Genomic DNA, 72089 nt, shown 5'->3' with positions numbered 1-72089 from the left:
CCCGGGTTGCTGTATCCCTGGGGAATCGTGTTCACCACAGAACCAACCGGCCACCCTAGTTACAAATGATGTTTAGAAACTAAAAGCAACCCATTCTCGTTATGTATTCAGATGTTTTGTAACAAGTATGGCATTTTTTGTTGTTGTCTAGAACAGTTGACATAGTCTAGTCTGTGAGGCAAAATTCTTGCTTTGTGTGTCCCTCAGTGACTGTCCCAACTCACAAGAATATAGATATATAACTTTGTTTTCCATTTATCATAAAGGCTGTGAAGGACACATGGAAGGACCACCAACGAGCCATCTTCGACTCATTGGCAGAGCAAAATTTGGTTGTTCTGGGTGAGTGTTTGTTGTTCTTTTGTGATTTATGTTTGACCCCTTTGTCACTGTTGTGCCATTTCAGAAATATAATGTATCCAATGCTGTAGACTTAACCCAACCCCACCCCCCACCCCCCCAACCCCACAATAATATTGAAATGAATGTCTAAAATCAACTTTATATTTTCTATTTTATTTCTCAAAAGCAAAACATGATGTGATGCAGGACATAATATTCAATTTTGGACATTGTATCAAGGCGTGCTTGCTTTTGAGAAATAGACTGAAAGAAAAAGTTACATTTTCATGTAACCCACTGAAATTGACTTCCTGTTGTCAAGTGACGGCAGAGCACTTTTTATTGAACATTTATTTTGTTATGTCATTCCATTTTTGTGTGTGTGTGTGTGCAGGAGATGGACGCAATGATTCACCAGGTCAGTACGATTATTGCAGACCTGCATTATTCAATGACCCAATATATACCATGTCCCCAATTTTACATAGTCATTGGAATATTAGAATGTGCTATTTACCATCATGTAGAATGATATAGTCTAGGCGCTTGAGTAATTGGCTTGCCTGTGTTCTCGTAACCATGTTAACAAACAACTGAGCTTAGAAAAGCCTTGCAATTTTGATGTCCGGTCAGAGAATATTGTTTGCAGGTTTCATCATAAATGGTTACTTTTTAATGGTGCATTGAATTTTCAAATAGGTCATTGCGCACAGTACTGCAGCTACACTCTTATGGAGGCTGAGACCACAAAGATTCTCTCTGTCCAGTGTGTGGACAAACGGGAAACACAGCGAAAATCCACGAACATGGAAAGGGTTGGATTTAAGAGGGCACTGGATGAGGTAGTGCTTGAAGGTGAACGGGTGGACACCACTGTTGATGAGGTCGTCACTGATGCCCATGTGGGAATAGCTGCAGATATGAGTATGTTCTGTTTCCTCTTTTCCCCCCTTTGTGTGTGTGTGTGTGATTAACAGTCAATTATATGTTAGCGGTAATTTATTATGCAACATTTATTATCTATACATACATCAGTCCCATCTGGATGGACAGTGCAGTGAGTTAGAATGCTTAATTTCAAGATAATATACCTCTTGCCCACTTTGGGGATACAGTTTAGAGTGTGTCACCATTATTGTCTCTTTAGCAGCTGTTGTTCATTGTATTATGTGTGCATTGCTAAGCCCTTTTCATTTAATTTGGGCTGGTCATTTTAGCAAACATTTTAAAAATGTATGCACCAAATATTTGATATTGCAAATGAATATATTTTGTTCTTTGTTTTGTCAAAAAGAGGCGATCGGAAAAAAACATTCCCTTGATGTGTGGCATGTTGCCAAAAATATTGGCAAGAAGCTAGCCAAGGTACGTATGTTGTAATTGTGTTATAGTTTGATACAATTTTGAAATATTGTGAATGCTTTATTGGTTTTCTCATGTTTTCTTTGGTTTGTTTGTGTGTGTATCTTTACATTTTACATTTGCATTTTCTTCTTAGATTGCTGCAGGCAGTAAAGGTCGCAAGCTGCAAAAGTGGATCCCTTCGATAGTGAACCACTTTTGGTTCTGCTGCCAGAAGGCTGACACCAAGACAAAGTTCATGGTAACCTGTTTGGTCATTGTCTTGTTTGGTTATTTGTACGGTTTCATTTACAAATAATAATAGCACGTCAATCACAATTATGCACTAATTTCAATAGTTTGAAAAAAATCAGGCATGTATAGTTTTCTGAATGTGTCTGTTCCATTCCAGGGTATGTGGCGAGGAGTTTTGCAACATGTTTGCAACATACATTCTTGGGATGCTGGTGCCTGGTGCTGCGACCATGAAGACCTGGGCGGGGAAAGGGAGGATGGGAGGGCCTGGCTTGATCCTCAGGAAGACCGTGCCCTAGTGAAACAGCTCGCCTCTGTGGTCTTAGACCAGACTCTGATCCAGAAAGCAGAGTTGGTCATCACAAACAGGTTAGAAGATTATTATTACTCACTATTGAGGGAGAAATCAGGGAACTGTTTACAGTGTGCATGAAAGGAGATTATGTGGGTGCAACAAGTATGAACTTGTTTGTGTGGTTTTGTAATTACTAATACTCGATGTAAAAATCAGGAGTTGTAGTGCTCATACTGATGTGTGCTGGCCAACATTATACAGTGGAACTCTGTTATAGTGAATATAAGAATTTCGCTGTAACAGGGTTGATTTATATCATACAGTGAGGTAAATAAACAAGAAAACCTATCGCTACAGTATCAGCAGAACATCACTGTAAAATATTTAATGATAAGCGTGTTCACTTCTACCATTATATATAATACTTTCTTTTTACATACAGGAGCACATGCCCCCTGGAGGTGTTTCACCAACATTTGTTGATGTATGCGGGCAAAAGGTTTGCGTACACACCTCCGGTTTATGAAGCCAGGATTCTGTTGGCAGCCATGGACCACAACACTCATGCTGGTCGACCCTTGGCGACTTCAAAGGATGGCAGAAAGAAGTAAGTACATGTATTGAAACACACTCAATGCAATGTTTTTGTTGTTTGTTTTTTTCACAGGCCAAACATGTAAATTCAGGCTTCAAGTTCTAGATGTATGATCATGTCCTTGGCATGTTTAGTTATATTATGACATTCAAGGCCATTACAAGGGTTAGTGTCAAGCATTTTAGTCATAATTGTTCTTGTTCTATGTTGATAGGTATCACAGATGCTTCAATAAGAAAACCGGCCGCTGGTCGGTATTCCCTGTGAAGGTCCCAAAGACCTACCACCACATTCCAGCCCTGAAGCTGCGAATCATGGAGATGAGACTACAAGACCCGTTGCCACTGCACAGGAAAAAACCTCTGGCACAAGAGGACCCAAGGAGACTGTCAACACACCTGGCAGCAACCTCCCCACCTCCAACTAGTGAACTTGTTGCACAGAAAAAATCTCGTTTTACCTGAATGACGGTAGCAGTTGAGCTGGTAGTAGCCCAAAAGGAGGCAGAACATAAGGAAAGAGTGTCAAGTGGGATAATTATTACCTCCCTTTTTGTCTGCGGTTCTGTTACAGTTGTTTTTGACATGTGGAGAGGTACAACAATATGACACCAGTGGACTTTTGAAAGGCCCTTTTCAAGACAGCAATGTTTGTATGTGTGGGTAACCAGTAAAAATGCATAGACCCGCATAGTTCTATGGCATGGCTGTGTTTAGTTTTTTAATTTAATCTGCTGCCTTATCATGGACCCTAAATTGCGCTATTTCACCAATATAGATGGGAGGCTCTTGTATACATTGGCGAATAATGATTTTAATAATAACTTTGAAAAATAGTAATAACTTTGTGATTATACATTGGCAGACTAAATTTGCAAGAAAAGCATTTATCAATAGTTTCCAAAGCTGTATCATTTTAGTTGAGACTGTGTTGTATGATTTTCACTTCAAATTGATATCAATTGCCTTAGACTACATTTTGCTTCACAGGCTAGATTCAGGCGGCATAGAATGGCTGCAGGCACAAGAAACTCACATTGCAACACATATTATAATTGAGCATGTTGGAATGTTCGGCTGAAAATGTACCTCCCATTATAATTAAAGGAATGTCAGCGACAACCCACCTCTCAATGCAGGGACTGAGGGAGTGGTTGTGACATGGTGATCATGTTTTTTTTTTCTTTTCTTGTTTAGTTGAAAATATTGCTTGTGTACAATAATTGTTTATTCATGATACTAATGTGTGTGCGAGAGAGACTGAGGGTTTGTACAACATGTGTTAGTATATTCTTATTATGTGTGGCTGCAAGCGTGACTTAGCATATCTGTTTAGTTGGCTTTTGTACATGTTTACCTGGAAACAATATGAGAATAATGGTGGTAACGATACTTGATATTTGTCTGTCTGTTCATTTGTTTTTATGAGTGCGTTGTGGTGTGGTAATTGTGCAACAGTATGTCTGCTGAAAGAAAAGAAAAAAACAAAAAACAAAGACAGAAACTGTTTGTTGTCTGCAGATAAAGGGATGTACACCACTTTGAAAATGACTAAAGACTATTGTGTGTTTGTTGTGTGATATAAATTTAAAAACAATAACATCATGTTTCTTTTTCTGAACCCATTACAAAAAGTGGAAGTGATTCAGATTCTGTATTCAGAATTACACAATTTCAAAATCTGACAGCATAATTTACATGATATGACATTGTGTCACTGCTGGCACATGAACTTGTTTTGTTGTTGGTCAAATATACATTTATTAAAATTAACTTGTGGAGTCATACTAGTACATACAAAGTAAATGAACACAAACTTGTACAAAACAAACAGCTCAGCTGAAGAAACCATTTTAACATAATTTTCTAGTCAACCAAAATAACATTCTCATTTTCAAGACAAAATGTTTCTGTAATATTTTTCTTGCACTCAAAAAGTAATGTGTGCAAAAACCCATGGAAACAATCAAACAGCTGTTACAACCATACAGAGAGGCAATTAAAAATTTGAAAACTAAAAGTCAAACATGTCCAAGTCCTCAGGACATTTTGGTGCTTGAGGAAGAGACAGACGAAAAATATCCCTCCATGTTGTGTGTCGGTATTCAAGAGCAATTACCCCATCTACTGCAAGCGCGCTGGAATGTATCCTGTATAAACATTGTTGGGACTGGGGTAAGTATCCCGAATGGCCCACACACAACATGAAGGGATAGCCCTCCTGTTACCAGCCCCCAAACGACCATGCTGCCAGAAAACAAACTGGCGATAGGCAGCATGGCGATTGGAGGCGGCTTCGCCTCCCTCTTCCGCAAACACCAAAATGTCCACCCGCTGCCTCCTGCTCAGGTGTAGCACGAACGGATGTAAAATGATGTTCATCTCCTGCAAAAGAAAAAAGAAATAATAATTGTAATCATCAAAGTAACAACACATCACATTGACCCGGGTTCGAATCCCTGTTGGGCCTTGAGTGGGGCGCCTGGTAAAGTGCGACCTTTGCCGCGCTTTTAGTTTCCTACACAGCAAAGATAAAGCGCGTTGTAAATATCCAAATTTCATTTTTTTTCAAATACAAAAATAAGAAATACAAAAATAAATAAATAATAATAATTGGACTCCAAGGACTACATACCAATGTGAACTTCAAGGGAAGAGGAAAGTCGTTCACTAAAAGAAATTTGCTATTACAGTTTAGATTTTTGTCTAACAGAGAGAACCCAAGGGGGAAAAAAACCCTCTTCATTATAAGTGGAAAATCACAATAATAGAGTCCACTATAGTATGAGTACTAGCAGGTTCCACTGTATATCATTACATACAACTATATTACCCTGCACAAGTACACAATCTGACCATGACTGTGTTTATCTTTTTTTTCATGTAAATATTTTTTTAATAAATACTTTTTTATATAAAAAATGGGCATACGTACAGGCATTCTTGATATGCACTGAGTGCGGCGCTGGCAGCAGATCCGTTCTGCAGGTGTGGGCATGTGCCGACAATGTCGGCACACACACCAGTCCGGCCAGGCTGCATGGTCTGGTGATGGTGCAGGTGTTGGCACAGACGACTGATCGGCTGTTTTCAACAGAAAGCATTTTTATTTCTTAATTTATGATACATATTTTATGATTACCAATGTCAAAGTAAAAAAAATCAATAATGCACCATGGATGTAAATATATTTTTTTTGTTTTGTTTTTTGTATACAACAACAACAAAACCATTGAAAAAATACTTTCAGCAGAATGCAGAAACAAAATACTACATAGAGAGCTCACACAAAATACCACAATAATGACAAGAGCAAACTTATATCAGAACACCATAAAGCAGAAGTTACTTACCAAGCATGTCAAAAACAAGACCTGGTTGTGCAACAGCCAGGTCGAGGGCCAGTTGTCGCAGTTGTGCAATATCCAGCTGTTGGATCTGAGTCTGTAATAATGTAAAGACAACAAACATGTTTTAAAATGAAACATGTGTGCTGTTATCATTATCTGTGTATACATGCGAAAGACTTTGCTATTCATATCTCCTCATAATAATGTCAAATTAATTAAAAACACACCTGCAAGTTATTCCTGTGCTGCTGCGCAGTGGGGATGCCGGCCACATCCCACCTCCCTCGACCACCTCTCCCCCTGCCACTTGAAGAGCCCCGCTGCTGTGCTGTCGCCCCTCGTCCTCCTCTCCTCCTTCCTCTCCCCCTGTCTCCTCCTCTTTCGTTACTTGTGGAACATGTCTGAAAACAGCATTAATAAAACATTTGTGTCTTCAACATGAAGAACTAATTTACATCTAATGGTAACTTCTCCAATTCTCTCATCTATGTGTGCCAAACTAGCACATTTTCTCCTCAAACTATAGCGAAACCTGTGGTATCCAACAACGAAGGGGCCCAGACAAAAAGAGTTGGATACCACAGGTAGTTGGATACCACAGGTCAGATTCAGACTAAGTAATACGTATTTGGGTAATTCCCCAGTTGTATATCACAGGGTATTTGGATAAGACCAGTATGGATACCACAGATTTCACTGTAATGTACACATGAAAACACACCTGATCTTGTTCTTGAGGCTGACCACCTCCTCTTCCCCCTCCCCTTCCTCTCCTCCTCCCTCTCCCTCTGTGGGGTGCAGGCGAGTCTGTTTCATGATCACTCCGGCTTGTCTGAAATCAACAATAATAAAATAGTTGTATCTTCAGCATGTAGAACTAATTTTCATATAATTAATTGTAAGCTCTTCAGTCTCATCTATTAGAGCCAAAATAGCAAATGTTCTCAAACTAATGGACATGAAAACACACCTGATCTTGTTCTTGAGGCTGACCACCTCCTCTTCCCCCTCCCCTTCCTCTCCTCCTTCCTCTCCCTCTGTGGGGTGCAGGCGAGTCTGTTTCATGATCACTCCGGCTTGTCTGAAATCAACAATAATAAAATAGTTGTATCTTCAGCATGTAGAACTAATTTTCATATAATTAATTGTAAGCTCTTCAGTCTCATCTATTAGAGCCAAAATAGCAAATGTTCTCAAAGTAATGGACATGAAAACACACCTGATCTTGTTCTTGAGGCTGACCACCTCCTCTTCCCCCTCCCCTTCCTCTCCTCCTTCCTCTCCCTCTGTGGGGTGCAGGTGAGTCTGTTTCATGATCACTCCGGCTTGTCTGAAATCAACAATAATAAATTAGTTGTATCTTCAGCATGTAGAAATACATCTGGTAAGCTCTCCACTCTTTTTGTCATCTGTGAGTGCCAAACCAGTTTTTACTAGCAAATTTTCTCATCAAACTAATGTATATGAGAACACACCTGGGGGTATGGGTGGGGTTATGAGAGAAATACTTAGGTTAGGACTGCTAGACAGTCAAAGTCTTCTTCTGTCACATTCTTTGCACATGATTCTAGAGGGAGCAAAGAGGGAAGGAGGGCATCATCCATCAAACAAGTGATGACCAAGGAATAATAGAAAATTAAAAACCAACCGAGTACTTTATGCTGTTTACATGTTCTGAGCAAAAGTCCACAAGTACATTGAATGATTGATGTAGTGCTACAGGGATTACGACAGATCTAGAAGCAACCCATCGAAAGCAAAAAGAAGCTAAGAGGCATACAGCCTATGCTCCAAAGTTCATGAAGGCTGTTACCCTTTATAATTATCAAGATCTACGAGTATGCTTACTCTTACCGTCAAACTCAGAAAATGCGAGTGGGGCGGTTTTTGCGGTAGTGACATGAATGACTCTCACTCTGTCACTCTCATGTCGACAGATTGCTTCCAGTTCTTCTTCTTCTTGATAATGTAGAACACTTTTGGATCCCAAATCTAAATAGACTTAAGTTAGGGGCGAAAAGTTATTGCACGGCCTTTGAAACTTACCGATGGCGACGACATAGTGATGTTGTACTTGTCAATTGATAGCGGCAGTAGTGGCGGAAGTAGGGAGTTCCCTTGACTTCCGGTGACGATTACGCCAAAGGCCTTGTTGAATAATGTTTAGGCCTACGAATTCTTTTTCTCGAAAATATCGTACCAACAATTTTTTTCTGTGTTCGAATACTGTAGCCAATCCTCCTTCTATCAACTTTAAAGGACGTTTATGAGATTATTTGTACAAGTGACCAAAATGAATTAATTATTGAGCTACAGCCACATGTGTTACTTTAAACGAAACATGTTTAGCATGTCCTTAGACAGAACAATCAAATCTGCATCCAAATCAGTCAGTTTTGTTCACATAATATCTTGTCCACCAAGGACGCTACGGCATACTGAGCGGTGTTGGTGTAAATCCTCTCAGCAGGCATAAAAGGCAGTTTTTGAAGCCGTTTTAGCGGGTAATGAGACCAAAAAATGGTACATTTGAGTAACTCGCACACGCATTGCCTTCAAACCTTTGGAGATTTGTGCTAACACGTGTCGTAAAGTAAATACGAAATTTAATAATAATCCATCATTCGTAAGGAACGTTTTGAATTCTGCCAAATTTGGACCCCCATTTCCGAAGTAAGTAACCTCCATTACAATCATTGAGCAAATGTATATGCAACCAAAATGGATTGAAGTTTATGCTTGAAATGTGATGGAAGTTTATGCTTGAAATGTGATGGAAGTTTATGCTTGAAATGTGATGGAAGTTTATGCTTGAAATGTGATGGAAGTTTATGCTTGAAATGTGATGGAAGTTTATGCTTGAAATGTGATGGAAGTTTATGCTTGAAATGTGATGGAAGTTTATGCTTGAAATGTGATGGAAAGGCACATTTGCTGTCATTCGTCTTCTCTTGTGCCCTGTTTTGCCGTGCAGACGATGAAAATGTCTCGACCAATCAGAATCGCTTTGGGTTTCCGTCTTTCTTCCATGTCACGCCGGAACTATTAATAAGTGGTGTATTCTACTGGATGGAGGGCGGGTGTGTCTCGACCCATTTATGGTCAGCACTTGTTAAGAATCCTTTTAGGTTTGATTTTCCGAAAGTACCATATTAGGCCAAAAAAAAAATAGGTCTGTTTACGGTAACATAGGCCCAAAAAATAGGGTCGGTAGGTTGGGTTTTTTTTTTTTTTTTTTTTTTTTTTTTCCCAAAAAACCATATTTTTACGTTATTTTGCCAAAAAAACAAGATTTTTTATTTTTTTTTCCCCAAATGCCAAAAAAAAGTCTAGGGTCGCGCGAAAAAACTAGGGTCGGTCGGGTTACCGTAAACAGACCTATTTTTTTTTTTTTGCCTTATGACACGACTCGGCTGAGTGGCGAAGTAAATACTCTGAAATTGCGGTCTCAGTTGGTGCTGCCGTTTCGGAGCCTATCGTCATTACACAAACACACACACACAGACAGACAGACAGACAGACAGACAGAGAGAAACCATCTTTATAAGCAGTGTGTTTTAAACATAATTTATAAACTTCCATTCGCCTTTCTTGAATTTCTGAACATTAATTTTGCAAGCTGGGCCGTCTTGGGTTGTCAGTTTCCAGAACTGTTCCCGACCCGTGTTGGCAGGCCAGAGAGGCAGACAGAGAGAGAGGTTCAGTCGAGTGCAGTGTCGCGGGGTGCAGCTATAGTCGTACACTGACACCTGTTGGAAAGGACCACGAAATGGGGGCCTGTGCCGCAACTTGATCAGGGCTGGTGCCTGTCGCAGACTTCGCACAGCTTGTCGCACGCCGTGTCGCAAAATATGCCACAATTGACCCTGCCAGCACATTATGTACTAGTTGTCGCAGACACTGCATAACTTGTCGTGTGCTGTGTCGAAAACAAACACACACACACACACACACACACACACACACACACACACACACAGTCAATCTGTGAGCGGCCTGAAACGAAAAGATCGAAACGGAAAACCAAAAATCTGCCATCAACAAAGGTCAGTACTAAAGCCTGGCGAGCCGATAACTGTAAACCGAAACGGATAGAGCTCGTTTTAGCAAGACATACGAACACAGGGCTTAACATATTGCATAAATCGATTGTCTTTTTTTGTTATCCAATTCTTTAGAGTAAATGTGACATAAGACTATCCCCCACTTGGTCACATACCAAAAATCAGTTGGAATTTGTTGTTAATGAATTAATTAATTTCCGAAATAATTCTTTGAAAAAATTGACACTGCGTACTGGCTGTTCATTGTTGGTAGGTGACCAAGTTGAGGGATGGTCTCATCCCATGTAAAAGACTGACCAAGTTGAGGGATGGTCTCATCCCATGTAAAAGACTGACCAAGTTGAGGGATGGTCTCATCCCATGTAAAAGACTGACCAAGTTGAGGGATGGTCTCATCCCATGTAAAAGACTGACCAAGTCAGATACGACGACGACTCGTGTATGTGTACTATAATCTCACTTACTATTCAACAAATAAGTCGGAGGATTTATTTCGTGTAAATGTGTACTAAATACTATTTTCCTATTATGAGAGGCTTTCGTGTGCGCAAATCAAGTCATAAAGTTAATTCTAGTCCCTATATAACAGAACTCAGTATGCACGTGAATGTCACCTTGGATACACTGAGTATGAAATGGGCACAGTATGGAATGGAACGCACACTATGGAATCTCAGTGGAACACACAGTAAGGAATGGAACGCACACTATGGAATCTCAGTGGAACACACAGTAAGGAATGGAACGCACACTATGGAATCTCAGTGGAACACACAGTAAGGAATGGAACGCACACTATGGAATCTCAGTGGAACACACAGTAAGGAATGGAACGCACACTATGGAATCTCAGTGGAACACACAGTATGGAATGGAACGCACACTATGGAATCTTAGTGGAACACACAGTATGGAATGGAACGCACACTATGGAATCTCAGTGGAACACACAGTATGGAATGGAACGCACACTATGGAATCTCAGTGGAACACACAGTAAGGAATGGAACGCACACTATGGAATCTCAGTGGAACACACAGTAAGGAATGGAACGCACACTATGGAATCTCAGTGGAACACACAGTAAGGAATAGAACGCACACTATGGAATCTCAGTGGAACACACAGTAAGGAATGGAACGCACCAGTATGGATAGGAACGCAACAGTTTTGCCGCAGGTAGCTCAGCCAAAGAGCAGGGCCCGACCAAGTTCGTTTGAGGGGGGGGGGGGGGGAGGGTTCCAACTGAAGGCAGGGGTCCAAAGTCCACATTTTTTTCTCTCTGAGAGGTACATTGGATGGCCAGGGGGGGGGGGGGGGGGTTCCGGAACCCCAGGAACCCCCACCCCCCACCCCCCCCCCCCCCAGATCCGGCCCTGAAAGAGCAGTAAGTGCTCAATATTAACGATTAGTATCGCACCAGCAAGTTGTTATGAATCCCAAGTAACAGCATACAAATGTTCAGTCTGAAAAAAACCCAATGTAAAGGATTGAGGAAAACCGACAGACGTGGCCATTATGTACACATGTGGGCGAAAAGAGAACAAAAGCAAAATCCGGGATCGTTTGGAGTGATCGTTGTGAGCAGGTTCGACTGTATCTCCGTTGCTCCACAGAGTTCTGTGTTTTTCTCTCCCAACAGACTTACCACCCCTCCCCCACACCCCACCGACCCCCCCCCCCCCCCACCACAATCATTAATTAAACGGCGTGCTATGGGTCTTGAGAAGCCATGCGTCTGAATGGCCACAATGGACTGACCCGAATCTAGATTTGCGAGGGGTGTCGAGCTTAGTTAATAATTTATTTATTTTGCATCGCCTTCCATAAATGTTAATGATGATTAGACTCAGACAACATTTAAACTTCTTTTTTAAACAACTTTGACTGAAATAGAAAGGATTAACAAACATTTAATGGAATGGACCTTGACGATGAAAAACCTGTCTCCCCCTTTCGGCAAATCCAAATTCGACGCGGGAAAAAACTTTTTGACAGACGATCGTGCGTTCCCAGAATTCGAAGGTAAGAGACGTGTTTTCAAATTGTGTGAGTTTATGTTTGATTTTTTCTCCCGAAAGTCTGCATTCATCACCCCCCAAAAAATCAAGTTGGCTCTGAATTAATTTGTTTTCTGCAGTTTTTATCGGCCTGGGTTGGTTTGGGATGGGAGGTGATATTTGAAGCAAATTTACAGTGTCCGGCGTCAGGGTTGTTAGGCGATATGAATTTTTACTGAATTGTGTAACGTCTCTTTTGTATTACTTTGTTGAATCTGGGTTTGGTTTTTTGTTTTTTACAAATTGACTGTTTGATGATGAGAATTTCAAACAGGTATAAATCGAGTTAATGTGGAACTTTAGCGTTGTGACTTCAGAGATCACAATTATGGGTCATTAATATGGACTTTCAAAAAAAAAAGTAGCTTTTCCAAGGAAAATTCAAACTCATGAAATGAATGGATATATTGAGCTCCAAAATAAAATATTTTATTTGGTCATTTGATCGAGGAAAATGCCTGCCATGATTGTCCCCTTTTTCGGAAAAAAGGCTAGTTTTGGTTGACGTAGCTGTTTCCAGCTTTTGTTAAAAAAGATTTGTTTAAATGGCGGCTTCGATGTTTTCATTTTAAACCCCATGTAGCTGAAACGTATCTGAACAGTTCATTCCGAAATTTGAGTGGTAACTAAAATTACTCTTTATGTTTGCCGCAAGTTCAGCCAAATCTGAGCCTCAAGTTAGATGATAGGAGCAGAAGTAGCCTAACACGCAACGCTAAAATTCAACACTGATCTGTGATTGCATTGTATTTCTTATCGATTCCAAAAATACTAAAAAAAAAATTGTTTACTGATTTTGAAGAAGTGTTTAGAAAGTAAGAACATTGTTTGTGAACATCGGGGAGGGGGGGGGGGGGGTGTGTGTGTGGATGGGGGGAATGTTGAACTCGAGCGTTGAGAATTCGGCTCACGACCAAGTGACATTATTTCCTTATTTCTGTTCTGCGCGAACTTAGAATCCGGTTTCATTCTAGAATGGACCGGGTCCAGGTTGGAATTCTAACCCTGCGCAAGTACAGGGGTGCCATTCTAGAATGAAACCCTTGTTGCTGGTCCATTCTAGAATCGGCCGTGCGCAAGGTTGGAATTTGGGTCCAAGTTGGAATAGTCATTTCAGTTAGACTATCACACAGCCAAAGCCACACATGTGGATTTTCTGTTTGTTTTTGTTTTTTGTGTGTTTGGTTGGGGTTTTTTTCTCGGGTTTTTTACACTTTACTCAAAGACATCGTGAATTGGGATTGTGATGTTCTGAAAGTGATTACGATTTTGAGAGACACTCAGCACTGATCGCTACGAACGGAAATTTCCGGACTGACAGTGTTTTGCCGATCTCGCTTGTAACTTTTAATCTTATTCATATACATGAAGTTGGTCTTCTGAATTGTGAAGATATAATGTCAACTTTTTTTTAAACCTGTGACAACAGCTCTATAACTCACTCTGTCCTTCTGTTGGTCTGTCTGTCGGTTAGTCGGTCTGACCGTCTGTCAATCTGTCTGTCAAAAAAATTGTCAAAAAACCGGACATTTCCGAGAGGGAGACAGCGCTGACATTGCAAGCGGCCGCAACCGGCTCTCATCACAAAAACAACTGCCCTGCAAACAATACCGCCCTGGTAGTCCCCCTTGCTATGGTCTGCCTTTGTTTATTGCGTACTCAGGAGTGTCAACTTTCTTGACATGACATGACATCGCAAGATCGCCAAAGGATTTTTTTCAGGGGTAGACAAATCAGCCCCATTTTATCAAAGGGAAGGTGCAGGTGGAGATAATTCAAGGGAAGACAACTCTGTCTTACCTACAAACATTACGGCCCCCTTTATTCAAGGGTTTCATTCTAGAATGGCACCCCTGTACTTGCGCAGGGTTAGAATTCCAACCTGGACCCGGTCCATTCTAGAATGAAACCGGATCAGTTCTAAGTTCGCGCAGAACATATCCACGGGTCCGTGTCTTTGGTCCCTAGGCTATATCCACGTCACTGACGTCATCGTCGCACGAAAAACCTCGCGTTGGCACTCTTATTAAGCGCCATTTTGTTTTTACCACGTCGGAAACAATCAACTCTTATGCCGACAACCTGCAAACTAAACTGAAAGCCTTACAGAAGTACACTCATGTGCAACTTTTGAAAAGTTCGTCGAGTCATCAGGAAGTATCGCACAAAATATAGAGTCCTATTTTTCCCTTTACGGACATGTTGTCTCCGAGCTCAGACGATAGTGAGTTGCCTAACAGTCTATGAGACCTCCGGTTCGAGCCTGGCCCTAGTCTTTTTTTTATTTCTTTAAAAAAAAAAAAAATGTGTAGACTTATTTTCCCCCTCTCTTAACTTTCCTTTCTTTTATTTTTTTTTTTTTTGCTCTACTCTTCTTTTCTCCAACGCATTTCGTTGATAGAGCTGAGATTGCAACTTTCACCGGTCACAACGGTAGGACGGCAGCCGGCTTTGTTTACATTTTATCACATAAACTCCCCTCTCCTCCCCTTCAAAGTGCTGCTCATCAAACTTTGGACCCTGTACTGATTCCACTCATGGAGCCTAAACTCGTAATCTAAAAATAAAAGGAAATTTTGACTTTTAAAATTTGACAGCTGAAGTCAGTGAACTGAAGTACCCAACCGAAAGCAGGAAAATATAAGGTGAGAGTAGTGTCCCTTGCGTACGATGACGTCAGTGACGTGGATATAGCATCGAGTCTTGAGACACGGAGCCGTGGATATAGCCAGTGCAGCCGAACTTGACGCGGCCTCAAACTAACGGGGCGAAGTCGATTGCGCGAAGTATACTTCGCGAAGCTGGCCGCACGAAGCTTTAGCAATAAGTTTTCAGAGTAAAAACTGAAAACGCGGTTTTGGCTATTTCTTCCCTCACCTCCTCCTCCCCCCCCCCCCCCCCCCCCCCCCCCCTCCCCCGGCTCAGTCTCGATTTTGTCTAATTCTCAAACGGATCTGGTACTCAGATGGCGTATTTCCGGTTGTTTGGAACAATATGGCGGCTCTTACAACTTCCAAGTTTTTGTTTGATTTACACACTGTGCACTCGCTGCCTGCACAGATGTTCTGGAAGAGCAAAATCTTCATGAATGTGCAGTTCATCGTTTGGCAGCGCGGGCTGATTATGATATGGATTTTGTCATGGGCTCAAGCTGGTGGGGGTGTCGGTGATAGTGATAATGAGTGATAGTGAAAGTTACATGTATGTATGCGGCAGCCGGCCTTGTTTATCTCACATAAACTCCACACTGACAATCCGCCCTCCCCTCTAAAGTACTGCTGATTCAAACTTTGGACCCCGTATTCCACTCATGGAGTCTTATTCGTAATTAAAAGTAGTCTTCTAACTTAGAATTTTGTTTCATTTGCAAAACTTTTTTTTTTCATTCAAGGGACGTAACCATTCGATTCGTATTTCTAAGTAGTAGTAGTGGTTAGGGACTGGATTGATATCCATAAGCCTCGCGGCTTTTTTTGCGTCCCATCTCATTATTAATTTGTTGCAGGTCAATCATATTAACATGCTCAAAATCGTATTTAGTCGATATCAATTATCGTGTAAATAAAGTGACTGACTGACTCAGTCATAATTAGTTTTTGTATGTCCAGCAGATTTTTGAAAGTGTTAATGGTTTGTGCATTTTAACATCAGACAGTGAGTTCCATGATGGTGCAACTCTGTTAGAAAAAGAATGTTTCCGGATATTAGTTTTACTGAATTCAATAAAGATTTTGTCCGTATTTTTCCTTGTTACATCAGTGGTAGACTTCTTGAAGAAAGACTCGACTTTGACATTATTAATGCCCTGAAAGATTTTATAGGTCTGTATCAGGTCGCCTCTGAGTCTTCTCGATTTAAAGGTCGGGAGTTTGAGTGCCCGTAGTCTTTCAACATATGTCATGTTTTTCAAGGCCTTAACCATCTTTGTCGCTCTCCTTTGCACCCTTTCAAGGGCGGCTGATTGACGCTTTAAATACGGATACCAGATAACGTTGGCATATTCTAAATGTGGTCTAACCAATGCTTTCAATTTTGTAAAAGTGTCATTGTCAAGATAGGAAAATGTTCTCTTTATTATGCCAAGCATTTTATTCGCTTTATTTATTATGTTTTGGATATGATCTGTTTGTCAAAACTCAAGCGATCGTCAAATGTTACACCCAAATCTTTTTCCTCCTCGCACTTCATAACTGTTTTAATTTCATCATTCACCATCATGGAATAATCATGTCTCAGATTATTTTTGCCGATATGCAGGACCTTTCACTTTGATACGTTAAAATACAAGTTCCATTTATCTGACCATTTCTGGAGATTATCATTGAATGTCATTTTGTATTATTTGGTATCGCTGGGGTACATCATACAATTTGGTATCATCTGCAAATACTTTGCAGGTACTTTGTACTGTATCCGGTAGGTCATTAATAAAGATTGTAAACAAAACAGGCCCCAGAATACTTCCCTGAGGGATTCCACTTAAAACATCTGTACTATCAGAATGCGCATTACCTGACTCTCTGTTTTCTGTTGGTTAGAAAATCATCGCACTACATTTCCAGTTATTCCATAATACTCCAGCTTAATTAATAGTCTTTTATGTGGCAGTGAATCGAAGGCTTTCTTAAAGTCAAAATAAACAATGTCTAAATACTCGAATTTGTGGTTAAAAGCTATCGAATTTCACGACAAATCTACTTCTCATGGAATGCTGAGTATGTTATGTTCACCATTTGCAGCAAACACTGACACTGACAGTGTTACAAATCTGGGCAAGTCCACAACATTGTTAGAAAGATTCGTCGATTTTGACGAATTCAGAAATAAAACTAAGTGTATGCAACCACAGAATGGCACATCTTAGGCCAGGCCAAGACAGAAACGCCTGTTCCAAAAACTACTACTACTGCTGAGTACTTCTATTCATATTACCTATACTATGTCTTAGGGCGATCTCAACTTGAACTAATTTAGAGATTTGTTGAGAACATCATTATGTAATCTCCAGTGGTTTATCTATGGCATTTTGTTTTAAGTTTACTGTTCCTTCCTCCACAATGCTGGGTGGTATATTACTATTTCAATTTTTTTTTATACACGGTAAGTGCAGGAGTTTGCAAATAAATTTTAAACAGACTTCTTTGTTAATTTGTAATCATGTCCTTGTGTGCTCGAACCCGGTGGAGTGTTTGTCACTGCACCTCGCCAGTGTTAATTAAAATCTGACCAATCACAGAATCTCTTGTTAATTCTGATCCCAGCTTGATTGAACATTTTACAATGTTTCTGAAACTAAAGAGCTGACAACTGCAACTCTTTCGCGTTTCGGTGTAGCATACCACATTGTGAGACCAATTGCTAATTGTTACACCAAGCTTAAAACTGCTACACTAAAACGAAGAAACTAATCAGAAGCATGTAGCAGTTTTCTATTCCTTATGAGCCTTGGTACTCTATCCTGATGCTCACTGACCTGTGTAGCGTTCAGAAAAAGGTCCACAAAATAATAGTCCCCGCTAATTATAGAAAGCACTGCAAGACACTATCTATTGGGAATTATGTTCCTGCTTTTTAAATAAACCTTTATAAAAAAAAAGGTGCAGAAAGTATAAGTGCGCAGGGGCGGACGAGGGGGGGGGGGCACAGGGGGCACGTGCCCCCCCCCCCACCGAAAAAAAAAGAAGAAAAAAAAAAGATTTTTCTATGCTGATTCTATGACCATTTCTAAGTTCAAATGGCACCAGATGGCACTATTTTGCTTCTTTGGGCAACATTTTTTTCCGGGGGGGCATGCCCCCGGACCCCCCTAGCAAATTTGGGCGCTTCGCGCCCATCACATTCACTTTTGATTCAAAGTGCCCCCCCCCCCTTACAAAGCAAATGATCCGCCCCTGGTGCGGTTGCGCGAAAATGACATTTTAGACAATACTATCTTACTAGCTGGGATCAGAATAACCTAGCTCCCACTTCATCTTAACACTATTTGCATTGCGGAATTTGTTTTTGTTAAATCTAAATTGTTATGATTGAGGCATTACAAATACAATGGTTGGCAGGTCTGTGCTTTGTGTCATCTGCGCCAGGTACTTGATTGGCATGACTTGCTTGAGTAAATGTTGTCTGTATAGTGTAATTCTTTCTCTTTCTCTCTCTTTCTCTTGCTCTCCCTCTCTCTCTTGCTCTCTCTCTCTCTCTCTCTTGCTCTCTCCCTCTCTCTCTCTTTCTCTCTCTCTGTCTCTCTCTGTCTCTTGCTCTCCCTCTCTCTCACTTTCTTTCTCTCTCACTCTCGCTGTCCCTCTCTCTCTCCCTCTCTCTCTCTCTCCCTCCATCTCTCGTTCTCTCTCCCTCCATCTCTTGTTCTCTCTCTCTCTCTCTCTCTCTCTCTCCCTCTCTCCCTCTCTCCCTCCCTCTCCCTCTCTCTCCCCTCCCCCCTCTCTCTCTCTCTCTCTCTTTCTCTCTCGCTCTCCCTTTCTCTCTTTCTTTCTTTCTTTCTTCCCACAACTTTGTGCAAACTCCTTGGTGATTGAGCACAGACACCTGACACACACACACCTGACACACACACACCTGACACACACACACCTGACACACACACACCTGACACACACACACCTGACACACACACACCTGACACACACACACCTGACACCCTAGTATATTCTCTGTCCTATGCCAATTATGCTTTCTGTAAAAGTCTGAAGCTAACAGCAAAGTCTTTGGGCAGAGAAAGATAATTCACATTCCTTCGGATCAACTGACAATGATTGCTTTGTGTTTACAGATTTCACAAAAAGACAATTAAAACTTCTACTGAGTCTGACATCATGGCTGGTAAGTTGTTTTGTCTTCAGCTCTTTATTGTTTAACAAGAGGCGCGCGAAGCCTTCGAGGCTCACGTAAGAAATCGACAAACAGTAACACAAACTCAATCACTCCGTCACACATACACACACACACACACACACACACACACACACACACACACACACACACACACACAGTAAGCATAGGTGAAACTGTGGCTGTGCAAGAAAGCGAGACACTAGATCAAGATCTGTCTGTCTGCATGTAGCCTACTTACAGGGACACGACTGCCAACTAGTCTCGGCCCGCTCAAAATAAAAAATAACAATGACCGAGACTTTCAGTAATTCCTGCGCGTGACGTCTAACCCTCTTACGCCATAATGTGACGTTTTCAAATGACGAAATGTTAAAGTTTCTACCACAGACTTACACACGCACAAACAAACACACGCACAAACGCACAGACAGACAAAGTTACAATCGCATAGGCTACACTTACGTGAGCCAAAAACAGTATTTTCAGGACTACAGGTACAAGTCACTTTGTTGTAAAAATGGCAATCCCCTACGTTTTAACTTTGAGGCTATAAATTATAATCAGGGGAAAATCCACACAATATGGGCCACTTTGTTGTAGGGCCAAATGAATCACACAATATGGGCCACTCTGTTGTAGGGCCAATCATACAATATGGACCACTTTGTTGTATGGCCAATCACACAATATGGACCACTTTGTTGTAAGGCCAATCACACAATATGGGCCACTTTGTTGTTGGGTCAATCACACAATATGGGCCACTTTGTTGTAGGGCCAAGCACACAATATGGGCCACTTTGTTGGAGGGCCAATCACACAATATGGGCCACTTTGTTGGAGGGCCAATCACACAATATGGGCCACTTTGTTGTAGGGCCAATCACACAATATGGACCACTTTGTTGTATGGCCAATCACACAATATGGACCACTTTGTTGTCGGGCCAATCACACAATATGGGCCACTTTGTTGGAAGGCCAATCACACTATATGGGCCACTTTGTTGGAGGGCCAATCACACAATATGGGCCACTTTGTTGTAGGGCCAATCACACAATATGGGCCACTTTGTTGGAGGGCCAATCACACAATATGGGCCACTTTGTTGTAGGGCCAATCACACAATATGGGCCACTTTGTTGGAGGGCCAATCACACAATATGGGCCACTTTGTTGCAGGGCCAATCACACAATATGGGCCACTTTGTTGTGGGGCCAATCACACAATATGGGCCACTTTGTTGTAGGGCCAATCACACAATATGGGCCACTTTGTTGTAGGGCCAATCACACAATATGGGCCACTTTGTTGAAGGGCCGCAAGTTAAAGGAAGCACACAGAGTGTGAATGTGTTTCTCTCTGAATATGCGGCAAGATCTAAACCACTGAACTCTAATTAGTAATTAGTAATAGCTGGTTGGCCTTGTAACCTGGGGTCAATGTTAGACAATGCCTAAATGTAACCTTGGGTCAGTGTTAGACAATGCCTTGTAACCTCGGGTCAGTGTTAGACCTCCTGTCGGTGTAGCGTGTTAAGATTACTCCCGACTTCAGATTTCTCATTAAAGTATTATATACTTCATGGTGAAATTAAGGAAGAAGAATAATTTAAGGAAGAAAAGCATGTCATTTTCGTGCAAGTGAAGGAAACTGGTGGTAAAATTTGATAGATTTCACCCCAAAATTTAAAATATTTTCATAACAAAATTTGATTTCTTTGAAAACGCCAACCGAGCGGTTATGTCCTTAATGAATTAGAAGGGAAGGATGCATAAGTTACAGCTCCGTCCATCCATGGTATCGCCTGATATTTTGTCGAGACTGGGTCAATGAATATGATGTCACTCGGCAGAGCCTCGAGTGATGTCATTATATTCTTTCACCCCCTCGAGACAAAATATCACGCGATACCATGGATGAATCTGAACTGTAAAGTATATATGGCATGACCAAAGTAAGGAGAATTTGTCATGGGAAATTAACCAGAATAATCAACGCAAGTCTAGAAGTTGTAGAACTAGATTTTGTTTCAGTCTTGGCAAGGCCAGTTTTGTCCAGTTCCGGAAAAGACATCACGAATTCATTCACGCTGCCGAGACAAAATATCAATTCCATGGATGAAAACGTATAATTATATCCTGTGACGCATCAAAGCTGAATTTTGTTTTGAAATGTCTTCACGGCGTACAGATAATTTATAACGACATATTCGTCATCACAAGACAGGAAAAACGCATAGAAAGTACTTTGTTTGTCGTCTGCTACAAATCTAGTCTTGTTGGTTGACGGAGTGAATAGAAGCTTTAATCGTACCTTCATCAACCGGATTAAAAGCTCAATCCGCTGTCAGTTCGCAACTGAACCTTGTTTTTTCCTTTCACTTTTTGATTAACATTGAAACGGCAACCCAAAAGAGTGTTTCAGCTGTTTCAAGACACAGGCTCAGCTCAGTCTCTGGTTACTTTTCAGTCTACATTGACACCAGAAGCGAATTTTTTTTCGCGCATACTGTCACAAAAAGATGTCATGACAAAGTTACACGCAAAGCGAAAGACACTTTGACGTCATTTACTTTTGCTCAGACTTTTGCGTCTGTTCCTAGCTTGTCAGTGAAGACTCGACGTGAGTCTCAGCTTACCCAAAACGTCTTTGTTCTCTATTCACATTGCAGCTGTGAAATAATCAGTCTAAATGTGTCTTAGTTGTGTAGGTACAGAGTTTGCTTCTGCAATCGTTGTGTTCGTGTTGATTACGGCTTCGTTGGACAAATCAGCGAATCTATCGTGAGGAAGACATTTCTGTGCGTAACATCGAACCCAACCCATTTCTTGCAATTTTCTGAAGAATAAACTGCATGTGATTAATTTCATCCGTTTAATGCTTGTTGAAACAAGCCATAAGGCTTTAGAATAAAAGATTCCACGCATTGCTTGGTCATCTGATCACAGATGAGGTCGCAGTTTGTAGGTTGAATCTATGAATCGGCCAGAGATAGATACATGTGCATTTCTGGTACAACCTTCCACATTATCAACAGTGGGTTCATGGTCGGAATCAAGAGGTCAAATTTGCGTGGTTCCCAATCATTTCATAAAAGATTTCCATTTTTATATTTAGTCAAGTTTTGACTAAATATTTTAACATCGAGGGGGAATCGAAACGAGGGTCGTGGTGTATGTGCGTGTGTGTGTGTAGAGCGATTCAGACTAAACTACTGGACCGATCTTTATGAAATTTGACATGAGAGTTCCTGGGTATGAAATCCCCGAAAAAAATTTTCATTTTTTTGATAAATGTCTTTGATGACGTCATATCCGGCTTTTCGTGAAAGTTGAGGCGGCACTGTCACGCCCTCATTTTTCAACCAAATTGGTTGAAATTTTGGTCAAGTAATCTTCGACGAAGCCCGGACTTCGGTATTGCATTTCAGCTTGGTGGCTTAAAAATTAATTAATGACTTTGGTCATTAAAAATCTGAAAATTGTAAAAAAAAATACAAATTTATAAAATGATCCAAATTTACGTTTATCTTATTCTCCATCATTTGCTGATTCCAAAAACATATAAATATGTTATATTCGGATTAAAAACAAGCTCTGAAAATTAATTATATAAAAATTATTATCAAAATTAAATTGTCCAAATCAATTTAAAAACACTTTCATCTTATTCCTTGTCGGTTCCTGATTCCAAAAACATATAGATATGATATGTTTGGATTAAAAACACGCTCAGAAAGTTAAAACAAAGAGAGGTACAGAAAAGCGTGCTATCCTTCTTAGCGCAACTACTACCCCGCTCTTCTTGTCAATTTCACTGCCTTTGCCATGAGCGGTGGACTGACGATGCTACGAGTATACGGTCTTGCTGAAAAATGGCATTGCGTTCAGTTTCATTCTGTGAGTTCGACAGCTACTTGACTAAATATTGTATTTTCGCCTTACGCGACTTGTCTTGTTTCTGCGGCTGCGCCAGTTATTTTGCCTAGGTCATGGCCGAACTTTATGCCTACGGAGAAATATCGCTGGATATTTTCTCCCTAGATTAACAGAGACAAAGAAGGGATTTAGTCATGCTATATTTGAGGATAAAGGCCCATTAATTGCCACATATTTAAGCTAAATTCAAAAAAATTGATTGAATGAATTCGACCCAATGAAATGTTAAGTCACCTAAACTTGATCATCAATACAATGGAAGGGAGCTAGGCTTTTTAGTGTCAAGGTTATAAACTTGTACAAGGTCAACGAGGCCAAATGATAAATCTGAAGTTGGGAGTAATCTTAACCCGTTACACAAGCTTTTTAAAACATTTTTTTATTTTTATAGAATACTGACCTTCTGACCCTATAGTCGCAGGCCGAGTTTTCACCTATGAGACTTGAATATATTTTATGTCTGAGAGGAAACTTTGCCATGGTCATAGTTATTTAAAACCATAACAGAAATAGCAGAAACGCGTTTATCTCCTTTTCTTCGTGCCGGGTCCCCGGCGAAGCTTCCGTTTGTTGATTAGACATTGAAACAGTACTGAACCTAATAACAGGGAAGGTAACTCACCAACTCATGTCCCTAAAAGGAAAATTCCTGTGAGGACGTTAAGGACCCCCATTTCTTCTTAGCAGAAACATGCATGGTCAGGAATCTCTTTCAAGGTGTCCAAATGTTAAATTTCTGTTCTACACTATACTCGTGATAAAAATCTATACAGATCGCAGCTTTCGAGGGCAGATCTTTCTGATGAGGCTGTTTATCGTAAAACCAATTATATGACTTGAAAGGCCGTTTATTCCCCTTACTTAATCAGAAAACAAATTGAGTACGGTTTACATAACATAGTGTCAATACAGTGGAACCTACAACACAGACCCCCCCCCCCCCCCCCCCCCCCCCCCCCCCCACAAATCAAGGTTCCCGCTTTGAAATTAACAACAAACAAAAACTGTTAAAACGAAACATGTTTATCTAGCATGTCCTTAGACAGAACAATCAAATCTGCATCCAAATCAGTCACTTTTGTTCAGTACCTAAATAACATGGACGCTATGGAATGCTGAGCCGTGTATGAATGTGTCTGAATCCTCTCAGAAGGCATACAAGGTAGTTTATGTAGCCGTTTTAGCGGGTAATGAGACAAAATTTGGTACATTTGAGAAACTAGCTAACACATTTTAGGGTATTTTCAACACAAGTGGGACATTTTTTTTTTAGAGAAATCTACCCGACAAGTACTGAACTTGATGATAATATTGAACGCAGATAAAGAAGGGGAAAAAACCATGATGACATGCACAGAATCATATTCACATTCTTCTTCATTCATGGGATAAGACTCCCATGTTCACTCATGTTTTTGTATGGGTAGGGTTTTTACGTGAACGATCGTTTTTACCTCCCCCCCCCTCCAGCCAATCGAAATTCCAATCCTGGGTTTACCCCTGTTCACATGATGCCAGAATATGGTCGGGAGGAAACCTGCCAGTTTGACCTATTTTAGTTCCCTTTGTCTGTCACTATATATATGCAGTGATGGCACTAGTATTTTTTCATACCGGTACTCACTCATTTATGATGCAAACAGTCCGGAGAAAAAAAACGGTAGGCTGGTCATTGGAACCAGTAAGAGTCCAACTCAGAGCACTGTGACTTGGAATAATAGGCCGTGAAAAGTAGGATATGCGCCGAAATGGCTGCGATCTGCTGGCCGATGTGAATGCGTGATGTATTGTGTAAAAAAAATTCTATCTCACACGGCATAAATAAATCCCTGCGCCTTGAATATGTGCGCGATATAAATTGCATAAAATAAAAATAAAAAAATAAATCCCTGCGCTTAGAACTGTACCCACGAAATACGTGCGATATAAGCCTCATATTGATTGATTGATTGATAACAATGAAAACCTCACACAACCATGGGGTAATTAAAAGCTGTGGTCTATTCATGACATTCTGGGGCTAAGAGTTTGACAAGTTAGTGCTGAAAATCATGTACAGAATTCAGTGTTGTTGCCAGCCTAAGAAGACAATAGGTCAATTGGACCTCCCTAAAAAAAAAACAATAGGTCCAAATGTCCCTGCTTTAAAAAAACAATAGGTCCAAATTACCATGCCGTAGTATTATATTGATGAACTTTCCGCTGTTTGAGCCATTTTCGGTAATTAGGTACACCGGCTGGATCGGGTATTTCCGTCAACGCAGCCTCGAGTGTCAATGACGACAAACACGGACTCGGCACCGAGTGCATTTTTCACTCGTAGCGAACATGAGCATTTCGATCGGGGTTTGTTTTCCGACTTTGCAACTCCCATTCCATTTATTGCAGGCCTTGTACGAATATGTATCGGTCAGTTGACCACCAAAACGTAAAAACTATCGGTCCATCGACCAGACAAGGCTAGGTCCAATGCGTCAAATCAGAAAGGAATGCGTCAGAGACCGAAGACCGAGGCCTGGCAACAACACTGAGAATTCTGTCCAGCGAACGTGGCCAGGAACCCAATCTATATGGCGTGTATGACCTTGAGAGCTTCAGTCAACGCTTGAATTTTGCTGTGGTAACATCCGGTTTGCTCTCTCAAGACTGATCATATTTTATTTTCAAGAAAGATCAAGGGGGAAAAATAAATGCCTCGGCGGAGATTCGAACCCACGACCTCAAGCTTTTGTGGCTGATGTCGTTACCACTTTAGGCTACTGAGCCAATTGTGAAATAGACGGAAAAACATTACTGGTAATATGAATTCATGTTGTGTTATTCTTGAAGGTGCATGATCTATATATATATATACGGCTTGTGTCTGTCTGTGTGTGTGTTCGCGATGCACCGCCAAAGTTCTCGATGGATCTGCTTCAAATTTGGTGGGCATATTCAGGTAGACCCCGGACACAACCTGGTCGATAAGAATTTTCAACACGTGCTCTCAGCGCGCAGCGCTGAACCGATTTTGGTTTTTCTGTTCATCTTCCCAGATCCATTCCCAGTAACTCTTCCTTATCTTCTCCAGTGTTTTGCGTTTATCTCCCTTCCTTCGTGTGGCGTCAATCCATATTCCCGTTACTATTTTTAGGTCACTGTCCACAACGCTCGATCCATATTACCGTTACTATTTTTAGAAGGTCACTGTCCACAACGCTTTCATCCCGGCAAAGCCGGGTATTTCTCTTCCTTATCTTCTCCAGTGTTTTGCGCGTTTATTTCCTTTCCTTCGTGCGCCGGCAAAACGGGTCCCCGGCGAAGCTTCCGTTTGTTGATTAGACATTGAAACAGTACTGAGCCTAATAACAGGGAAGGTAACCCACCAAACAAAAACAAATGCCCAAGGGCATAGTATGTGGCTAGTTACCTCCCCTGCCGTTACCTCAGCCAATCACAGGCTTGTACCGACGACCTTCATTCTCCCTTGAAACACATAACCCTTATAAACATAAAAGTTTGCGGGGACGGCTGGGAGCTGGTATTCGGCTGTACTTCTTCCCGGCGAAGCCGGCTACCCGGCGAAGCGGGTATTCATCTAGTTCATATATATATAACTAGATGAATACCCGCTTTCCCGGGTAACCGGCTTCGCCGGGAAGAAGTACAGCCGAATAGCCGGGCACCCGGCTTTGCCGGGTGAGTGGCGCACCGTACGCCGGCTTCGCGTAAAATTGAAATCAAGAATGTTGCAGTAAAACGGTGCTGTTGTTTTACCTCAGAAAGCCTGTTTTTATTTTTTCTGCAGCATTTTGTACTGGCTCTTGGCGGATTATGACATTATTCAGTTATTCTGGAGAAAAACCAAAATGCTGGAGAAAAACTGTCTTTTCTGCAGCATTTCTGCATAATGTCATCTTTTGCCGAAGCAACGTTTTTTACTGCAGTAAAACAGTTTTTCTGAAGCATAATGTTTACTTGGTTTTCTGCAGCATTATTGCGATTAACTTTTTCTTCAGAATAGTCTGTGACAGCCCGTTTTTCTGGAGAAAAAGGAACGACCTTGTAAAGTAGCGTTTGTATTCGTCGCCCCCTGGGATAGTATAATAGTTTGTTCCGCAGTGTACCAATCAGAAGGCTTGTAGCATAAGGGCACTATATTCAACTTTACAATGGCGTCCGAACGTGAACAATTTCTGAAGCAAATCGAACACGAAGTGGACTACTGCGTTCGTCTGGGACAATGTGACAATGTGCAGCTGTTCCAACGCCATTGTTTAATTTGAAACTTTGAACTTCCGGCGGAAAGGAAGTCAGACAGACAAAATACATTCGTGTCACGCACAACTATTGGTAATTCTGAATGAGTCCATCTCTCGACAGAGGCAGAGGGGGGCTCGCGTGCTCCAACATTATAATGAGCCAGTACAAAATGCTGCAGAAAAAGTGTAAACAGGTTTTCTGCAGTAAAACAACAGCACCGTTTTACTGCAGCATTCTTGATTTCAATTTTACTGCAGTGAAATGTTTTGCTCCAGAAAAACCCGTTGCTTCGGCAAAAGATGACATTATGCAGAAATGCTGCAGAAAAGACAGTTTTTCTCCAGTATTTCTGTTTTTCTGCAGAATAACTGAATAATGCCAAAATGCTGAAGAAAAAGTGTGAACAGTTTTTCTCCAGTAAAACAACGTCACCGTTTTACTGCAGCATTCTTGATTTCAATTTTACTGCAGTAAAACTGTTTTACTGCAGAAAAAAATGTTGCTCTCGCGAAAGATGACATGCATGCAGAAATGCTGCAGAAACAAACAGTTTTTCTCCAGCATTTCTGTTTTTTTGCAGAATAACTGAATAAAGTCATAATCCGCTAGGATATGTTAGTTCTAAGAATTCATTGGGGGTAATTAGCAAGCGCAATTATTTTTCTTCTACAATGACGTTTGTCTCAGTGACTTTGGCATCATAAGCAGTAGAAAAACAAGTCCCTGCCAGACTTGCTTGACATGACCTCATTTATATGATATACACACGTATGATTTGAATGATTATTACCTTACTAGTCTCTCTCTCAGGTATGTAGGATAAATAAAAAAAATATAAATTCTCTTTGTCAACACTCAGTGGAATGAATAGCCTAGCAGGTTAAGACATGGTCACATCGGCCCCATCATTTTGAGGTCTTCGGTTTGAATCTGCGCAGGCATTTATTTTTTTGTGCTCAGCTCTGAGAGAGCAAACTGGATGTTACCACGGCAAAATTCAAGCGTTGACTGGAGACGAAGAAGAAGACCTGTTATGATGTCATGTCTTCACTGTGGCAGCCGATTGCCTACCAGCAGTCCGTCTCGACATGATTGATCGGAACACCACCCCCCCCCCCCCCCCCCCCCTTAAGCTTTTTTTTTTTTTACCTTGCAGAACTTTATAATGAACATTGACTCCATGTGATGCCTTTATGGATCAAATCAATATTTATTTTATTTATTTATTTATTCACTTTTTTTTTCAAACCAGGGTCAAATTGCTATTTTTCGATTTGTTTAAACTGGTTAAGTGTGAAAGTGCAAATATCAAATGTAGTTCTCGTTTTCCATATACTGACACTTGTGTTGTTTCTGTCTTTCAGAGTTGCTACGTGGAGTAATAGAGAACCAAAGACGTGAGTAAAATAATTATGGACTCTTTCAACACAAACACATTGCTAACACCATTTCAGGGGGAGTGTGCGCAGTTTCTCAGTGTCTGTGGGTTTTTTGTTCTTCGTTCATGGGCTTAGACTTCCATATTCACTCATGTTTTTAGCACGAGTGGATTTTTACGTGTATGACCGTTTTTACCCCGCCATTCAGGCAGCATACGCCGATTTGGGGGGAGGCATGCTAACATGGATTACAGGATCATTTCTGTGCACACTTGGTCTTGTGCTTGCGTGTACACACGAAGGGGTGTTAAGTCACTAGCAGGCTGCACATAAGTTGACCTGGGAGATCGGGAAAAATGTCCACTCTTATTGTCTTAATCCACCAGGATTAGGAGGCTGACGTCTTGCCACCACGCCTCTGCGCCCATCAGTGTCTATGTCAAATCAACCAGGGATGTCCTGGAAAGCATGTGCCTATGGTTCATTAAAGGGATAGAGCCTTCTCAGACAAGTGTTCAAACGCAGTTTCCACCGTTTGTAGGAATACCTTGGTTAAGGCACGTCACTGATCTCTCTCATGAAAACACTTAGTGCAGTTTATGTTTCTTGTTTATAAAAATTTTTGTTGTTGATGCTTTGTACGTATGACTGAACAGATTTGACAGTTTCATTGACAAGTACGTTTTATGCAGGAGCTGAGGTGCGGATTGCAAGTCATTACAGCTGTTAATTTATCACAATCCGCACCTCAGCTGTGACAGAACTAAACAAGTCGCGTAAGGCGAAAATACAATATTTAGTCAAGTAGCTGTCGAACTCACAGAATGAAACTGAACGCAATGCAACGCAGCAAGACCGTATACTCGTGGTCCACCGCTCACGGCATAGGCAGTGAAATTGACAAGAAGAGCGGGGTAGTGGTTACGCTATGCTGCATAGCACGCTTTTCTGTACCTCTCTTCGTTTTAACTTTCTGAGCGTGTTTTTAATCCAAACATATATCTATATATTTTTGGAATCAGGAACCGACAAGGAATAAGATGAAAGTGTTTTTAAATTGATTTCGAAAAAAAAATGTTGATACGTAATAATTTTTATATATTTAATTTTCAGAGCTTGTTTTTAATCCGAATATAACATATTTATATGTTTTTGGAATCAGCAAATGATGGAGAATAAGATAAACGTAAATTTGGATCGTTTTATAAATTTTTATTTTTTTTTACAATTTTCAGATTTTTAATGACCAAAGTCATTAATTAATTTTTAAGCCACCAAGCTGAAATGCAATACCGAACCCCGGGCTTCGTCGAAGAGTACTTGACCAAAATTTCAACCAATTTGGTTGAAAAATGAGGGCGTGACAGTGCCGCCTCAACTTTCACGAAAAGCCGGATATGACGTCATCAAAGACATTTATCAAAAAAATGAAAAATTTTTTCGGGGATTTCATACCCAGGAACTCTCATGTCAAATTTCATAAAGATCGGTCCAGTAGTTTAGTCTGAATCGCTCTACACACACACACACACACACACAGACAGACACACGCACATACACCACGTCCCTCGTTTCGATTCCCCCTCGATGTTAAAATATTTAGTCAAAACTTGACTAAATATAAAAATACAACAAATCCAAAAACAAACAAGTCGCGCGAGGCAAAACATCTGTCGAACCCACAGAATAAAACTGAACGCACTGCATTTTTTTTTACCAAGACAAAACAGCTTTGTCATTCCACGCAGCAAGGAAGTCTCTCAGTTTTGTCCGTGCAACACGCAGTGAAACTGACATGCAAGAATAGCGAAATAGGGTACTGTGGTAAGCAGGGAAGCGCGCTTTTCTGTATTAATTTTAACTTTCTGAACTTGTTTGGAATACAACATATGTTTTTATGTTTTTGGAATCAGATGAAATCAATTTGTGATCGATTTCTTAAATAATAATCAAAGTACTGATTAACTTATTTTCGTTAATTGTGATAACATTTTTACAGTAAACTTGACATTAATCTATACATTTTTGAATTCAGGAGAAGATGAGGATTATAATGCAATGATTTTTAAATCTGTTTGCGGAAAATCGATTTTAATGACAACTTTAATGAGCAAACTCATAAATTAATTTTTAAGCCTCCAAACTGAAATGCAATACCAAAGTCCGGGCTTCGTCAAAGATTATTTGACCAAAATTTCAACCAATTTGGTTGAAAAATGAGAGCGTGACAGTGCTTCCTCAACTTTCTTAAAAAGCCAGATATGATGTCATCAAAGACATTTATCAAAAAAATGGAAAAAGTACTGGTTGGTATATTATACTCAAGAACTCTAATGTAAAGATTCATAAAGATCGGTCCAGTAGTTTTCTCGGAATCACTTTATACACACACACACACACACACACACACACACACACACACACACACACACCCCAAGATCCTCGTCGCGATTCCCCGTCGCGATGTTAAAACATTTAGTCATAACTTGACTAAATGTAAAAATAAAATCGCTTGCGGCTTCGTGGCAGGCGGCAGAAAAAATCTGCCAGATAAATTTTTGTTATTGTTTGTGCACTGAAACAACTGTTGGGTCGATATATAATCAGGCATGGGAATTATCCGCCGAACGGCGGATTTCCGCCGATTTTTTTTTTTGTTCCGCCGAAAAAGCAAAAGTGTCCGCCGAAACAATAAAGGGAGGAGGCACACGAAAAAAGCACCGGTTACTTTTGCCTTTGCGCAAAAGCCCGCGAACACTTTCCGTACTTTGTTCACGCACTGCTACCGCCCGCCTCAGTTACTTGAACTTTTATGTTTGAAAGTAAACCAGATTGCACAGATTGTGTTACAAGTTACATTTTCCTGTTTGTCTCAACAGATCAATTTTTTAACAAATTTAAACCATATAATACATGTATTCAAAAAAGCAAAAATTGGTACTAAAAACTGATTCTAAAAACAGAATTTAATGGCCAACTTGGAGTTCAGATGACACCAGATTGCACCATCTGGGTTCTTTGGAGAAAACATTTTCCGGGGCGGACCCCCCTAGTAATAAGACTAGGCGCTTTGCGCCGTCGACTTGACCCTTCGCGTCTTCAGTTATAAATGTTCAGCCTTTTTTTACAATAGTCAATTCCCATGCCTGTATATTGTATTGTTTTGTCATAACAATCGTTCCAAAAACCTACCTTTCTTGTTTTTTTATTCTGAAAATAAAGCAGTTTTTCTGCCACTTCCAGGTATTGTTGCGGCTGCAGAGCAACACGCCGCCTTCTGTGCGTCAGAGGTTTACCAACGGAAAGGTAAGTGATTTAGACACACGTACATCTAGTGATCTACACCAATTTCTAGTTACAGCTGACAGTCAGATAGCAGAACAAAGTTACAAAACAAATGTACACCTGGCCACAATAACACAACTTTAAAAGTCACAGCAGGGTCAGAAATTCAGATGGGATAGGATAAGGATAAGATAAGATTTGATATAGTTCTGTGACTGGTTACCCTCATGCAAAGTCAGGCTGCTTTCTCTCTGGGGAAAGCGAGCTGCCATACAGTATACAGCGCTACCCATATTTTTTTTTTTTTTCCTGCATGCATGTATTCATGTTTCCAAGCCCTGAGATTTTCACTGAATGTGGGATCTTTATCCTGCGCATGCGTGCACACAAGAGTGTTTGGCCACCGAGGAGAGTCTGCACAAAGTTGACTCTGGGAAATAAATCCCTCGCAGAACGTGGGAATCGAACCCACGCCAATAGCGACAACTGGTTTTGAAGCCAGCGCCGCTACCGACTGAACTATTTCCCCGCCTGATGCTTTCCAGAGCTGCATGTGCCTCATTTTGTGACATGTATTTTCAGTCCTTTTGGTGCTAATTACGTGTAATAAATGGAAACTAGAATGTATTTTCTGTACTTTTTTTTAATATTATACTTCAAAAGAGATGATGATAAAGACATGAAACAGCAAACATAGTCTATTATTCTGTTTTCCTTTTTATATTTAGTCAAGTTTTGACTAAATGTTTTAACATAGAGGGGGAATCGAGACGAGGGTCATGGTGTATGTGTGTCTGTGTGTGTGTGCGTGTGTGTGTGTAGAGCGATTCAGAGTAAACTACTGGACCGATCTTTATGAAATTTGACATGAGAGTTCCTGGGTATGATATCCCCGGACGTTTTTTAAATTTTTTCGATAAATGTCTTTGATGACGTCAAATCCGGCATTTTGTAAAAGTTGAGGCGGCACTGTCACCCCCTCATTTTTCAATCAAATTGATTGAAATTTTGGCCAAGCAATCTTCGACGAAGGCCGGACTTCGGTATTGCATTTCAGCTTGGTGGCTTAAAAATTAATTAATGACTTTGGTCATTAAAAATCTGAAAATTGTAAAAAAAAAAAAATTTTGTTTAATAAAACGATCCAAATTTACGTTTATCTTATTTTTCATCATTTTCTGATTCCAAAAACATATAAATATGTTATATTTGGATTAAAAACAAGCTCTGAAAATTAAAAATATAAAATGTATGATCAAAATTAAATTTTCGAAATCAATTTAAAAACACTTTCATCTTATTCCTTGTCGATTCCTGATTCCAAAAACATATAGATATGATATGTTTGGATTAAAAACACGCTCAGAAAGTTAAAACGAAGAGAGGTACAGAAAAGCGTGCTACCCTTCTCAGCGCAACTACTACCCCGCTCTTCTTGTCAATTTCACTGCCTTTGCCACGAGCGGTGGACTGACGATGCTACGAGTATACGGTCTTGTTGAAAAATTGCATTGCGTTCAGTTTCATTCTGTGAGTTCGACAGCTTGACTAAATGTTGTATTTTCGCCTTACGCGACTTGTTTACATTTTGTCAAGTTTTAATCAATGCGATGGTTAAAATATCTCGGTTGAGTAAAGAAATATCTCCTTTGTACTGTGATTTACACGCATCATTTTTAATTCCATATTAGTTAAACTCATTCGGGGCGCGTCCAAAATGTTCCTCCCCCCGGCGCAGTTGATTTTGACCAATTTTTTTTTAAAAATATCAAAATCCAACAACACAAAATAACCCTACCTACTTTACATTTTTGCAAAGTTTGAAACTTGCTCTTTAAAAAAATAATTGACATTTTGTTGTCTTCACATCCAGTCAAACTACCTCTTTGAAGCAAAAAAAACTAAAACAATTTCTATGTCATGGATTCATCATACACAATGTCATGATCGACACTTTCATTGTTCGAATCATCACCCAAATCATCGTCCATTAGCACAAACTCGTCACCAGAATCTAAAATATCATCTCCACTATCATCATCACTAAGGTCAAGATCAGAACCGTCCTGTCACGGGCCAAAGAATCTAGACACAGCCATCGTCGAACGCTGAAGAAGAAGAAGAAGAAGAAGAACCGTCCTGAATAACAAGTTCTAGCACTCCTTTCGACCCGCCATCTTGGAAAAGTCAAAACACGTGGGTCGCACACCGTCCAAAAAATCAAATTATTCCCAACAATTGAAGGGAAGGAACTGTTTACAGTGAATCGTACCTCTGTGGTTGTTACAAATTATTTTGTGATATCTGTCGGATCGTAACTTCCAACGTGTCGGCATCACAAAGCACAGCTGTCGGATTTCGAAGTCCGACACAACGCGAATGAGTTGAAGTTGGTGTAAAACTTTGGAAAAACTGAGGAAACCATGTTGTATGTTACTTTGTGATAATGGGCTTTGGAGAGCGAAAGCAGCCCTAGATAGGATAATGATGCAGATTGTAACTTGCTGCAGCCCTAGGTAGGATAATGATGCAGATTGTAACTTGCTGCAGCCCAGCTACAGGATAACGATCGATGCTGATTATAACTTTTTGCAGCCCAGCTACAGGATAACGATCGATGCTGATTATAACTTTTTGCAGCCCAGGTAGACAGGATAATGATGCAGATTATAACTTTTTGCAGCCCAGGTAGACAGGATAATGACGCTGATTGTAACTTTTTGCAGTCGATCTCCAGGCTGCTGAGACGCAGCAAGAAGATGCGGATGAAACATTGGCTGATGTGAAGGGTGAGTTTTCATTCAATTATTCTCCTGTTGTTTTTGGAACACCCAGTCACATTAAAGGCACAGTAAGCCTCCCGTAAACCACCACAGATACTGTCAGGGTTTTGCACACAGTACAAACACCCTTCCATTTGAACGCTCACCAAACGGGAATTTAACATCCTAGATGCCCTTCGTAAAGAGCGAGCAATTTTCAAAGAATAAATTTTGCGGATTACCTCAGAGACAATCGGACGCCTCGTTTTGGTGCTAGACCTAACTTTTAAAATCTAAATAATAAATTGACAGCTTGTTACACAAACATTCTTAAATTATAAAAAAAAAAATAAATTCCTCAAGACAAGATCAGTACAATTTTAAGTTTTGAAAGTTTGAAAAAAGAAAAGCCCGGGAGCAAGGTCACGCAAGGTCGTGGTTCTCATAGCAGACGACGGTTTATGCCTATCGCCAGTTCCTCTGAACAGTCAAAAGCCATCGCTAGAGTTCAATAATTGTGAATCACAATCGTTTGTTTCATGCAGATTTAGAGGTACATAATAACGTGCTATCCAGGTTTCCCAATTGCTTCGTTTCCGGCCGATTTATGTGGAGCACATGATGCGCACAAAAAATATTGGCGGTCTAGAAGTGTCGTCTGCGCAATGATCGGGGCGGCTTACTTGACCGCCAAGGACGACCGCACACGTTGTGAGACGTCATTTGTTAGACCTCAATTGCAGATAAGCACACAGCGAGTCTCATTCAAATTACAAACTGACGACTACATTGTGAAAAAAGGAAACTGGATCACACGGGTTTACAATGGCTCAGGGGTAAGATAAACCATGCAAAATTAAATTCTTTGAAAATTGCTTGGTTTTTATAGAGGGCACATTGGATGTTCTCAAGCAGTGAGTGTTTATATGAAAGGGTGTTTGTACTGTGTGTAAGAGCCTGCCAGTATTTGTGATGGGTTACTGGAGGCTTACTGTGCCTTTAAAGCAATGAATAAACTTAAACAGAATTTTGATGTTGATCTCTTTGCAAATATTGCCAAAAATCAAATAAAAATGTAGCAATAACCATGCAAGCAAATCAATATTATAAGCTAAGTGCTTTAAGAAGCAATTTTGTATTGATTATGGGAATTCAGTTCTTCAGAACTGCTATTTCGTTGTGATCATGCATGACAAGAACATTATACATGTATTTAGAACTAGATGATTACCCGCTTCGCCGGGTACCGGCTTCGCCGGGAAGAAGTAGAGCCGAATATCAGGCTGCGCCTCGGAGCCGGGTGTATGCCGGCTTCGCCGGCGCATGAAGGAAAGGAGATAAACGCGCAAAACACTGGAGACCTTCTAAAAACAGTAACGTGCAGTGACCTTCTAAAAATATTAACGTAGTAACTGGAATATGGATTGACGCCACACGGAGGAGGGGAGATAATCGCGGCTGAAAACACTGGAGAAGATAAGGAAGAGTTACTGGCAGTGGATCCCGACAACAAAACAAAAAAAAATCAGTTCAGCGCGCACAGCGCTGCGCGCTGAGAGCACGTGTTAAAATATCTCATCGATGAGGTTGTGTCCGGGGTGTAGCTGAATGCGGTGTCCAGATTTGAAAAAGATCCACCGAGAACTTTGGCCGTGCATCGCGAACAGACAGACAGACAGACAGACAGACAGACAGACAGACACTAGTCGTATATATATATAGAAGCAATGATGACAATTTTACTCCATTTCTTACTTTTTATTCACAGTAGAATTACTTACTCAGTAAAAACAAAACTATCTTGGAGAAAAATTTACATATTTCAAGTGACAGTTGCCTTAAAATGTAACCCTACCCTCTAAATTCCCCCCGCGGGTTTGGGGGAAGAATTTACCCGATGCTCCCCAGCATGTCGTAAGAGGCGACTAACGGATTCTGTTTCTCCTTTTACCCTTGTTAAGTGTTTCTTGTATAGAATATAGTCAATGTTTGTAAAGATTTTAGTCAAGCAGTATGTAAGAAATTTTAAGTCCTTTGTACTGGAAACTTGCATTCTCCCAGTAAGGTCATGTATTGTACTACGTTGCAAGCCCCTGGAGCAATTTTTTGATTAGGGCTTTTGTGAACAAGGAACAATTGACAAGTGGCTCTATCCCATCTCCCCCCTTTCCCCGTCGCGATATAACCTTCGTGGTTGAAAACGACGTTAAACACCAAATAAAGAAAGAAAGAAAGACCCTCTAAATGGCGACAGCATCACAGCATACAAAATACCAAATAATTAAGTCGCATGAAGCGATATGATATTACTCCATCGATCCTAAACTGAAAAATCAACACATAAACTAGGGATGAGTCATTATCAATGCTAGTGAGGTTTGGCTAGCCAAAGAGCGAAACGAGTGGAGCTAGTCTCTGCAAAGCATTTGAACATAGAACAGATTGTATTAAATGTTGAGAACAATTTTAGAGTAAACATTATACATTAATCTATGGTCTGTTCATCTGACGTCATTGGCATGTTTAGATAAAAAAAAGAAAACACACCAGTAACAAGGTTTAGGTACATTTATATCCATAATCAATATTTTGGTACGTTACTGCCTTCTTTGGGATGGTAAGCTTTTTATGGAAAGCTTGCTGAAGCTCGCATTTTTCATGATCCGCTAACTTCGATCATTATTTTTAATAATCACCGAGACTCGGCATGTAACCTCTACATAATGTCATTTGCATGTTCCACATTCAAAATATCATCCTTTTATGAATTAGTCAACTGCACAGAGCTTAGAAGTTTTGTTTGAAGTATAATTTTCATTCAACAAAAATCTAAAATTGAGCATATTTTCTACATCAAACACATTAAAACAATATATTTTTAGAATCAGAAAATGATACGGAATAGACAAAAGTTAATTTTTAGTGTTTTCGCATTGTTTCCAAAAATCAAGAAAATTGTTATTTAATCATTTTCTTCCTTTTCCCTTTCGCTGCCAATCAAAACTTCCTGACTGCCAGGGAATATTGGAGTTCGGGGTGTAATAATTCACAAAAAATTCTAGCTCCAAACTGGCAGTAGGTAGAAAAGTAAAACCTATGTTATTTTTAAAAGAAATTCAACCAAGAATCTGTTTTTAGTATCTAATCATGGAAATAATGCACAAGTGCAGGACGGGTATACCCGTCCTAAGGCAGTCAAGGGGTTGCACATTTTCCCAAAAAACACAACAAAACTATATATAATTTGTAATCAGTCGTAATAGATACACTTATATGGCTATACTCATCCACACTGACACGCGTGCTCGCACATGCAACAATAACAATGATTAAATTGAAACTTTAAAAAGCACTTGAAAGTAAACAAACAAAGCAACTATTGATTTTCTACAATTATATGATTGTGACTGGCTGTACGTCTTTTCAAGTTAAAAGTCTTCAATCTGTAGGGTATTGTTAATTTAAACTCTGTCATTGATAACACACAGTCATTGAATGTTGCTATTTTACACATGAATCTACTTAACCCCTTCACTGCCCACCCCGTATGTAATACGTGGTCATTTTCTGTTTATCGTACGCCCATAATAACCGTATCTCATACGTGGCATTTGTGTCAACAACATTTCAGGACATTTCTGAAAACTAAATGGGAGGTAACCACTGTCCAAGTACTTGTAGGGGTTCTAAACACAGTTCTTTCCCATAGACCGTTCGGATAAGTTACTACCACTGTGGCAGTGAAGGGGTTAAAATGTGGTAAGAAATTACCGTCAGCAGTGCCGGACGGATATGAGAAATCAAGGTTTTCAGAAAGAAACACATGCCGAAAAATTCTTTAATCAGCCAGTTCATCAGCTGCCTGGCAACGGACAGGAAGTGTGTAATTGGTCGCATCGTGAACATGTGCTTTGTATGGTGGGTAAAGCAGACAATTTGTCTGCGGGGCGGACGTGAGAAAAAGTGAGACGGACACCCCGGCCGAGTGACAAAAGTAACTAAATTGAAGCGCTAGTAAAGTAAGCCCTTGTTAGCCTTTCAGAACCATTTCATGTGGTGTTTTAATGGAAATTGTTACTTATTAAAAGCATTTTACGTCCGAACCTTTTGACAGTCTTTCAAACTGAACAGATTAGTAGTTACTTTTTTGGAGACGAACATGTGATGGGAAGAATGTTTACTTCACATGCAGTTGCATCGACTCACAAAAAAAAATTTTGTGTTTTATTTACTCAGTGTGTTCATCTCTGTTCTTTGGTTTCTAATGTACATTGAACTGTATTTGTTTGTATTTTGTTTCCTGGTGCCTTTGTCTGTTGCAATGTGGCTGAAGAGGGAAATCGTGTCCGTCTCATTTCTCATGTCCATGCACAACTCTTTTGCACGTTGGGAAGGCAAACTTGACTTAAAATCGATCATAGTTTATTTTTCATATGTGAATTATGAAGACATTCGACATAGACCAGTGAAAAATAACGACAAAACAAATGGAGGCATCTTTATTGAATATCAAAGTTACGGACATAGCCAACACTGAAGACTGCAAAACATGCCTTCAGTTGAAACATTTTGACGCCAGGTGCTATAAAGACAGCAACATTCACATGCTCATATTTATGCAGAATGTACAGCCTAGAATTAATACTCATTAGAAATGTGCAACCTAGACAGGGAATGACGTCAGCGTCCACAAAATATGAATAGATCATGACAGAGTGAGACAGAATGAGAGAGAAAGAGAGAGAGAGAGAGAGAGAGAGAATGAGAGAGAGAGCGATTTCGGACATTTTATTTTAATCATAATTTTTATATTTTTAATTTTCACAGCTTGTTTTAACTCCGAATATAACATATTTATATGTTTTTGGAACCAGAACATGATGAAAAATAAGATGAACGTAAATTTGGATCGTTTTATAAAAAAATGATTTTAATTACAATTTTCAGATTTTTAATGACCAAAGTCATAAATTAATTTTTAAGCCTCCAAGCTGAAATGCAATACCAAAGTCCGGCCTTCGTCGAAAATTGCTTGGCCAAAATTTCAATCAATTTTATTGAAAAGTGAGGGTCAGTGACAGTGCCGCCTCAACTTTTACAAAAAGCCGGATATGACGTCATCAAAGACATTTATCGAAAAAATGAAAAAAGTCTGGGGATATCATACCCAGGAACTCGCATGTAAAATTTCATAAAGATCGGTCCAGTAGTTTACTCTGAATCGCTCTCACACACACACACACAGACAGACACACGCACATACACCACGACCCTCGTCTCGATTCCCCCCTCTACGTTAAAACATTTAGTCAAAACTTGACTAAATGTGATAAAGAGAGCAAAGGTTGAATGTAGGTAGTATTCACCTAATATGTGTAGTTGTGAATGAATTGTTTTGTCAGTAACAACCATTCCAACAACCTACCTTTCTGGGTTTTTTCATTTTGATTTTTGGAACTTTGGCAGTCTCTTTGTTTTTGGATTGATCATGTCCCTTGACAGTTGTGTTCGTTATCCCATTTTGTTCCCATTTGATGTGCATATGGATTAGCCTGATGTATGTGCCTCCACCAGCGCACAGACAGGCAGACATAACACAAGCCACACACACATACACACAGCCTCATAGGTAAAACTCTGTGTCGGGCATCAGCTGGAAAGTATGGGTCAATATTATATATAAACCAGAGGTCTCAGTTGGTGAGCACACACTCGCAGAATACGTACACAACAATTCATTATTGAGAGGTCGTTCAAACTGCGCCTACCCAACCCCTCACACCCCCTTTCCGCAGTCTTCAGCAGTTCGGCAGCAAAAGAAATGATGCTTTATGCTGCTTAATGCTTCCAGGGACCTAATATAGGTCTATGATGCTTCTTTCCCCGTTTCAGAGGATCGGAGAGACGTGGAAGTTTTGACGCTCAATGCTCATTTCCCTGTTTATGATGCTCTAAGCTCATTTCCCTGTTTATGATGCTCTAAGCTCATTTCCCTGTGTATGACGCTCAATGCTCATTTCCCTGTGTATGACGCTCAATGCTCATTTCCCTGTGTATGACACTCAATTTTTAAGCTCATTTCCCTGTGTATGATGCTCAAAGCTCATTTCCCTGTGTATGACGCTCAATGCTCATTTCTCTGTGTATGACGCTCAAAGCTCATTTCCCTGTGTATGGCGCTCAATGCTCAGTTCCCTGTGTATGACGCTCTAAGCTCAGTTCCCTGTGTATGACGCTCTAAGCTCATTTCCCTGTGTATGACGCTCAATGCTCATTTCCCTGTGTATGACGCTCTAAGCTCATTTCCCTGTTTATGACGCTCTAAGCTCATTTCCTTGTTTATGACGCTCTAAGCTCATTTCCCTGTTTATGACGCTCTAAGCTCATTTCCCTGTTTATGACGCTCTAAGCTCATTTCCTTGTTTATGACGCTCTAAGCTCATTTCCCTGTTTATGACGCTCTAAGCTCATTTCCCTGTGTATGATGCTCAAAGCTCATTTCCCTGTGTATGACGCTCAATGCTCAGTTCCCTGTGTATGACGCTCTAAGCTCATTTCCCTGTGTATGACGCTCTAAGCTCATTTCCCTGTGTATGACGCTCTAAGCTCATTTCCCTGTGTATGACGCTCTAAGCTCATTTCCCTGTGTATGACGCTCTAAGCTCATTTACCTGTTTATGACGCTCTAAGCTCATTTCCCTGTTTATGACGCTCTAAGCTCATTTCCCTGTTTATGACGCTCTAAGCTCATTTCCCTGTTTATGACGCTCTAAGCTCATTTCCTTGTTTATGACGCTCTAAGCTCATTTCCCTGTTTATGATGCTCTAAGCTCATTTACCTGTTTATGATGCTCTAAGCTCATTTCCCTGTTTATGATGCTCTAAGCTCATTTCCCTGTGTATGATGCTCAATGCTCATTTCCCTGTGTATGACACTCAATTTTTAAGCTCATTTCCCTGTGTATGATGCTCAAAGCTCATTTCCCTGTGTATGATGCTCAATGCTCATTTCCCTGTGTATGACGCTCAAAGCTCATTTCCCTATGTATGACGCTCTAAGCTCATTTCCCTGTGTATGACGCTCAATGCTCATTTCCCTGTGTATGACGCTCAATGCTCATTTCCCTGTGTATGACGCTCTAAGCTCATTTCCCTGTGTATGACGCTCAATGCTCATTTCCCTGTGTATGATGCTAATTTCCCTGTGTATGACGCTCAATGCTCATTTCCCTGTGTATGACGCTCTAAGCTCATTTCCCTGTGTATGACGGTCTAAGCTCATTTCCCTGTGTATGACGCTCAATGCTCATTTCCCTGTGTATGACGCTCAATGCTCATTTCCCTGTTTCAGACGTCCTGAGAGAGTTTATCAAAAATCTGGAGGACCTGGAGGCGGAAAGCGCATCATCTCCCGCCTCCAGCTTGCCGCCTCCCCCGAGTCCTCCGAGCTCGCCATCGCCAGCCCCTTCCCCATCGCCAGCCCCTTCCCCATCGCCAGCCCCTTCCCCATCGCCAGCCCCTTCCCCATCACCAGCCCCTTCCCCATCACCAGCCCCTTCCCCATCGCCAGCCCCTTCCCCATCACCAGCCCCTTCCCCATCGCCAGCCCCTTCCCCATCACCAGCCCCTTCCCCATCGCCAGCCCCTTCCCCATCACCAGCCCCTTCCCCATCGCCAGCCCCTTCCCCATCGCCAGCCCCTTCCCCATCGCCAGCCCCTTCCCCATCGCCAGCCCCTTCCCCATCGCCAGCCCCTTCCCCATCGCCAGCCCCTTCCCCATCGCCAGCCCCTTCCCCATCGCCAGCCCCTTCCCCATCGCCAGCAGCGAAAAGACCCGCTCATGGTAAGTTTGCTTTGCAATGCATCTCTATTCTACCATTGTATCTCTCTGATAGAAATAATCTGCTTGGAGAATACTACATGGCTAATTGCTGTGTCATACTAGATTTTATACACAATTTTTTTTAAAAAAATATTTAACTGTGAGGGAAAGCGAGCTCGTCACAATTTGAAAAAGCAACGAGTGTAAATCTGGTACGACACAGCAAGCCATGAAGCATTCTATATATCCTACATACTGTACTGTTTTCTTTTTATTTATACTGTACCTTAGTGAGTTTTACTGAAATTGTCCCGCAGTGGTTGCATCCAAATTAAAGACACTTGTTTTGGAACTTCCTCTAATGTAAAGCCTCGTGCAGTCTTACATGTCAAAGCAAAGACAGGTACGTTACATAGAGTGACGTTAACGTTCTAAAACAAGTACTGAATTGTGGATGTGGGGTTGGACCTCTGTGTAGGCGTTGTAACCTGTCAGGCGGATGATCGCTGGCATTTGTTTTCTGTCAAGTTCTCTTGCTGGTTCTAATGACCAGCCTACTGTTGTAACCTGTCAGGCGGATGATCGCTGGCATTTGTTTTCTGTCAAGTTCTCTTGCTGGTTCTAATGACCAGCCTACTGTTGTAACCTGTCAGGCGGATGATCGCTGGCATTTGTTTTCTGTCAAGTTCTCTTGCTGGTTCTAATGACCAGCCTACTGTTGTAACCTGTCAGGCGGATGATCGCTGGCATTTGTTTTCTGTCAAGTTCTCTTGCTGGTTCTAATGACCAGCCTACTGTTGTAACCTGTCAGGCGGATGATCGCTGGCATTTGTTTTCTGTCAAGTTCTCTTGCTGGTTCTAATGACCAGCCTACTGTTGTAACCTGTCAGGCGGATGATCGCTGGCATTTGTTTTCTGTCAAGTTCTCTTGCTGGTTCTAATGACCAGCCTACTGTTTTTTTCTTGACTATTTGTGTCATACAAGTTTGCGAATCGGTTTGAACATATCCTATATCGTCATCACTGTACATTCATTGCTGTGTTAGACCAGAATGACACAAAATAGTATTGACTGTCCTGGGTAATCGTCAAATTTAGGGGTCACAGTGGGGTCATGTTTGTTTCATAAAAACTTTACATTGAGGTTTTCTTGGTTATTGTGGGAGCAAAAGCCTGGACATTTCACAAAATTGTAGGCTTGTTTTCATCAAATTTTAGAGTCCCAGTATGAAAATGTTGCTGGAAAAAATGTTCACCACTGAAAATAATCCACTGAGCTATCAAGGAAATCAGTCTTGACCTTATTAAGCTATGATGTCATTTATTTGATTTGGTCAGTCTTCCCTAGACTCTTGGTTATGACATGTCATAGTGTCAGAAATGAGGTCACTCAAGTGTCTGAGTGTATACATATTTTGTCTGGGCTAGGGACCTGTTTTTCCACTGCTTATGATGCCAAAGTCACCGAGACAAACGTCATTATAGAAACACAAATTGGGCTCGCTAATTACCCTCGATGAATCTTTAGAACTAACACGTCACGCCACACTTTCAGAGTGATGTTTCTTTGGAGGTCTCAAAAGGGGAGTTCCACTGTCCACGGAGCCGTACTTTGCAGAGGCGAGCGTAACCCGTCTCAGTCTTTGGTGTGGTCAGCCTAGACTATCTGAATGTAGTCTTGGCGATGACTTAGTTTGTGGTGTTGATTTTCAGGCTAAATGTTTTTTTATCCCCGAGTACGCTAGTACAAGGGCTCAGCAGACTTTAATTGTGTGTCTGTGTGTGTCTTTCTTCACTTAACAGCTTATTGCTGGGAAACTACTGGGCGCAGTTCGTTCAAAAGTTGATACACTAACTTGATAATAGGTCCGATTGATCGTATTAAAACTTCATAATGTTACCTGGGACCTAAATGCGAAATAAACCACAAAAACGACTTGGCCGTAGGAGGAGTTCACACCGGCGGGGCAACACGCAGCCATTGAGCTGATAGAACAGCCGAACGCGCCACACAAAAATACGTCATGACAAAGTTACACGCAAAGCGAAAGAGACTTTGACGTCATTTACTTTTGTTCGGAATTTTCCGTCTGTTCCTAGCTTGTCAGTGAAGACTTGACGTGAGTAAGCTTACCCAAAACGTCTTTGTTCTCTATTCACATTGCAGCTGTGAAATAATCAGTCTTGTGTCTCGGTCGTGTAGGTACAGAGTTTGCTTCTGCAATCATTGTGTTTGTGTTGATGACGGCTTCATAAGACAAATCAGCGAATCTATCGTGAGGAAGACGTTTATGTACAAATCACCGAACCCAACCCATTTTTTGTGTGCATTTTTCTGAAGAATAAACTGCATGTGGTTAATTTCATCCGTTTAATGCTTGTCGAAACGAGCCATAAGGCTTTAGAATAAAAGATTTCACGCATTGCTTGGCCATCTGATCACAGATGAGGTCGCAGTTTGTAGGTTGAATCTATGAATCGGCCAGAGATAGATCTGCATTTCTGGTCAGAAACCAACATTCACACCACTGACATTCCAAACATTTATATTTATTGAGCGAGCCAGTCTAAAGAGTACTCGGGTCCAGCGCGAGCGTTTTTTATCGCTTCACGTACGCGACTTGTTTTAGATATTGGAATGCAAATGAAAACCGACTATTTTCGATATAGATTAGAACGTAACCTTCAAATAAAATGCAAAACGCGTTCTTTTTGAAGCATTTTAATTTTGTGTCGATTGTAACGAGGGATCCTTGATATGGTGTCTACATGCAACACTTTGGCACCCCGATTGCGTTGTCTCGTTTGGCGAGTTTTGGTCAACCAGGACACTTAATTTATACCCTTCAGAGTCGTTTTATTAAAACTGTTTTATTATTAGAGGGGGATATGAATGTAAGTCAACTTTAGTTTAGGTGAAGAATTTTTTTATTTTTTTGTTTGTTCCGACCAACTGATTGACCAAATGTTTTGATACTGCGTTTCAATTAACCCTTGTGTTATTTTGATTTTATTTGGGAGCATAAGTATATAGTCTGTCTATTTCAAGCACATGCTGATCTTGATGATGGTTAAAATTTGCCTGAAACAAAAACTAAAATGTGTTGATGCAATTTTATAATTAGGGCCGTCTTTGCCTGACGTTTTGCTTGTGAAATGTTCATATATTGGGTATTTTTCAAAGCGCTGTGTGAATACTGGTCGGTGGTGAAAAGTGCTAACATTGAGCATGCAATTATTATTGTTAATTATACTGACTGCCAATATGCCCTGATTGTTGTGATAATTCTTTTTTTGATGATTTTCAGGCAACAAAAATGTTATAACAAATCCGTTTTTTAACACCATTTGTGTATTAAAGTGCCCTGGCCACTTGAAAGAGCCTTTGATGGTTTGTTTCAGCCAAGACCTTTTTTTATTTTTATTTGACAGTTAATTAGTCAACTTTCAAGGTGTCATGTTCACTTGAAAGAGCCTTTGATGGTTTGTTTCAGCCAAGACCTTTTTAAAAAAAAAAATTTGTTTAACTAAAATGACCCGGCCGCTTGAATGCGTGAGCCTTCGGTGATTTATTTTCAGGCATGATAACTTTAATAAATCTCAGATTGTTCACCACGGGTTCTTTGACGATTTTACAACAGTGATTCTTGCACACTTCTCGGCCACTTTAATGAGCCTTTGATGATTTCTTTTTCAGGCGAGACACATTTGATAACCTTCAGATTGTTCATCATACTTCAAAGTACCCCTGCCACTTCACTGAGCCTAATGGTGATTTCCTTTTCAGGCATGACAACTTTGATCATTTTCAGAGTGTTCACCACGGGTTCTTCAACGTTTGTTCAGTAGCGTTTCTTCAAAGTGCCTTGGCCGCTTGACTTTTACCCTTGGTCATGTTGTTCCAGACTCAGACGCTTGAATTTAATCCTTTGCAAGGTCATGTTTTTTCAGACTCAGACGCTTCAATTTAACCCTTGGTCATGTTGTTTCCGACTCAGATGCTTGAATTTAACCCTTGGTCATGTTGTTTCAGACTCACACAATCTGGTAGACGAGGGGGCTGCCCCCAAGGAAGAGGCGGCGGCTGGAGTGTTCGCCTGGACAGTCGGGTGAGGAGAGGGAGGAGGAGCAGCCCGCGAAGAAGGGATATCAGAAGACGGGGCCATGGCAACCCAGCATGCCCATCACTGACCAGGATGATGCGGACTTCGGGGCCGACCCCCAGGAGCTCAGCTCCACTTCGGACCTGTCCGATCTGGAAGCCTACTGGCACGTCGAGTCAGCAGGGGGGGAGGAGGAAGGCGCGGGTCCCTCCATGCCGGAGGACCCCTTGCAAGACGGCCTGCCCGTGCAGGTGGATGCAGAGCCAGTAGCTCTGGTTGCCCCGGTTCCGGTGGTCCCAGTTCCGGTCGCCCCGGTTCTGGCGGCCCCGGCTCCGGGTCCTATGAGGGTGAGACGAAGGAAGGTTAGGCCGACGTCCTGTGTGCTGCCCCGGCGTAGCTGCCGACTGGCCGCCCGGTGCCGTACGGACGACCGGGTTTATTATGTGACCCGGTCAGGGAGGTCTGTTAGGCCTCCGGATCGGTTCACACCTTAAGCTCTGGCCGTCCGGAAGCGCCGGGTGAGTAATGTGGTTGGTTATGGTTGGCTTTGTTTTTTGTTTTGTTTTGTTGTTTTTTTACTTTTTTTGTAGTGCTGGTTGGTTGTTTGTAGTTAATAACCAAAACAAAATTCTGCTAGATTATTTTTTTGAAAGCTTCCAAAAGCATAACTTATGAGCACACCAACAAGAATAAAAGATTGTAACATTTTCAGAAAAGTTTAAATGCTCGCAATAGTAAATGATACACCATGATGTGTCTCAAAGAAATAATTTACATTTAGATTTTAACAGTAAATAACCACTATGATGTGTCTCAAAGAAATAATTTACATTTAGATTTTAACGGTAAATAACCACTATGATGTGTCTCAAAGAAATAATTTACATTTAGATTTTAACGGTAAATAACCACTATGATGTGTCTCAAAGAAATAATTTACATTTAGATTTTAACAGTAAATAACCACTATGATGTGTCTCAAAGAAATAATTTACATTTAGATTTTAACAGTAAATAACCACTATGATGTGTCTCAAAGAAATAATTTACATTTAGATTTTAACAGTAAATAACCCACTATGACGTGTCTCAAAGAGATCATTTCATAGTGAATAAAGAATGATGCACCCAGTCTATGGGGTGGCATGCTGGGCATCAGCGTATCCTTTCCTTCGCCTTCCCTCTTCATTGTCGCCCGAGCTACTGGTTCTGTGTTCTGCTTGTATTGGTTGGTCTACTTGTACTGGGTCCTCTGGCTTGAAGGGGCGCTGGACTTACCTTGGCCTCCTCTTGCTCTCTCTGCCGCTCTGCCTGCCAGTGGGCGTCATCCACGCTACCAGGTCTTGACGGTTCGGAGTGAGTTCTTGCTCCTGGGGAGCGCCTCAGGTCGATCGTGGGGTCCTCATCATCCGGTTGGTCGGCCGGCTTGGCTGTTCATGCGATCCCGCTTCTGTTGTTCCTGCTCCGCTACGGGCTGTGCGCGTCACCCCATCTCCTGACCCGACTGGCCTTGCGCGTCACCCCATCTCCTGACCCGACTGGCCTTGCGCGTCACCCCATCTCCTGACCCGACTGGCCTTGCGGAGCCTCCGTCTGTCGCCTTTTTGTTGGCGGTAGTCCCCATTAGTCCTCCAAGTTACCTACTGGCTGTGACACTCACTGGCTGTGACCCCCACTGGCTGTGACCCACACTGGCTGTGACCCCTACTGGCTGTGACACTCACTGGCTGTGACCCCTACTGGCTGTGACCCCCACTGGCTGTGACACTCACTGGCTGTGACCCCCACTGGCTGTGACACTCGCTGGCTGTGACACTCGCTGGCTGTGACCCCCACTGGCTGTGACCCCCACTGGCTGTGACCCCCACTGGCTGTGACCTCCACTGGCTGTGACACTCACTGGACCCCCACTGGCTGTGACCCCCACTGGCTGTGACACTTGCTGGCTGTGACCCCCACTGGCTGTGACAATCACTGGCTGTGACACTCACTGGCTGTGACCCCCACTGGCTGTGACCCCCACTGGCTGTGACACTCACTGGACCCCCACTGGCTGTGACCCCCACTGGCTGTGACACTCACTGGCTGTGACCCCCACTGGCTGTGACCCCCACTGGCTGTGACCCCCACTGGCTGTGACCCCTACTGGCTGTGACTCCTATTGGCTGTGACCCCTACTGGCTGTGACTCCCACTGGCTGTGACCCCCACTGGCTGTGACCCCTACTGGCTGTGACACTCACTGGCTGTGACCCCCACTGGCTGTGACCATGACAGGAGAGTGGAGCGCCGGTGTGACTGGCGACTGAGGTCCTCTACTTTGATGACAGCATTGTCGACTTCGATCCGCCTCAAGAACACTGACTTTCATTGTGCGACACGTTCGTGATTGGTCGTCACACGTCATGGGAACTTCAACCACACCTTCTGACAACACTCGTCTGCCCGCATGGAAACATACAACAGGTCGTGAAAGCACTTTGTTTCCTCTAATGATTTATTGTCTGTTATGCAAATGTCATTTCCAATGTCATTCTGAAAAAAAAAACACGTTATGATTGATACAACACAGTTTAACGTTATCATGCTTCAGTTCAGGTCATATAGTGTGATACTGTGTTTGAGTTATCATTTATACTGTTGTGATCTGTCATTGCTACTACTGCTCAGTTAAACAATGTTACGCTTCAGTTGATCTTGTATGGTATGGTAGTGCGTTCAACTGCTTGTTGATCTTGTATTCTATGATACTGATAGTGAGTTCAGATACATGTCAACAATTTAGTCAACTGCTTGTTGTAAGAAGTGTATGGGTGTTCTAGCTTGGTCCACTGTCAGCTATCTGCTGTGGCGTTCAAGTAGGTTAGGTGGTTTCAACTGGTCTACTGGTCAACCCTCTTGAATGATACTCTCTGAATTATTTTCATTCCCTGCATTATTCACCCACACCGTTTGTGACAGGCTAGTTTCATAGGCAGATTCCCCTTGTTCTCCAAGTACGCCCTTTGCGATTGACTAGTTTCAGAGGCCGAGCCGTACTGTTTGAAAGATTCCCCTTGTTCTACAATGCCCTTCGCGACAGACTAGTTTCAGAGGCAGAACTGCACTGTCTGAATGATCTCCCTTGTTCTCCTACACCCTTTGCGATAGACTGGTTTCAGAGGCAGAACTGCACTGTCTGAATGATCTCCCTTGCCCTTTGCAACAGACTAGTTTCAGAGGCAGAACTGCACTGTCTGAATGATATCCCTTGCCCTTTGCAACAGACTAGTTTTAGAGGCAAAACTGCATTGTCTGAATGATCTCCCTTGCCCTTTGCAACAGACTAGTTTTAGAGGCAGAACTGCACTGTCTGAATGATCTCCCTTGCCCTTTGCAACAGACTAGTTTCAGAGGCAGAACTGCACTGTCTGAATGATCTCCCTTGCCCTTTGCGATAGACTTAGGTTTCAGAGGCAGAACTGCACTGTCTGAATGATGTCCCTTGTTCTCCTACGCCCTTTGCGATAGACTGGTTTCAGAGGCAGAACTGCACTGTCTGAATGTTCTCCCTTGTTCTCCAACGCCCTTTGCGATAGACTGGTTTCAGAGGCAGAACTGCACTGTCTGAATGATCTCCCTTGTTCTCCAACGCCCTTTGCGATAGACTGGTTTCAGAGGCAGAACTGCACTGTCTGAATGATCTCCCTTGTTCTCCTACGCCCTTTGCAACAGACTAGTTTTAGAGTCAGAGCTGTAGGCCTATTGTCTGAATGATCTCCCTTGTGCTACCAAACCCTTCGCCACAGACTAGTTTAAGAGGCTCAGGGTTTAGCCTGGAAGAAAAAGAAAATGGGACATTTGTCCCCTTCATATTGTTTCTGTTGACAGTTTCCACAGAGGTAAGCGCGCAAGCACAGATGTTTTAGGATTGCATGAATTACATTTTGAAAGCCTATCAAAGTGCATTTCACAAACTCGTAAGTTGCTAGGCTTGGCGCTCGTTGGTTTGATGTCATTCCGAACACTGAACTCCCTTGAAGTGTGCAGGGGGGGGGGGGGGGGGGGGGACAGTGGTACATAATTTCAGTGCACTCTTTGATGCACTGAAGGGAATTGCAATGGGACATTTTGAGATGTTATGCGCCAATGGTGCAAAGGCGCACTTGTGGATGAAACCCTCGAGATAGAACGGTACTGACTGAATGATCTCCCTTGCCTATATGGTTCACCTACATCGTTTACGATAGACCAGAGGCAGAGCGATTCTGTCTGAATTTGTACATGTAGTATGCAGACCTGTTTACCAGTACGATTTGGGCGTATTTTGTACGCCAAATTTTTATCAGTACGCATAATACGCGACACACGCACAAAATACGCATAAGAAAAAGTCTAGAATACGTTTTCCGGTGTTGGTGTGCTGATTACGGGATGGTACAACTGATACCGGTTTCGGTCTAAGGGAGATAACCATGACAGCGAATCTTCAGCTGTGGAAACCTCGTTCAGTTGTTGACACGTGCGATCGTCTGGACAATCGTGGGCCAGTGCTGATTACGGGATGGTACAACTGATACCGGTTTCGGTCTAAGGGAGATAACCATGACAGCGAATCTTCAGCTGTAGAAACCTCGTTCAGTTGTTGGCACGTGCGATCGTCTGGACAATCGTGGCAAAACGAAGCGGAAAAATGTTACAGTTTCGGATGACTGTACCAAGTCTAAACAGCAGAAACGGCAGATTTTCTTGGAGAAATACAAGAAAGAGCCAGGAATTGTAGAGTCTTCTTTGGGAAAAAGTCATGCACACTGCAAGTATTGTAAATCGGATTTCTCCGTTGCCCACTGATGCCGGGAATGGGAAAAAGTCATGCACACTGCAAGTATTGTAAATCGGATTTCTCCGTTGCCCACTGATGCCGGGAAATATGACATCGAACGACACTGCAGTTCCAAAACTCACATGGACAATGTTGCTGCAAAGAAATCCGCTGACAGCTGCCAAGGAATTATGAAGTTCATTCCCGCAAAGCAAATCCTGCCAGAAGAAAAGCCTGTAGTCCGTGCTGAAGCAATGTTTTCAGAGATGATTGTAAAAATGAACTTGCCACTGTCAACCACTTTTGTGAGAGTAACACAAGTATGAAGACAACAAGATTAACTTTTGAGCAAAGCCAAAGGGGAGAAGACTGAACAGATGCAGCTGTCAGTCACAGTGGCAAGTTCATCTTTTCATTATCAATCTGTTTGGAAGACACTGGTTATAATGCTACAAACTGACAGTTAAATACAATTGTTTTATCCCTGTTGTATTGGAAGGAGTTAAATTCTGAAGGTGTTCACAAGACATGCAATTCTTACACAAACACGTTTGCACCCACGCGTACATTTTCCCTAGCTCATATATGGCTTTGCTTGCAAAGTACACCAACTTTTTGAAAAATACACTCAACTTTTTTGGAAAGTACTCTTGCCTCGGGTTTAGGGTAAACAGGTCTGAGTATGTGTGTGTGTCTGGCTTTTCTTCTTTCTGTTTCATTTTTTGTTAAAAGCCTAGGGTAGTTAGAGGGTGGTAATTGGGGTGGGTTTATTGTCAGCATGTTGGCCGTAGCCTGGTAGTTGAGCATCTAGGAGCACCATCCCGTAAAGCATCGAACCATGTAAAAACCCCATGGTGTTTCTACTTTGTTTTTTTTATTTGTTTTTATTTTTTTTTTTTTTTACAATATTTTTTATTTTTTATTTTGTTAAGTCACTTGTTAAACCCCATAAACTGTTTTGTTTTTCCTATGATTTGGGGGGGGGGGGGCCACAGGGTTAAAGGTCTGTGGCAAGACTTGATTCCCATAAAGCTTGTTTTTGTCTTTAGTTGAAGGTCCCCAAACTATTTTTTGTTTTAGTTTTATTTCTTGTTGCTGTTTAAGGTCCCTGGCGTGGCGTTGAATCCCGTAAACCTCGTTTTGTGTTTGTATGTGTGTAATTTGTTGGTTTTGTTGTTTTTGTTAAAGGTCCTTGATTCCTGTAAACCGTTTTTTTGTTTTATTTCTTGTTGCTGTTTAAGGTCCCTGGCGTGGCGTTGAAACCCGTAAACCTCGTTTTATGTTTGTATGTGTGTAATTTGTTGGTTTTGTTGTGTTTGTTAAAGGCCCCTGATTCCAGTAAACCGTTTTTTTCTTTCTTCTTAGGTCCCGTAAACATCTTTTTTGTGTGATTGTTTTGATGTTTGTTACTGTCTTTTTTGTTGTTCGGGTTGTTTTTGTTTGTATTTTTTGTCCCTGAACCCTGTAAGCCATCTTTTTGTTTGTATTGTTTGTCCCTGAACCCTGTAAGCCATCTTTTTGTTTGTATTTTTTGTCCCTGAACCCTGTAAGCCATCTTTTTGTTTGTATTTTTTGTCCCTGAACCCTGTAAGCCATCTTTTTGTTTGTATTGTTTGTCCCTGAACCCTGTAAGCCATCTTTTTGTTTGTATTGTTTGTCCCTGAACCCTGTAAGCCATCTTTTTGTCCCTGAACCCTGTAAGCCATCTTTTTGTCCCTGAACCCTGTAAGCCATCTTTTTGTCCCTGAACCCTGTAAGCCATCTTTTTGTCCCTGAACCCTGTAAGCCATCTTTTTGTCCCTGAACCCTGTAAGCCATCTTTTTGTCCCTGAACCCTGTAAGCCATCTTTTTGTCCCTGAACCCTGTAAGCCATCTTTTTGTCCCTGAACCCTGTAAGCCATCTTTTTGTCCCTGAACCCTGTAAGCCATCTTTTTGTCCCTGAACCCTGTAAGCCATCTTTTTGTCCCTGAACCCTGTAAGCCATCTTTTTGTCCCTGAACCCTGTAAGCCATCTTTTTGTCCCTGAACCCTGTAAGCCATCTTTTTGTCCCTGAACCCTGTAAGCCATCTTTTTGTCCCTGAACCCTGTAAGCCATCTTTTTGTCCCTGAACCCTGTAAGCCATCTTTTTGTCCCTGAACCCTGTAAGCCATCTTTTTGTCCCTGAACCCTGTAAGCCATCTTTTTGTCCCTGAACCCTGTAAGCCATCTTTTTGTCCCTGAACCCTGTAAGCCATCTTTTTGTCCCTGAACCCTGTAAGCCATCTTTTTGTCCCTGAACCCTGTAAGCCATCTTTTTGTCCCTGAACCCTGTAAGCCATCTGTTTGTCCCTGAACCCTGTAAGCCATCTTTTTGTCCCTGAACCCTGTAAGCCATCTTTTTGTCCCTGAACCCTGTAAGCCATCTGTTTGTCCCTGAACCCTGTAAGCCATCTTTTTGTCCCTGAACCCTGTAAGCCATCTTTTTGTCCCTGAACCCTGTAAGCCATCTTTTTGTCCCTGAACCCTGTAAGCCATCTTTTTGTTTGTATTGTTTGTCCCTGAACCCTGTAAGCCATCTTTTTGTCCCTGAACCCTGTAAGCCATCTTTTTGTCCCTGAACCCTGTAAGCCATCTTTTTGTTTGTATTGTTTGTCCCTGAACCCTGTAAGCCATCTTTTTGTCCCTGAACCCTGTAAGCCATCTTTTTGTCCCTGAACCCTGTAAGCCATCTTGTTGTCCCTGAACCCTGTAAGCCATCTTGTTGTCCCTGAACCCTGTACGCCATCTTTTTGTCCCTGAACCCTGTAAGCCATCTGTTTGTCCCTGAACCCTGTAAGCCATCTTTTTGTCCCTGAACCCTGTAAGCCATCTTGTTGTCCCTGAACCCTGTAAGCCATCTTTTTGTCCCTGAACCCTGTAAGCCATCTTTTTGTTTGTATTGTTTGTCCCTGAACCCTGTAAGCCATCTTTTTGTCCCTGAACCCTGTAAGCCATCTTTTTGTCCCTGAACCCTGTAAGCCATCTTTTTGTTTGTATTTTTTGTCCCTGAACCCTGTAAGCCATCTTTTTGTCCCTGAACCCTGTAAGCCATCTTTTTGTCCCTGAACCCTGTAAGCCATCTTGTTGTCCCTGAACCCTGTAAGCCATCTTGTTGTCCCTGAACCCTGTACGCCATCTTTTTGTCCCTGAACCCTGTACGCCATCTTTTTGTTCGCTGTTTGGGGTTTTTAGGTCCCTTGTATGACATTGAACCCCTTAAAAACTTTTTAGTTCCCTGTTTTGGTCAATCTAGAATAATTTTATTTCTACCCCGAGTCCCATTAGCATTGGTAATCTGACGTGGTTCGTGTTTTTCCTAGACGTCTTGAAGAAGCTCAGCTGCCAGGCTTGTGACACTGTAGTTTTAAAGTATGTTATCTTTCAGACAGGTTTTTTTAAGATAGCTATATGTGTTTGTGTGTGTGTGTGTGGGGGGGGGGGGGATGGTAGGTTAAAAAGTGTTACATTAGAACTTCTTGTAATAGGTTACAAGACCGTTTCAGATACATTATTGTAATGGTCTTTTTTTCATTTTTTTCATTTTTCAGTACATTGTTAAAATGCGTAAAGAAAGCAGTAGGGACTGAACAGTATGCGTGTTCTCTCAAAACTTTAGTACTCTGTTAAAAAGCAAACAGCCGAGGGCTGAGCGGTATGCGTGTTCTCTCAAAACTTTAGTACTCTGTTGAAAAGCAAACAGCCGAGGGGTGAGCAGTACTTGTGGGTTCTCTCAAAACTTTAGTATTCTGTTGAAAAGCAAACAGCCGAGGGCTGAACAAAGCAAACACCCATGGGCTGAACATGCAGTACTTATGGGTTTTCAGAAAACTTTATTACAGAATAAAACCACAAAGCAAACCTCCTATGACTTAAAGCAAAGCAAACAGCCATGGGTTGAACAGTACTCGTGGGTTTTCTGAACACTTTATTACAGTTTAAAACCACAAAGCAAACCGCCTATGACTTAAAACAAAGCAAACAGCCAAGGGCTGAACGGTACACATGTGTTCTCTAAATACTTTAGTAGATTGTTGAAAACCACAAAGCAAATAGCATGGGCCAAACAGTACTTTGCGGATTGGATTCTTTCAAAACTAAACACTAGCATAGTACACTTGAATATTACAGGTGGAATCCTTGATATTATTGAACTTATTTGAAAGAGATGATACATAATGATCTGAAATGCTTAGAATACCTCATAATCACCAAACAGTAATACAGTCTTAATTGTCATGGTTTATGCTACAATCATCAATGTCATAACTTATGTGGAAGGGAAAAATATTATACTATTGATGCCACACATGATGAGTCACATACTTATGAAATGAAATTAAAAAATGTTTATACGTACTTCAACCCTGTTATCTCATACCGAGGTCAACAACAGCTTTCTTGACTGTTTGCTTAAAGTAGCACACCGGGCATGAAGGACAGTGATAATCCCATACGATACGCACTTGGTCACATCAGAGAGAAAACAGACTGATAGAAAAACCAAAAAATGCAAAAGAAAACTGTGACCTTGAAATGACCAGAAGGTCGACAGTGTGTTATCAATATATCAACATGACCAGAAGGTTGACAGGGTGTTATCAATATATCAACATGACCAGAAGGTTGACAGGGTGTTATCAATATATCAACATGACCAGAAGGTTGACAGGGTGTTATCAATATATCAACATGACCAGAAGGTTGACAGGGTGTTATCAATATATCAACATGACCAGAAGGTTGACAGGGTGTTATCAATATATCAACATGACCAGAAGGTTGACAGGGTGTTATCAATATATCAACATGACCAGAAGGTTGACAGGGTGTTATCAATATATCAACATGACCAGAAGGTTGACAGTGTGTTATCAATATATCAACATATAATAAATAAATAAATAAATGAAGAATACTTGATTTTCAGCAAGTTTGTATACATGTACATTACAATCATATCTAAAAGATTTTATCTTGGACCAGTTTTCAAGAACATGGGGAAGTGGGTGTTCCAAACTTGCAGTAAACTTCAAACTTGTCATGTGACTAATCAGCATTTATGATTTTCTTTCAATGATTGATTCCCAAACGTTAACAGTGGGCTTTTACAGAATGCCTTGCTGCTCCATTTATATCTATTTCACTCTATATTTACTCAGATGCACACTTGTATCATTTTGACAGGGACTGTTGTAGATATTATATCATCTTGGCAAGGTGTTATAAATACCATATCATCTTGGCAAGGTGTTATAAATACTGTACATGTTATCATTTTGACTGGGTGTTAAAAATATCATATCTTGACAGGACAGGGTGTTATAAATACCATATCATCTTGACAAGGTGTTATAAATATTATATCTGCTGGTTTGGATGGGATTGAGGGCGGGCTGGACCGTGTTGCATCTGATAGTGACGTAGCCTGACAGTCCTCAGTGTCTTCTCTCAAAAGGAGAGATGTGAATTTGGCATCATTATCAACTGTTCCAGATTTTACACACGTCACATCACACTGAAAACGGACTGATAACAAAAAGAAAAGAACACAATGTCACCCTGAGATGACCAATTGGTTGACAGGGTCTAATAAACATTATATCATCTTGTTGTGTACCACACTGAAACTGAAAGAAAACAGCTTGATGCGGTCTTCATTTAAAGAAGAAAATAACACAAAAAACATGTCACCCTGAGATGACCAACAGGTTAACACTGGGTCCTATAAATATTTTATTATCTTGCTGTGTACCAAACTGAGAAAGGGAAAAATCTTGCAATCGGCCATTTAAGTTCTGAGCCAAAGTGTCCCCATGTGTCCAGCCAAAGTGTCCCCATGTGTCCAGCCAAAGTGTCCCCATGTGTCCAGCCAAAGTGTCCCCATGTGTCCAGCCAAAGTGTCCCCATGTGTCCAGCCAAAGTGTCCCCATGTGTCCAGCCAAAGTGTCCCCATGTGTCCAGCCAAAGTGTCCACAGTGTTGTGCCAAAGACTCCCAGGACATTTTGGTTCCTGGTAGAGCAGTTGAAAAAAGAGATGGATAACAGTACACAGTAGATCCCTCTCTGAACTGTTCTATGGTGATCAGTCATGCCAACGTCACATTCACAAGACAGTGTTCTATGGTGATCAGTCATGCCAACGTCACATTCACAAGACAGTGTTGTATGGTGATCCGAGTCATGCCAACATCACAGTCACAAGACAGTGTTGTATGGTGATCAGTCATGTCAACGTTACAGTCACAAGACTGCTCTATGGTGATCAGTCATGCCAACGTTACAGTCACAAGACAGTGTTGTATGGTGATCAGTCATGCCAACATTACAGTCACAAGACAGTGTTCTATGGTGATCAGTCATGCCAACGTTACAGTCACAAGACAGTGCTGTATGGTGATCAGTCATGTCAACGTCACAGTCACAAGACAGTGTTGTATGGTGATCAGTCATGCCAACGTTACAGTCACAAGACAGTGTTCTATGGTGATCAGTCATGCCAACGTTACAGTCACAAGACTGCTCTATGGTGATCAGTCATGCCAAAGTTACAGTCACACGACTGCTCTATGGTGATCAGTCATGCCAAAGTTACAGTCACAAGACAGTGCTCTATGGTGATCAGTCATGCCAACGTTACAGTCACAAGACAGTGTTCTCTGGTGATCAGTCATCTGCAGCCAACGTTACAGTCACAAGACAGTGTTCTATGGTGATCAGTCATCAGCAGCCAACGTTACAGTCACAAGACAGTGTTGTATGGTGATCAGTCGTGCCAACGTTACAGTCACAAGACTGCTCTGGTGATCAGTCGTGCCAACGTCACAGTCACAAGATTGCTCTATGGTGATCAGTCATGCCAACGTCACAGTCACAAGACAGTGTTGTATGGTGATCAGTCGTGCCAACGTTACAGTCACAAGACAGTGTTGTATGGTGATCAGTCATGTCAACGTCACAGTCACAAGACAGTGTTGTATGCTTTTTCAAATAGCGACGAGCTCGCTTTCCCTCACAGTTAAATATTTAAAAAAACCACTTGTGTATAAAATTTAGTATGACACACCAAGCCATGTAGTATTCTCCAAGCAGATTATTTCTATCAGAGAAATAAGACAAGACTACAATGGTAGAATAGAGATGCATTGCAAAGCAAACTTACCACTGCTTGTATTATAAAACAGAGCGGGTCTTTTCACTGAGGTTGATGGGGCTGGCGATGGGGCTGGCGCTGGTGATGCGGCTGGCGATGGCGATAGGGCTGGCGCTGGCGATGGCGATAGGGCTGGCAATGGGGCTGGCGATGGCAATGGGGCTGGTGACGGCGATGGGGCTGGCGATGGCGATAGGGCTGGCGATGGCAATGGGGCTGGCACTGGAGAGCTCAGAGAACTCGGAGGACTCGGAGGACTCGGGGGAGGCGGCAAGCTGGAGGCGGGAGATGGTGCCCTTGCCGCCTCCAGGTCCTCAAGATTTTTAACAAACTCTCTCAGGTCCTCTGAAACGGGGAAATGAGCATTGAGCGTCATACACAGGGAAATGAGCATTGAGCGTCATACACAGGGAAATGAGCTTTGAGCATCATCCACACAAAGATCTTCTACTGCTTCGCTAAGATGCGTCATTCAACCGCAGGCAGTCATATGATAACGGTTTGTTCAAAAGTGTATAACTGGAGATGGCCTACGTGACTGCAGCAAAAAAAGAAGAAAAAAAAAAACAAGTCACGTAAGGCGAAATTACTACATTTAGTCAAGCTGTAGAACTCACAGAATGAAACTGAACGTAGTCCGCCGCTAGTGCAAAAGTCACAGTCACAAGACAGCTATGGTGATCTGTGAGTCATGCCAACGTTACAGTTACAAGACAGTGTTCTATGGTGATCAGTCATGCCAACATTACAGTCACAAGACAGTGTTGTATGGTGATCAGTCATGTCAACGTTACAGTCACAAGACACTGCTCCATGGTGATCAGTCATGCCAACGTTACAGTCACAAGACAGTGCTCTATGGTGATCAGTCATGCCAACGTTAGTCACAAGACAGTGCTCTATGGTGATCAGTCATGTCAACGTTACACTTAGTCACAAGACTGCTCTATGGTGATCAGTCATGCCAACATTACAGTCACAAGACTGCTCTATGGTGATCAGTCATGTCAACATTACAGTCACAAGACACTGCTCTATGGTGATCAGTCATGCCAACGTTGCAGTCACAAGACAGTGCTCTATGGTGATCAGTCATGCCAACGTTACAGTCACAAGACAGTGCTCTATGGTGATCAGTCATGCCAACGTTACAGTCACAAGACAGTGCTCTATGGTGATCAGTCATGCCAACGTTACAGTTACATTAAGTCTGTTGTAAGGCACCGGCCTGTCCCTCATCCCCCTCACCCTCCTCGGCACTGGAGCTACCGGCTCAACCAGCCTGTGCTGGCCATCTGTTAAGGGATCCTCGGGCAAAGAGGGACCTGCGCTGTCCTGCCGCTCTCCTGCAGTCTTTGCGTGCCAGCAGTAGGCGTCCAGATCGGACAGGTCCGGTTAGCTCTTCACCCTGTGGTTAGTGTCCGAGACATAGATGTCTTCATCATCGGTGATTGATCAGATCCGACAGGTCTGGAGTAAAGTTGAACTTCCTTGGGTTAATTGCACGTGACCAGGAAGTCCTCATCATCCTCGTCTGTGATTGGCAACACCCGGCAAGTCTGGAGTGAAGTTCATCCTGGGGTTAATAGGTGTGACCAGGAAGTCCTCGTCATCCCTGTCCGTGATTGGCTGGCTAGGCCGCCACGTCCCCCGCTCGTCTCCTGACCCGACTGTCTAGGCGGACACTCCACACCCGGCTTCTCTTTTTTGGTGGCAGCCCCCCTTTGCCAATTTCGTTGTCTGAAGAGTCTCGGCTTCTGTCTAAAACGAAATCATTAATTAAAGTCTCATTAAAATGGTGAACAATCTGAGGGTTATTAAATTTGCCTTGTCTGAAAAGAAATCACCAAACGCTCATGCATTCAAGCGGTTGAGGCACTTTCAAGAATTTTGAACAGTTAATGGGTGATAACATTGCTTTGGCTGAAACAAATCATCAAAGGCTCATGGAGGTCAGCATTCCATTAAAAAGTGGTGAAAACTGTGGAGAGAGACAAGGTGGAATTATGGGGAAAGTCACAGTCAGCCTCAAGTTGGGCATGTTTCGGTGCTACTTGCTACTCTTGCAGGGACGTTTCAAGTTCGTCTGATGATATGTAAACTTCTGAAATCACTTTGACTTGCCTTGCTGTGTGGAGGGTTACACACACACACACACACACACACACACACACACACACACACACACACACACATACACACACACACACACACATATACACATACACACACATACACACACACACACACACACACACAGATGAAACATACAGAAAAAAAGCTTGCTTGCTCCTAAATGACCGTTCAGGTTTCAAAGGATGCCAGAAAAGAACCAATGACTGTTTCATGTGATTTTGGAATACCCGGATTGTAAGTTATTTTAAGTATGGAGCTTGACACGTGAACTGAGAAAGACAACCAATTGGATCGGTTTCGAATTGCAATATTAGCTGAAGAAACGATCACAAATATTACCAACCCAACCAACCAACCCATTGGATCGATCTCGAATAGCAATATTAGCTGAAGAGACGATCACAAATATTACCAACCCATTGGATCGATCTCGAATAGCAATATTAGCTGAAGAGACGATCACAAATATTACCAACCCAACCAACCAACCCATTGGATCGATCTCGAATAGCAATATCAGCTGAAGAGACAATCACAAATATTACAAACCAACCAACCAACCGGCCCCCTTGGCGCAGTGGTTAGCGCATCGGGCTGCGGGCCGGGAGGTCGTGGGTTCGAATCCCATCAGGGTCATGTGGGTTTTTCGGGCTACGGTCGGCTCCTACCCAGAGTGGAAGTGCTATGGTTCCTATGGGAAGGCTGGAATCACACAGCCGAGTGTCATTCACTTAACGAATGCGACTTTGAGGGTGCTCAGGTTCTGTTTACCTGACCAACACCGCAGGTGCGGCAGTTCTCGGGCCTGGTTGACACCAGGATATATTATGACAGTAAGCGTAGAGTGCTGCCCTGTCACGTAGTCTCAAACCAAATTGGAAATCCATAGCATCATCATTATAATCATCCTCATCTCATTAATCATCTAAAAATTATAAAATGTCCTTGCTCTTGTGGCCCTTCATGCCCGGAGCTCTCATGGTGACCTTGGTCTCATTGTTCCTGTTCCATCCTTCCCTGAATAGTACTTCTGCTGTCAGTCTTCAACGTGTGACGTTCTGGGGGGTCGACGGAGGGACGTGGTGGCGGTCTGCTCTCTGGAGGGGACGCTCACTTAGTCTGGCTCCGCGACTTAGCAGTCAATGTCGTTAGTAGGGGGCATAGTAGGTAGTGGGCTGAGTCCGTTAGCTCGGGACAGACCCACTACTGAACACCGTCGAAGTGACTCAGCAGAAGTGCAGTGTCAACTTCCGAGGGTAGCCTACCGCAACGACCCGACATCCCTCCCTGGAGCGTCTGTAAAATCGACAGGTCTGGCAGCGGAACGAAATTCAGATGTGGATGGAGCAGCGAATGCAGGGACGGGGCGGCGTGAAAGAACACCAAAACAAGGAACAGGTGTAAGGGAAAATAAAAACAAACAAAAAAACCAACCAACCCATTGGATCGATCTCGAATAGCAATATTAGCTGAAGAGACGATCACAAATATTACCAACCAACCAACCCATTGGATCGATCTCGAATAGCAATATCAGCTGAAGAGATGATCACAAATATTACAAACCAACCAACCCATTGGATCGATCTCGAATAGCAATATCAGCTGAAGAAACGATCAAAAATATTACCCAACCAACCAACCCATTGGATCGATCTCGAATAGCAATATCAGCTGAAGAGACGATCACAAATATTACCAACCAAACAATCTGGCATTCTGTACAAACTTAGTGGCTAACCACAGATGGTCTGTATTACTAAGAACACAGGCCATCTTTGAATGCAACTAAACGTTTATACAGCCGATTCCTATGAAGTACCATCTTATCAAACTATATTTTTTTTTTACAACAAGAAAATCCAATAGCATTTGCTATTGAAAAGGCTTCATTACACACACAAACACAACACACACACACACACACACACACACACACACACACACACACACACACACCCACACACACTCACATGCATGCACGCACACACACACAAATACACAGAGAACGGTTTCAAATTTTCCACCAGCAAAACTGTCTGTATGCATCTTTGCAAACAAAGGGGAGCCATGCCAGAACCCTCTCTGGTCCTGAATGGTAATCCTGTCAAGGTTGTTGAAGAATTTAAATTCCTAGGACTGACCTTTGACCGTTGACTAACATTCCTTAAACATATCCAGTATCTGAGAACATCATGTCTGAAAGCTCTGGATGTATTGAAAGTGGTTTCTCATACGGACTGGGGTGCTGACCGCACAGTCCTACTCAGACTTTACCGTGCTTTAATCCGATCCAAGTTGGACTATGGTTGTGTCGTCTATGGTGGAGCCGCAAAATCCAACCTAAGGCTATTAGACACAATACACCACCAGGGTATACGTCTTTGTCTGGGAGCTTTCAGGACGTCTCCAGTACAGTCCTTATATTTTGAGGCCAAAGAACCCTCTCTGAGGCTGCGACGCCTGAAACTCACCCTAAATTATGTGTTGAAACTGAAAGCTATGCCTACAAATCCAGCCTACCAATGCGTATTTCAACCACAATGCTCTGAATTTTTTGAAAGTCACCCAAATGATCGAGCACCTCTGTCTTCTCGGATTCAGTCACATCTGGCCGAATCAAAGATAAAACTCGATCATGTTAGTGAAAATCGATGGACAGAAACACCTCCATGGACATTGCCAGATCCAGTTGTTCGACTTGATCTGACAAGGTTAAAGAAGTCAGAGACAAATGATTTGATTTTTAAACAGTGTTTTAGCCAGTTCTGTACCGAGTTCCCTTCCCATCAACGAATATACACTGATGGGTCCAAAGCTGAAAGTAAAGTGGCATCATCTTCTGTCACAGGTCCTAAACTCGATAGGGCCTTTTCGGCCCGTCTTCCGGATGACAGTTCTGTATTTTCTGCAGAGTTGAAAGCTTTACAGCTAGCTCTGAAACAGGTATATCAGTCAAAAAAGAAAGACTTCCTGATTCTGTCGGATTCCCTATCGGCTCTTACCGCCGTGAAGAGAACTCAGCTAGATCACCCACTGTTGGTCGAAATCCAAGAGCTACATGCATCTCTGATTGAAGAAGGCAAAAGGATTGTGTTTGCATGGGTGCCATCCCATGTTGGAATTAGAGGCAACTCTGCAGCTGATCAAGCTGCTAAAGAAGCCAGAGAGAAAGACTCATCACTGACAAACACACAAAGCATTCAGATTTCAGAACTCGCACCAACATGTACATAAAGTACCTATGGCAGAGTGAATGGGACGAATGTGAAGAAAATAAACTTCATAAGATCGTCCCCCAGCTGTCGGACAGCCTACCCCAATGTCGCCTCAACAGGAAAGAAGAGACAGTTCTCTGTCGCTTACACATTGGGCACAGTCACATTACACATTCGTATCTGCTGAAAGGTGAAGATCCACCATACTGTTTTGGATGTGACGAACCATGGACATTAGAACATGTTCTCACAAAATGTGTAGACGTTCAAGAATTTCGAGACAAACACTACAATGCGGAAACACTGAAGGTTTTATTCCGGGATGTTCCCCCGGACAAGATTTTTAACTTTTTAAAAGAGATCAAGATTTTTTACAAGATTTAAAGTACCAGAAGTGAAAATTATTAATTTTTAGAACCTTCTTTTACAGTGATAGATTTGAATGTAAATAGTCTGAAACGTAGAACTTGCCATATGAAGGGAAAAGAAAATAACTGCATCGGTCTCGAATAGCAGCTAGCATCTGCTGAAGAGACATTAAACCCCAAAAACCAACCAACCAACCAACATACACACACACGCACGCACACACACACACACACACACACACACACACACAAATACTCACATGCACGCACACACACACAAATACTCACACACACACACACACACACACATACATGCATGCACACAGTCACACACACACACACACACACACACACACACCACACACACACACACACACAACACACACACACACACACACACACTCACATGCATGCATGCACTCACTCCATAAAAAGCCGACATGAATAATACCTTTCCGGTTTCAAATGATGCCAAGAACAACCCAAAGCAAATGTACCAATACTACCAATTGAATGACTCAGGTTTCTGTGACTTGATGCCTTGATTCTTCTGCATTTAGTGCATTTACAAACTGAGTGGCAATCATAGATGGTGTGGGTTAGCCAAGAACACCGGCCATCTTTAATTGCAACTTTAAGTCTGTACACAGAATCTACATCTGTCCGGTCAGTAAAAACTGTGTTAAAAAGTTGCCATTAAATATATTGATAAAAATTTTTTTCGTATATATTGATCAAACTTAGTTGCTATAATGCAAATTAAAAACGTCCCGTTCAATCTCATCCAGCCAGTGTTGGATAGATATGAGAGAGACCACGTGCCAGTGTTGGATAGATATGAGAGAGACCACGTGCCAGTGTTGGATAGATATGAGAGAGACCTGCACGTGCCAGTGTTGGATAGATATGAGAGAGACCACGTGCCAGTGTTGGATAGCTATGAAAGAGACCTGCACGTGCCAGTGTTGGATAGATATGAGAGAGACCACGTGCCAGTGTTGGATAGATATGAGAGAGACCTGCACGTGCCAGTGTTGGATAGATATGAGAGAGACCACGTGCCAGTGTTGGATAGATATGAGAGAGACCACGTGCCAGTGTTGGATAGATATGAGAGAGACCACGTGCCAGTGTTGGATAGATATGAGAGAGACCACGTGCCAGTGTTGGATAGATATATATGAGAGAGACAACGTGCTGTTCAGTCCTTACTTTCAACTGCAAATACTGTGATCTGCCAATGTGGGTGTTTTTTAGAATGTAGCACAATTGTGTTGTATGTTCCTGTGCTTTTTACTCGGGGTGGGGGGGGGGGGGGGTAGGGGTGGGAGGGGGATCTTGTCTGCAAATACTCTGCGTGTGTTAAGGTTTTGTTAGTATGTAATGTGTGATTGTTTTTTTCTTCTGCGTTCCCAAACTTTTGACTCCTGGGGTGAATATTATGGGGGGAGATTTGAGTGACAGTATACTCGTTGTGTCTTTACCTGCCGTTAGGGCCGGTAGCAAGACACGGGGGTCAGGTGTGTGCCAGACATACATGTGTGATTGCAAGTGCCGAGACTTTGGCTGGAAACTCGGGATAAAAAACGCATGCATCAGTCTTTGCGTATGCATTGCACACGAGGTAGGGATAACTCCATTCGCTTGGACTCTGTACTCAACATTGACTCTGCCAAATTGATAAATCCATGTCGTACCCAAGATCGAACCCTAGCCGAGGACTGTGGGAAAGTTAGAAATCTCGGCCTACCTGAGATTGAACCCGTGCCGAAGACTTTTTGAAGTGCACAAACCTCTGCCGTAGCTGGGATCGAACCCACGTCAAACACTCTCAGAAATGTAGAAGTTCCTGCTGTACTCGCAATCAAACCAGTCGCACTGAACACGCTCGGAAATGTAAAGGTTCCTACCGTTACCGCAATCAAATCGGTCACACTGAACACGCTCTGAAATTTAGAAGTTCCTGCCATTCTCGCAATCAGACCGGTTGTACTGAACACGCTCGGAAATTAAAAAGCCCTGTCGTATCTGGAATAGAACCGATGCTGAACACTCTCGGAAAGATAGACACCTCTGCCGTACCAGTGATCGAACCCACACTACAAATTCGGGCAAATTCAGATATCCTTATCGTACCTGAGATCGAATCTCCCGAAAACTCTGTGAAAGTTAGAAATCCATATCATACAAGTGATCCAACACACACAGAAAACTCTGGGAAATTAAGAAATCCCTGCCATACCTATAATCAGAACACCCCCCCCCCCCCCCCCCCATAACTCTAGGAAAGATATAAATTTCTGTCGTACCAGTGATCGAACCCACACTGAAAACTCTGGGAAATAAAGAAATCTTTGCTGTACGTACCTGAGATTGCCCCCCCCCCCCCCCCCCCTTATAACTCTGGAAAAGTTAGAAATCCCTGCCCTACCTGAGATCGAAGCTGCGTCAAAGTTGAAATGTGAGAATGATATCTGTAACCACTAGGTTACTACAGTTACAACAGGTAGCTTCTCAGTGACCAAGGTAGAACACCCATTATAAACTTCTCACAGATTTAATAGTAATTTTTTTATTTCATGATTTTGTTAAAATGTCTTGTCTTCTTCTTCTTGGCGTTCGCAGAGGTTACACGATCAGTCCAGCGCTGGTGATAAATGTTGTCGTTTTCTCCAACTCCTGTCGACTGCCATATAGTTTGGTCTGCAAGGGAGTTGGTGACGGCCACACTTCTTTTCGTTCGTCATCTAGTAAGAGACATCGCTGTAAGATGTGTTCCGCTGTTTGGTCTTCTTGACCGCAGGCACAGGTTGGTGATGGCGCCAGCTTGAACTTTCGGTTCATGTGAGCATTGAGCCTGTTGTGGCCAGTACGCAGCCTGATGAGGTTGACTTGCTGCTCTCTGGACATTGTGTGGTAGTCATCTCTGTTTGTCCTTGGCCTCATCAATGCCTTGATGATTGTCTTCTGCTCACTAAAGCTGACACTGTTTTCAGGTTGGTCTTCCACGGCTCCTTCTTTCGCCAGCTCATCTGCCCTTTCATTTCCTGGTATCCCAGTGTGCTGGTATCCACTGGAGGACAACTCTTCTGGTTTGTCTGACCATCTGTAATGCTTTGGCCAGCTGTGTGAGTTTGTCGTGAGTTTGTCGTTCTCTAGGGCCTGAAGGACTGAAAGGGCGTCTGAGAGGAAGACAACTTGGTAGTAAGGGTCTGCGGAGTCCTGAACTAAGGAGGCGGCCTGCATGAGAGCTTCTGCCTCTGCTTTATAGTTTGTGCAGTGTTTGCCAGTGGCAACGCTGGATGTTGCTGTATGTCCCCCATGGAACCGGATCAGAATGCCAGCACCTCCATTGAGCACGGCGTTAGTTGCTGATCCATCGGTGTATGCATGGATCCACGCCTCTTTTGGGTACTGTTCGTCGATCAGGGCTAAGGTGAGTGCCTGTCGAGCTGTGTCATTCTGATCTTCTCCTGAGGTAACATGTGCCTGGTTTCTCTGTTGCCTTGGGGGTTTCCTCTTCTTCTTGAGTCAGAGTGTTCTGTGGGAGGACTTCCCTGTACTGTCGAGAAAGTCTCTTGATCTCGTGTACAAAACTGCTCCGTTTGAGCCGGTTCTTGAAAACGACGTTAAACACCAAATAAAGAAAGGAAAGCCGGTTCTTGGTGAGGTTGCTCAGTCTGTGCTTCATGGGGTGGTCGGGTAGGCACTTGAGCTTCTCGGCCTGTACCATAGTCTTGGCTTCTCTCTGACAGAGGGGTTGGATGGTGGTAAGCTTCTCCATTTCCTTGATGGGCGTGGAGTTCATTGCACCAGTGATGAGTCGGAGGGCCTGGTTTTGCACACGGTCGAGGGTCTGCAGGTTTGTCTTGGCTGAGGTTGACCACGCTGTGGAGCCGTACTCAAGGTGCGGTCTGATTGTTCCCTGGTATACTGTCTTCAGTATCTTCTCGTTCGCTCCCCAGGTGGCACCTGCCAGCTTCCTGAGTATGGCTAGCTTGCGCCGGGCCTTCGTCTCGGCCTGTGCAATGTGTGGTTTCCAGGTCTGCCGTCTATCAGAGGTGACACCAAGGTACGTCGCTTCTTCATCCTCTCTCAGAGGAGTTCCACCAAGCCTAATGGTTCCGGCTTTAATAATAATAATAATAGTGGCAAGCTTATATAGCGCGAACCATGGGGTTAACCCACGCTCTCCGCGCTTTACATCAAACTGAACAATGCAATACATGTTTACAATAAATAGTATCCTAGTTCATACAGTAGTGTAGATGCCATAATGCATTAATTATACAAACAACAACATCCAAAGAAAAACACACACTCACACAAGTTAAAGTGCTGCTAAGTACATAGTAAGAAAAATAATATGTTAAATCACTATATCATAGTCATAGCACACGCACACTCACACACACACACACGCACACACACGCACACACAGCGCAGTCGATCACACCCACACACACAAACACAAGCGTAAAGCGATAGTACAGGGTATTGAAAAAGCGGATCAGGGATCTAAATAGATTTTGAAAAGATGGGTCTTTAAAGCTGCTTTGAAAGAAGGGGTTGAGTCAATGTGGCGGATGTCATATGGGAGAGAGTTCTATATTTTAGGGGCTGCATAGGAGAAGGACCTGTGGCCGAAGGCTTATAGTTCTGACATGAGGAATGCGAAGCATCCGAGAATCGCTGTCTTGAGGGAATGTATACATTCAACATATCTGATAGATAGACAGGAGCAGTCTGAGAGAAAAAACTATGACACAGGGTACAGAGTTTGTAGTCAATGCGAGCTTGAATAGGCAACCAGTGGAGGGTGCGGAGGAGTGGTTTAACGTGATCAGACTTCCTGGCTTTGAGAACAAGTCTAGCTGCTGCATTCTGTACTTTCTGAAGCTTGTTAGTGATGTACAAAGGACATTCAGATAAAAGAGCATTACAGTAGTCCAGTTTAGACAGGACAAAGGCACACATTAGCGTTCTTGTAGCATCAAGAGTTAGGAATTTGCGAATTGAACTGATACGGCTGATTTCAAGGAATGCCGATCTACATACATTTGTCACATGTTTGTCAAGAGACATGTCATCAGAGACAGTGAAACCCAGATTGCGTGCATAAGCTGAAAAAGTAACGTCACAGTCACCAACTTTTAATGCAGCAGGGAGGGGTACAGTACACAGAGCACGGCTAGATTTTATGAGTAGAGATTCGGTTTTGTCGTCGTTTAGTTTTAGTTTGTTTTCTGTCATCCAGGTCTTGACTTTGATGATACATTTCTCTATGTTCTGGGATGCAGCCAGTGCCCGATCAGGGGCGAAGGAATCATGCAGCTGTGTATCATCAGCGAAAGACTGACTAGCGATTGAACATGTTTCAATTAGATTCGACAGTGGTTTGGTATACATAATAAACAGAACAGGACCTAACACTGACCCCTGTGGGACACCGAATGCCACCTCAGCCGATCCTGAGCGGTAACCATCAACTGCTACTGTTTGTTTCCTTCCAGTCAAATATGACTGAAACCAGGCAAGCGCGGTGCCTGAGATTCCATAGTGCTTATTGAGTCGGTTCAATAGCAGTGTATGGTCAATAGTATCGAAGGCTGCGGACAGGTCTAGCAAGGTCAAGATGGAAACTTTACCATGATCGAGTGCAAGCAAGATGTCATTCATGACCTTGACGAGGGCTGTTTCCGTGCTGTGATGCGCACGGTAAGCTGACTGGGACATGCTGAGAAGTAGGTTAGAATTTAAATACTTTAATAGCTGATGTAACACTGTTTTCTCTATGGTTTTAGACAGAAATGGGAGGTTAGAAACAGGGCGATAATTTTTGAGTTCATTTGGGTCGAGAGACTGTTTTTTGAGGAGAGGTTTTACAAGTGCGGCTTTGTACACAGAGGGAAAACATCCAGTCTGCAAACAATCATTGGCAATGTCGACAACAGTTGGGAGTAGCTCATCAAGACATTCAACAAACAATGACGTTGGCAGTGGATCAAGAGAACATGTGCATGGTTTTGATTTGAGAATAAGAGTCCTTAGCATGTCCATAGATACATAATCAAAACTATCAAAAGAAGAGTCCACACATGTGATGTCCTTTGGATCAGATGGGGAAGAATGACTGTCAAGATTAGTTCGAATCAAGTTCACTTTGTCCAAGAAAAAACGGCAGAAAGTATCTGGTAGTGATTCTGTGTCGTGGGAATTGGGGAGAGGAGAAACTTTCTTGCGACCAATCAGCCTATTTGTTATGGTAAATAACTGTTTGCTTGAAAAACAATCAGAAATCTGACTTGAATAGAAGGCTCGTTTCGCTCCGTCTACAATGTTGGCGATAACCCGTTTGGCGGCATTGAACATTTGTTTATGTACGGTTAACCCTGATTTTAACCACTGACTCTCTGCCCGTCTTCGCTGCTGCTTTGCCTGGGTCAGTTTATCCTTTACAGCAGGATACCAGGGGGCAGTTTTGTTTGGACGTACCGTACATTTGGTCATAGGAGCATGGCGGTCGAGTACCTGACATAATACAGAGTCAAGCTTGTCAACGGTGGGGCACAACAATGGGGACACAACTGAGAGCAAGTCTGACTTAAATGCTTCTCTGTCAATAGCGCGTAGTTTACGTATCTCCTTGCATGCAGCGGGAGAGGGTGGGGTATGCACGTTTAGCTCTCACAAAACACAAAAATGATCAGAGGTAAGGCCGTGAGACACGACAGATGACAGGAGAATGTTGTTGTCGGGCCTAAATATGATCCAGTCTAGAATGTGTCCATCGGTATGGGTGGGCTGGGTAACTGATTGTTCAAAATTGAAAATGTCCAGATAGTTTGTAAGTTTGGCAGTGGATGGGTGGTTCAGGCGATCATAGTGGAAGTTCACATCACCAAGGATGATACAGTTGCCAGACAAAGAGTTGCACAGTTCCAGCAAGTGTGGAAATTCTTCGAAAAACATCACCACAGTTAATTTGTTTTTTCTACTAGGTGGGGGGGCGGTAGACACAGACAAAGTTGATAGTTTTCATTGGAAAAGTTAGCGTAACACGCACGACTTCAAACGATGTGTGTGTAAATGAAAACGACTGAGATACGGTGAAGTTCTTTGCAAATGAGTCTCTGTAGATGACAGCGATACCTCCTACCTTTCTGCTTTGGCGACAGTGTGAATAGGGTGGTGGAGGATTTCTCCTTGTTGATGGAGACACACCAATCTTCTGCCCATGCGTTCAGCCTATCTGCCGCTTGCTGCATTCTGTAGGTGGCAGTACTTGCGTGCTCCTCCTTGCACCAGATCACAAGGTCGTCTGCGTAGAGAGCTCAGCTTTGTCTTGTAAAATTGTCCTTAGTTTTTTGTTGTAAATGTTATTTTTGTACCCTTTCTCAATCTAAAATTTGTTGATTTCTTTAATGATTAGCAGTTTGTACATAGCGTATGTGTTTGTGTGTGTGCTTGCGTGTTTTTGTTTGTATGCATATGTGCTTGCGAGTTTTTGTTTGTAGGCATGTATGTGTGTCTGTCTGTGTGTGTCTGTGTGTGTGTGTGTCTGTCTGTTTTAATTAAAGTTGTTTATTGTTATTTACTTGTTATTAGTGGGGTGTTTTTTTGGATAAATATTAATTGTTTGGAACTTTGTTCAGTAAAATTGTTGACAGTTTTAACGACTACCAGTGTTTACATGTTTGGACTGTGTGCGTGT

The 72089-nt window shown here is 42.2% G+C and overlaps 3 protein-coding genes across 3 annotated transcripts in view; 1 reads left to right on the top strand and 2 right to left on the bottom strand.

The window, feature by feature from the left end:
- LOC138950602 (uncharacterized) overlaps positions 1–4224 on the top strand; it is an 8340-nt gene extending 4116 nt beyond the window's left edge. Inside the window, exons 12-19 of the mRNA XM_070322307.1 lie at positions 267–342; positions 737–760; positions 1042–1266; positions 1637–1707; positions 1841–1945; positions 2096–2307; positions 2676–2840; positions 3043–4224. Of these exons, the coding sequence (XP_070178408.1) occupies positions 267–342; positions 737–760; positions 1042–1266; positions 1637–1707; positions 1841–1945; positions 2096–2307; positions 2676–2840; positions 3043–3292 (1128 nt within the window). The 3' untranslated portion in view covers positions 3293–4224. The remainder of the gene's footprint in view (positions 1–266; positions 343–736; positions 761–1041; positions 1267–1636; positions 1708–1840; positions 1946–2095; positions 2308–2675; positions 2841–3042) is intronic.
- A 210-nt stretch (positions 4225–4434) lies between these two features.
- On the bottom strand, positions 4435–7008 carry LOC138950603 (uncharacterized). Its single transcript, XM_070322308.1, has 5 exons — positions 6899–7008; positions 6405–6578; positions 6181–6271; positions 5763–5911; positions 4435–5212 (listed from the first exon to the last, which is right to left on the bottom strand). Exons 1-5 carry the CDS (start codon positions 6991–6993, stop codon positions 5206–5208), a joined length of 516 nt encoding a protein of 171 aa, XP_070178409.1. The 5' UTR covers positions 6994–7008; the 3' UTR covers positions 4435–5205.
- A 41409-nt stretch (positions 7009–48417) lies between these two features.
- Positions 48418–59948, bottom strand: LOC138949929 (uncharacterized). Its single transcript, XM_070321713.1, has 3 exons — positions 59936–59948; positions 58700–58966; positions 48418–48734 (listed from the first exon to the last, which is right to left on the bottom strand). The coding sequence occupies exons 1-3, from the start codon at positions 59946–59948 to the stop codon at positions 48418–48420; spliced, it is 597 nt and encodes a 198-aa protein (XP_070177814.1).
- Positions 59949–72089: the final 12141 nt, after the last annotated feature.

This window comes from Littorina saxatilis, linkage group LG16 (genome assembly GCF_037325665.1).
Source record: "Littorina saxatilis isolate snail1 linkage group LG16, US_GU_Lsax_2.0, whole genome shotgun sequence".
Taxonomy (NCBI): domain Eukaryota; kingdom Metazoa; phylum Mollusca; class Gastropoda; order Littorinimorpha; family Littorinidae; genus Littorina; species Littorina saxatilis.
This window is presented reverse-complemented; position numbering and strand designations above follow the sequence as displayed.

Coding starts and splice junctions, on each gene's coding strand:
- LOC138949929 (XM_070321713.1), bottom strand. Junction 48,735..58,699: donor CGCCAGCCCCATCAACCTCA/GTGAAAAGACCC, acceptor TGGGGGTCACAG/CCAGTGGGGGTCCAGTGAGT.
- LOC138950603 (XM_070322308.1), bottom strand. CDS start 6,993: ATGAAACAGACTCGCCTGCACCCCACAGAGGGAGAGGGAGGAGGAGAG. Junction 6,579..6,898: donor AGCCTCAAGAACAAGATCAG/GTGTGTTTTCAT, acceptor TGCTGTTTTCAG/ACATGTTCCACAAGTAACGA. Junction 6,272..6,404: donor AGCACAGGAATAACTTGCAG/GTGTGTTTTTAA, acceptor ACATTATTACAG/ACTCAGATCCAACAGCTGGA.